The sequence below is a fragment of the Dendropsophus ebraccatus genome, chromosome 7 (assembly GCF_027789765.1).
Source record: "Dendropsophus ebraccatus isolate aDenEbr1 chromosome 7, aDenEbr1.pat, whole genome shotgun sequence".
NCBI lineage: Eukaryota > Metazoa > Chordata > Amphibia > Anura > Hylidae > Dendropsophus > Dendropsophus ebraccatus.
In genome coordinates this window covers 85103570-85175658 of record NC_091460.1, presented here as the reverse complement: position 1 = coordinate 85175658, position 72089 = coordinate 85103570, and positions in this window count along the sequence as shown.

Below are 72089 nucleotides of genomic sequence, written 5' to 3'. Positions count from 1 at the left end.
GGACCTGCTATAAGATCAGCACCCTCTTCTCCTGACATCCTCTGTGCTGCTCGGACCTCTCCTATAAGATCAGCACCCTCTTCTCCTGACATCCTCTGTGCTGCTTGGACCTCTCCTATAAGATCAGCACCCTCCTCTCCTGACATCCTCTGTGCTGCTGTGACCTTGGGGGGGGCAACATCAGGGGACCAGGTGAGGTGGCGATATGTTTATTGGGGGCAGTGGAGGTGGGGTGGGCAATGCTTACTGGGGGTAGCAGCAAGGGACCAAACATTATGTTTATTGGGGCCAGCAGGCAGGGGAGGCAGGCAGGCAGTGTTTATTGGGGACAGTGGGGGGGGGGGGGGGGCGCAGTAGCAGATTATAATGTGGGCGAATTGACTGGGGGGGGGCCCAGGTTGGGTGGACAGCCCGGGGCCCAGGGTACATTTACTCCGCCACTGGCGGTATTGGTCAGGTCTGGTGTGGCGGTATTGGTCAGGCCATGGTATAGTGGTGTTATCCAGTCACAGTATGGCGGTATTGGTCAGGTCTGGTATGGCAGTGTTATCCAGTCACAGTATGACGGTATTGGTCAGGTCTGGTATGGCAGTGTTATCCAGTCACAGTATGGTGGTATTGGTCAGGTGTGGTATGACAGTGTTATCCAGTCACAGTATGGCGGTATTGGTCATGTCTGGTATGGCAGTGTTATCCAGTCACAGTATGGCGGTATTGGTCAGGTCTGGTATGGCAGTGTCATCCAGTCACAGTATGGCGGTATTGGTCAGGGGTGGTATGACAGTGTTATCCAGTCACAGTATGGTGGTATTGGTCAGGTCTGGTATTACAGTGTTATCCAGCACAGTATGGCGGTATTGGTCAGGTCTGGTGTAGCAGTGTTACCCAGTCACAGTTTTGTATACCTGTAGTGCCCTGTAAATACATGTACTGTATAGATGGAGTAGGGGGCCCTGTATATACATGTACTGTATAGATGGAGTAGGGGGCCCTGTATATACATGTACTGTATAGATGGAGTAGGGGGCCCTGTATATACATGTACTGTATAGATGGAGTAGGGGATCCTGTATATACATGTACTGTATAGATGGAGTAGGGGGCCCTGTATATACATGTACTGTATAGATGGAGTAGGGGGTCCTGTATATACATGTACTGTATAGATGGAGTAGGGGGTCCTGCATATAAATGTACTGTATAGATGGAGTAGGGGGCCCTGTATATACATGTACTGTATAGATGGAGTAGGGGGCCCTGTATATACATGTACTGTATAGATGGAGTAGGGGGTCCTGTATATACATGTACTGTATAGATGGAGTAGGGGGTCTACCAGTTATTACTGTGGATGTTGTGAGGCAGCTTCCCTAGCAACCATTGCTCCCTGTGAAAATGAAAGCAGTAATCCTATTGGTTGCTAAGGCTCCAACTGCCGTGTCTGCTGCAGCTAATTATATCACGAGTTTGCAGTGAGGAGATTTTCCCATTCATTTCTATGGGACGCCGCTCTTTCCCCTCCCCCTCGCCTCCTGTACATCTGGCGGGGACGGGACCTTCGCTTAAACCTTCCCGGGCACCCAATGTATCTGTGTGCCAAATTTGGGGTCAAACGGTTTAGGCGTTTGGAAGTCTATTTGGGACAGACAGACAGACAGACAGACTTTGATTTTTATTATATATATATATATATATATATATATATACAAATATTAAAAAATATAAATAGCAACTTAAAAGACAAAAAAACAACTGATCAGAAACACAAGTTTATACATGTTCAATGCACTCATTTAACCCATCGGGAATCAGACTTTGAACTTTATATATCCAATAAGATTCTCTTTTATTTAAACGAGACTGGCAATCTAACGTCGAGTCTGATATCTGCTTGATGTGAAAGATTTTAATTTTGCTGTTGAGTTTCTCATCTAAATGTCTGGAGACACTTTGTTTTAGATATCCCCTCTGTGTAAGGGTTAAACTGTTCTATCCACATACTGCATTCCGCACTTGCAGTGCAATAAATACACCACAAAGTACAGTCAAGATATTGTTTAATGGGAGAAATTCTGCCCGTAGCATTGAATATAAAAGTCTGTTCCTTGCATAGTGTTTTGTCGTACAAAAAAATACCAGTGTTTCTCACAGGATTGTCAGTAACCCTCATCTCTTTGTTTTTCAGGTTTTTGACTTTTGCTGGGAGCAATAAGACTGCATATTGTTTTGCCTTTGTGATAGGTGATTCTTGGCTTCAGTTTCAGTATCAGTTTTTAGGACATACCAACTTTGCTGTCATTGTACAGTATGTCGTAAAAAAAATTATAAAAACCTCAGAGGATTTTTTTTTTTCCTTTTTGGTTTTAAATTTTTTTTTTGGGGGATTCTCAGGTTTCTAGTGAAAGCCTCTGTCACCTATTTCCTCGGGTAACCTTTATCTAAAAAAATTGTAGCTTGATCCCCATATTCTTAAACTCTAGTACAGTACGGTAGAACTGACTTTTGGGAATATTCCTGATACATTTTATAGTGCCCACTTTTAAAATCTAAAAAAGCTGTTGAAATCTACTTTCTTAAAATTAGTTTTTGTACACATTTTACTGTTAGCCTTTAAAATCAATGGTTGGGGTAAACTGTAACCCCCAATCATTGGAATCTAAATGAAGAATAAAATCATTTACAGAAGTCAAATCTCCCTTCCAAATAATAAAAAGAGCATCATTATAATGCCTGTAATATACAATTTGTTTCCCAGACCATGGCGACCCCGCTATATATTTGGATTTTATCTGTCCCATAAGCAAATTAGCATATCTGGGTGCGGCTCGAGTACCCATAGTGGTCCCCCTGGTAAGGTACATGTAGTCTGGAAAGGAAAAAAAACATTGAGTTAAAACAAATCCCATACTGTGTACTTAAAACTCCACTTGAGATTTGCCATACTGTATGCTATCATTCAAGAAATAATGCATTTCCTCAAGTCCCCGTTCATGTGTAATATTAGAGTACAACGAGGTAACATCTAATATTAAAAATATAAAGCTCTCTTCTCACTGAAAAACCAATAGATCTAAAATGAAAGTACTTGCATCTTTTAAATAAGAAGGCATTTAGGTGACTATTGCCTATAAACAGAGATCAATCTAAAGGGATAGATTAGTTGTGAGGCTCCCAATCCCTGTAAATATGGGTCTACCTGGTGGACGTTCTAAATTTGTATAGACTTTAGGTAGATGGTAAAAAAAAATGAGTTTTGGGATGTTTAACTGTTAAAAAAAAACAACAACACTTTTTTATTTTTTTATTCAAAGGTCCCTTATTAAAACTATCATTAATCCATTGTTTCATTCTCTCACTTATTCCTCTATTGGTTCACAACTTAAAGGACAACTCCAGCAGGACCTGCAAAAAAAACCCCACAGACACACACATAATGCATACTCGCCATCCCACCGTCACTTCCGGGTTTGAGTTAAGTGAATAAGAGAGAAAAGGCTGGAGTGCCTTTTCTTTGGCTGGAGCTCATCACATGGCTTCCAGCAAGCTCAGCCAATCAGGCAGCAGCCTTTTCTTCCCCCATTCACTTTATCAGAAGACGTAGAGGAGGAAGAGGACCTTGCCCGCCCCCAGCTGTGATGACATCGTCACAAAATGGTGCTCGGGAGAAGAGGATGGAGTCAATGGTAATTGGGTATGTATGCTTTATTTAACTTCCGGGGAGGGAGGGATGTCGGGGGTCGGAAAGTGGGGGAAGGGGGCCACACAGCTTATTGACACACATTACAAAGTTATATAACTTTGTAATGTGTGTTAAATAAGCTAAAAAAGAAAATCACTGGAGTTGTCTTTGAACCACTATATTGTCTCATTTTTACGAAGTCCTTGCAGGGTTTGCTCTTTTTTTTTTAAGATATTTCCTTTTTTTTATATAGTGTTTTATCTGACAATTTTTAAGTCTTCTTGTACCAAATCAAAAAGGTTTAAAGATGGTGGCCATGATGATGCAGAGGGTAAAAGGTATATCGTCCTTTTACATCCTGATGGACTACATCATTATTCACATCCTGCTGAGTTGTAATCTTTTTCTCACTCTCATGGCCATTCTGTATGCTAGCCTGGTTCCCATTTAATTTCTTGATCTATAAGTGTCTAGCCAAAGTCAATTTCCTGACAAAGGCATTGAGATCGAGAAGAAGATCAAAATCATCTGCGTGTAGTGATGGGCATGCAGTATGTGGCTAGAACGGTTATACCGTTACATAAGAGGATTAACAATCATGAGTACAATACACAGAGGGGATATCTGAAACAGTGTCTCTAGACATTTAGCTGGGAAACACAACAAGGCATTCAGTAAAATGAAAATTTTTCCCACTAAGTAGATATCAGGCTCGGTAGTAGATTGTTTTTAAATTATTATTTTTGGGATATACACTACCGTTCAAAAGTTTGGGGTCACATTGAAATGTCCTTATTTTTGAAGGAAAAGCATTGTTCTTTTCAATGAAGATAAATTTAAACTAGTCCTAACTTTAAACAAATACACTCTATACATTGCTAATGTGGTAAATGACTATTTTAGCTGCAAATGTCTGGTTTTTGGTGCAATATCTACATAGGTGTATAGAGGCCCATTTCCAGCAACTATCACTCCAGTGTTCTAATGGTATAATGTGTTTGCTCATTGGTTCAGAAGGCTAATTGATGATTAGAAAACCCTTGTGCAATCATGTTCACACATCTGAAAACAGTCTAGCTCGTTACAGAAGCTACAAAACTGACCTTCCTTTGAGCAGATTGTGTTTCTGGAGCATCACATTTGTGGGGTCAATTAAACGCTTAAAATGGCCAGAAAAAGAGAACTTTCATCTGAAACTCAACAGTCTATTCTTGTTCTTAGAAATAAAGGCTATTCCATGCGAGAAATTGCTAAGAAATTGAAGATGTGTACTACTCCCTTCAGAGGACAGCACAAACAGGCTCTAACCAGAGTAGAAAAAGAAGTGGGAGGCCGCATTGCACAACGAAGCAAGAAGATAAGCACATTAGAGTCTCTAGTTTGAGAAACAGATGCCTCACAGGTCCCCAACTGGCATCTTCATTAAATAGTACCCGCAAAACACCAGTGTCAACATCTACAGTGAAGAGGCGGCTGCGGGATTTTGGGCTTCAGGGCAGAGTGGCAAAGAAAAAGCCATATCTGAGACTGGCCAATAAAAGAAAAAGATTAAGATGGGCAAAAGAACACAGACATTGGACAGAGGAAGTATGGAAAAAAGTGTTGTGGACGGATGAATCCAAGTTTGAGGTGTTTGGATCACAAAGAAGAACGTTTGTGAGACGCAGAACAAATGAAAAGATGCTGGAAGAATGCCTGACGCCATCTGTTAAGCATGGTGGAGGTTGCTTTGGTGCTGGTAAGGTGGGAGATTTGTACAGGGTAAAAAAGATTCTGAATAAGGAAGGCTATCACTCAACTTTGCAAAGCCATGCCATACCCAGTGGGCAGCGCTTGATTGGAGCCAATTTCATCCTACAACAGGACAATGACCCTAAACACACCTCCAAATTGTGCAAGAACTATTTACAGTAGAAGCAGGCAGCTGGTATTGGAGTGGCGGGCGCAGTCACCAGATCTGAACCCCATTGAGCTGTTGTGGGAGCAGCTTGACCGTATGGTACGCCAGAAGTGCCCATCCAACCAATCCAACTTGTGGGAGCTGCTTCTAGAAGCGTGGGGTACAATTTCTCCAGCTTACCTCAACAGATTAATAGGTAAAAAGTGGAAGTCCACAGCTCCAAGTAAAATGTAAAGTCTTTATTTAGAAATCCTCTTAAAATCCAAACATAACAATAAAAAACACGGCGTGTTTTTTATTGTTATGTTTGGATTTTAAGAGGATTTCTAAATAAAGACTTTACATTTTACTTGGAGCTGTGGACTTCCACTTTTTACCTATTGCCACCGGAAAATGGCCCGGATCTCTGTTTCCTTCCACCTGCTCCAGACGTAATTGAGGACCAGCACCACTGACTATTGCACACATGGTGAGCTGATTTGCCTTTCTACAGTCAACAGATTAATAGCTAGAATGCCAAAGGTGTGCAATGCTGTAATTGCTGCAAAAGGAGGATTCTTTGACGAAAGCAAAGTTTGATGTAAAAACAATGTTATTTCAAATATAAATGATTATTTCTAACCTTGTCAATGTTTTGACTCTATTTTCTATTCGTTTCACAATGTATGGTGGTGAATTAGTGTGACTTCATGGAAAACACAAAATTGTTTGGGTGACCCCAAACTTTTGAACGGTAGTGTATATCAACTTCCGTTGAGTGGCAGCATTAAGGGGTAACATGACACATGACATTCATGACACCTAACACCTGCTTTGTATCCCTGAACCCTGACACCTGCTCTGTTTCATTAACGCATTGCTGCAGCACTTGATTAGAGCAGGGAATCATTAGCTGCAAAGCTTACACAGCGTTTTAAGCCAACTTACATCCACCAATTGGATCAACCTTTCAGCACTGGCGCAAAATAGGGACTCTTGTTGCTAATAAAAGTAGTTTATGCTTGCTGTGGCTTTTTTAAAATTTTTCATTCGGAGGGCGTGTGGCTTATATTAGCTACTTTTTTTATCCAAGTTAATCATGTACAATTTTTTATTTTTCAAAAACTGTACTGTGCAGCAGTGCTTCAGTCAGACCTTGGAGCCTTTTTTTTAGCCCACAAAAAAGTGCAAAAAGTGCTCCTGTTGATAATTTTTGCACATGGGCTGGAGTTTTTTTTTTCTGTGTGTGTTTTTATTGAAATGTTTACGTTTTCCAAAGAAAGAAATACAACAGGAAATCAATATTTGCATAAGAATACAACAAAATTACAAAGAAAATGCGTTGCATAGTTTGTTTTATGCCACAACAAGTCAGGTGGGATCAATGAAGATGCAGTCCTTTGGACCTAGCTGTTATGAAAACCAGTAGGGGGGATTAGACAGGACAAGAAACAAGGGAGGGGTTGGGAAAGGGTCTGCATAGAGTCAAGTTTGAACCCGGTGGGAAGCCCTAGCGGTGGCTGATTCCTGCTCTGCCCAGTACACATCCCACAGACTGCAGACTTTTTTAAGGTGTTCTAGTCTGTCATTGATCATAGCTGTGAGTTGTTCCATGTTTCTAACATCCAAAATTCAAAGGTACCGTGCGGTGATGAGTAGAAGGAGAACGATTTATCCCTCGGGTGATTAATTCTCCACAAGTCATATAATGAATGTTTGCAAATTAATTTGCGGAACTCTGCAGCTAAAGCAATGGAAGAAGGGGGAGTGCGCGTTTGTGTCGGGGAGAAGCGGTCTATCCGGTCTGAGAAGATCATATTAAAATCTCCTCCAAGAATAAGTGTGGAAGGGGGCAAGCGCGAGAGCTTAAGTAGGAGTCTATTTAAGAACTGAATTTGATGGGTGTTGGGGACATAGACATTACATAGGGTAATAGGGGACCCTCTATGGGTCCCTTGAAGAATCAGGTAGCGGCCACCAGAGTCTAGTCCTGTGGCAGTGACCCGGACAGGGCAGAGCTTAGAAAGTAATATTGCCACTCCAGCACGCTTCTTACTGCAGAAAGCTGAGTAAGAGGTGGGGTAATTATTTTTGGCAAAACTGAAGTTACCTGCAGAGTCGTAGTGTGTCTCTTGCAGAAAGATTATGTCGGCTTTAGCCGCCTTAAACTCAGTCAAAGCTAATCTGCGTCTAGTATTGGTATTGAGTCCAGGAGTTTTTTTTTTTTTTAACAGTGCATGAAAGGAGCACTAGCGGGGGGAAAAATTAGCTAATAAAACACAACCCAACACAACCCCCCCCCCCAGTGTTTTTAAGAAATGCATTTGATAAAGCATTATCCAAGCATTAATATAATATACTTGTACTGCTATACATCACAATGCCTTTAAGATCACAATGAACATTTTCAGTCAGATGAGTCAACTACATTTATGAATAGAATTAATGAATACATTCATTTAAAAGAATTACATTTGAAGTTAAGCGGATATTAATGAATCATTAGTGACAAAACAACTTGTTTTATATTATCAGGTTAAACGTTCAAATCCTTTTAACACATTTCAATAATATTATTAAATTATTTTTGTATAATGTTAGATTAACTAAAATGTATTCATAATTCTTAAAATGACATGAAAATGACTTCTTAGTTTAAGACATGTATTTGTGATTAACTCCATAGCTTAATAGACTAAAAAGATATACAGTAAAAGGATTTACAACTAAAAATATTGTTATACAGTAAAATGTATGTGATCTAAAATCTTTGAGAATACTAGAGATGAGCGAGGTTAATCTGGTGAATCAAGATTCGCTACAAATCATGCTTCCAGTTTGCTTCGTTCTACCAAGCAAATTCACAGCAATTTGTTCCAAATTCGCTAAACATGGTGGCTAAGATGGGGGATGCATATGTTAGCCTTCAGTACTGTCACTTGGCGGAATCAAGGGATTATCCATCATTCCTTGTACCCGTCCAATCACCTAGAAGCCCCACTGTGATGTCAGTACCTTCCCCTCTATATAAGGGGATTTGCTTTGTGTAGGTGGGCAATTGGCTGTGTGTGTAGAGGAGAGCAGGATCACAGCAGGCATTTAGAGCAGAGCAGGGAGAGTAATAGCGAGATATAGGCACAAAGAGGAGGGGATAGGTGGGTAGATGGATGGATTGTGGGTGGTTTTCTGTGGGAGCAGGGAGGTCATTGTCCAATATACCAAGTAACTGGGTAACTGTTTTGCATCATACTAAGTCACTGGGTGCTGGTTGTGCACTGTACCAATTCCCTGGGAGCAGTGAAGTGTCCATCTGGGAGAAAGTGTCATTTTATGTCACTCATTTACCACTGCTGCAAAACTAAAACCCGATATTTTCCTGGAAAAAACTGAATACCCAACAATATGGAATTACCTGGGGATTTTTATCATTAAAACCAGATACCAAATAAAGGAAAAAAAACAATTATCAAGCAGCTGGGAACAGAAAAAAACTTTACTACACTTTCGTTTTATCCCCCAACTCCCCCTATTCCCCCTTCTTAATAGTAAGATGCTGCTTCACTACTGTCTCTTTTGTAAAATATTTACTTTTGATACATAATCTATTTGTGTTTTTGTATTTTTTTAATTGATGGGCAATCGATTATTTTATCTGGCACAACCCCTTCAAGGATAAGGCTCACACTGGAAGTTAAAATTAAGTTTACTAAATATAGTATGGGCAAGATGGGTTACACAAAGAACTTTGGATAAAAGGCTCATATTTAGAAAGTTAACATATTCCACAGCTGACAGTGATGACTCTCTAATGCTTTTAGGAAATTTTGAATAATTTAAGCATTCACACTCATATTGTCTTTCTGTGGATTTTTGATAGCTTAGCAGGACTTGCACATGCACAATCTGTTTTGGATGCACAAGCCTGGAGGACAAAAATGGCTGCACATGGCACCCATGGTTGAATCTTACGCCTAAAAGCTACATTAAAAACCAACATCAGAAGTTAGCATATACTTTTATCAAACCATATTGCCTCATGTACCACATGCAGGTTTTCTGATACACATGAGTCTCTACTCTAGCAATGGTGCAGTGCTGACTGTCGACCATCACCACCTCAAAGCAGTTCCCACAGGGTGAGCATCCTCCAGCAGTCCAGCAACCCCAGTGTCGCAAAACCAAGCTCCCAGGGCTCCCAGGACCATAAGTTTAAGGAATTGCAACACTTGATAATGAGAACACAAGGATACAAGGAACATGCTGACTGCCGGGATAATAAGGCAAATCCATGTAAAGTGGGGAGTTAAAATGCCACTGTCATTGTAATTTTCAAAATCTAAATCAACAGGGAATGTTATATAAAGCATGTTTGCAATTTACATTCATTATTTATTTTTATTTATTTATTTTTGTTATCATGCTGTAAAAGAAAGCTATACTTTCTTGAAATCAAGGCCCAGTCTCCTGAAGGCAGCTTTTTAGTCTTGTGCTGATTGGGAAAAAAAATAGACTTATCGCAGGAAGTCCCGGTCATCTGCACGCTCACAGAGAAGCTAGTCATTTGATTGTTAGAGAAATTGAGCCATGATACTCTGTACTGGCTAATGCTTCCTGAGTTTTATTTTTTTCCCCAACCAACACAAGACTAAAAAGCTGCCTTCAGGATAGGGATGGTCCAAACCTTCCGAGGTTCGGGTTCGTATGAACCCGAACGCTCAGCATCAGATTCCCGATGTCTGTCTGCTCCGTGGAGAGGGTGGATACAGCGGGAGGACCGCCTGGAAAACTGGGATACAGTCTATGGCTATGGCTGTATCCCAGTTTTCCAGGCGGTCCTCCCGCTGGATCCGCCCGCTGCACGGAGCGGGCAAACAGCGGGAACCATTACCGAGAGACTAGACCTGGATTTCAACTAAAAGACCTTTTACACAGGCCAATTATTGTCCAGGAGCATTGCAAGAAATGCTAATGCGGCCGACAATCGCCCCATGTAATAGTTACAGCGATCAGCTTAGGACAAGAAAAATGCCTGATCCTCGGCTGATCATGTCTATAGAGCTTGCGTCAAAATTTATTGAAATCGGCGGCGCACATTTCCCTGTGTAAACAGGTGATATAAGGTCAAAAAAAGATAAAGGTGAAATGACAGCATGAATATGCATATATCTGTGCTGTCAGTTTCCAAATCATATAGCAGTGCATACTTACAAAGTATTTTTTTTCCAAACAATAAATTCCAAATAATTTATTAAATTACAGAGTATGTTGCTGCTGTTATTAGACATCTTGTTCTCTGGCTCTTCCATCCATCTTCAGGTTGCCACCTCCTCCAGAATTATTGACAATCGGAGGAGGCAGGGACTAAAACAAAGCAGCTGGACAAAAGAGCTGGAGCAACAGAACGCATGTAGTGCAGTGTATTGCATTATGCTGATAGGCAGTCCACACAGTCATGCCTCAGAAGGCCGCCAGGCCATGGAGACTGATCAGAAGCCAGACCACATTGATAGAATTCTAGTCAGGTGAGCATACTTCCTCACCCGATCGGAACCCAGAACATGCCACTCTCTTGATTTGACAGCAGCGGTTTCTCCACTCCAGGTAGTTACAGCAAAAGATCATCTTTCATACTATGGGCAGCATGATGGTTTAGTGGTTACTACTGTAACTATAGAGCACTGATGTTCTGGGTGCAAATTCCACCAAGGACAAGATCTGCATATGTTCTCTCCATGTTTGTGTGGGTTTCCTCCAGGTACTCCAGTTTCCTCCCACACCCAAAACATACAGAAAGGTCAATTTAGATTGTGAGCCCTAATGGGGACAGGGACCAAAATTGGCAAAGTATGTAAAGTGCTGCAAAATCAGTTTGTGCTATACAAATAAAAGCATTACTATACTGCCATTTGCAGGAGCACGGCAAACACTTATTCTGATCCCATCTTAATACACTGATGGAATCAGAATAAGGACCAATAGTGACAGCCATAGAGAGCCATATTGGCGTTCACTAAGGGTTTACCACATTACAGATCTCACACCGTAAGTGTGAAAACCCTTCAAAGTACAAAATTGCTGATTATGCAGTTCAAAAAGTTGCATGTTTGCAAATCTAGTACTAATAAAACTACAGATCATGGCACAAAAAATTACCCCCCACGAAGCTCTATAGCCCCAAAAAAGAGTGTCATTAGGATCAGAATAAAACAATTTTAAACACATTTATTTTTAATGTTTTAATAAAATAAAATTGGTTACATGAATTGCCTATTGTTGTTATCCTACTGATTTGAAAAATTTAGATAACATGTTAGTTTTATCACATGGTAAACAGCATAAACACAAAATCCTCCTAAAATGTGATATATAGCTTTTTTTTTTTTTTTAATATCATCAAAATATTTTTTTTTTCTGTTTCGTAGCAAATTTTATGGAAAATGAAGCATGTCATTACAATAATAAATTAATACAATAAAAAATAAAAGCTCATTTGGGTCTGTGTGTGAACAAATGAAAGAATTATGTTTTTTTAAAGGGTTGTGCTTAGTTATCTCTGGGCCGGGATCCCAAGCGGCGCCGCAAAGAACTTACAGTCAGTTTTCTATGGCAGCAATTCATTAAATAGCCACCGTAGGTAAGCATGTCAGTGCACACTATGAAGCTACCGGCTGCGGCCGCTTGCTTCACAGTGTGCTAAGGTAAGTTCCGATGCGGGCAGGTAGCGATGTGCCCGCATCAGAACTCTACGGCCATAAAGATCATCTGATGATCTTTGCAGAGAATGGCCGTTCCATGATACTCCATGTGAACATGGCCTAATAATTACAACTGTTTGGGACTTAAGGGGCTACATATCAGGGTGGTTTGGTGATCTCAACACTAGGAGGCAACCCTTGCCAACAGGCTACCTTCCAAGAAGGAATATTTGGTTATTCCTGTAATTGTTGCGTTTTGTCAATTTGTCATTTTGATTCCTTTCTGTTCTTCTTAGCAGCTCTTTTGTACTGCACAGTCTGCTGCTATTTACAGAAATGGAGGAGGCATTCCCTTTAGCTAGGATGTTGCTTGCCTTCACATTTCACTGAACAGAGCAGCACTGGGATTTAGACTCATCATCTACATTTTTGTATCTAATGCCCTCCTTTGTGTTTACTGTAGCACATACTCCACAGAGGGTAGGATATTACCCATGTTCCTTCATGTATTCAACACCTATAATATTGAGTTTACCTACATGGCTCCATATCAATATGACCCTGCTTCTATAACAATTTACAGGATCTACACAACCAGTTACTGTATTTGTGTTCAAATGATTCTGAAGGATAACAGAGAAAGATGTGGTAATGGCGGAAGGCATAGGGTGTTCCTTTCCACACCCCAACCCGCTACAAAACTGCCACACATGGGGAATTATATGCCATTAAGATGTTGTATGCTACATTTGTTCTACCCTCTGTTCATAATGGATGATTTGTGATTGATCCATGGTGTTTTTTCTAGTCAGAAATCCAGAAATCCTTGCTTGGATGCAAACAGGATATGTATTTGACATTTTAACAGTTTTTTTTCTAAAAAAAAAACATACATGGTAGTTGTTTAGAAGGCTTGCCTGCCTTCTAACTGCTGATGTTAGTATTTTTTTGCCTAAGGTATTGTTCTAAATAAAGATTTAATGGTGTACAGCCATATGTGTATATGTTTTTACTTTTTGAGATTTTGAACAGTTTTCTATACACAGGCTTTGGCACTCAAAATGTCTATTAAACGTCCCATAATATATGTGCACTGACTGTATTACTGTATGAGCTGTGTGAAGTACACATGGCCGACACTCAGGCCCGTATCTGCCATGAGGCGAGGTGAAGTGTTCGCCTCAGGCGGCAGATAACACAGCCCTTGAGAGGGGCGGCATCAGTGTCCTGTGTCCTTATCATTACAACTAGTTACGGCTCAGTGCCCAGCCGTGTTTCCTGTCAGTTGCTTCATGAGAAGCGCTGAGGAGGCACTGGAAGCCTCTTATTCACAGGTATTCACATCACATAAGACATAGATATAGTGTCTCCTGTTGTTAACCCTTTCAATAATGCAGAGTTATTATACTCTGCATCACTTACACACTGTAGAAAAGAAAAAGCTAACAGCAGCGGGGACGCTATATTATGTCTTCTCTGCACTGCCAACCTCCAAGCTGACCTCAGCATAGTGCAAGAGCAGGAGAAGAGGCATAAAAGTCATGTTCTGCTCTGCTGTTAACTCTTTCTGTATTGCAGAATGTAAGAGATGCACAGTAATACTCTACATTCTGCAGTACTGAAAGAGTTAACAGAGCAGCACGTTTTATGGCTCTTCTTCGGCTCCTGATGTCAGAGGTCAGCAGTTTCAGATTGTTGTTTGTTTTGAAGCTTTCAGGGGGCCCATAGTGGCTCAAACAGTTAAAAAATCTGGTCACCGCAGGGCGCACACTGTTATCTATAGTGCTGTCCCATACACACTGCGATGCTACACTGTGCCTGTCCTGGATCTTCTCTCCCTGACTATTGCTCTGAGGTCCCTGCAGTTCAGACTGCTGTCAGGTCACAGGATAGGATATTCAGCTGAGGCATTAATCATGTAGGATGGGGGGACCTGGGAGTGCTGGAGTTCTTGTATGGGGAGTGTGAGGGGCACTATGCACATGGTAATATTACAGGGAATGTGAGGAGGGCAGGGGGCATGATAATCTTGTAGGGGGAATGTGAGGGGCACTATGCACATGGTAATATTACAGGGAATGTGAGGAGGGCAGTAGGCATGATAATCTTGTAGGGGGAATGTGAGGGGCACTATGCACATGGTAATATTACAGGGAATGTGGGGAGGGCAGGGGGCATGATAATCTTGTAGGAGGAATGTGGGGGAACAGAGATATAATGCTGAAATGCAATTTTTCAGCTCATTCAAGCACAGCTGCTAGTACTGCTTTATCTGTGTCTTGGTGTATTTTTTCAGCTTATTTAACATAAAAATTTAAAATCGAGATTTAAATCGAGAATTGTGTCACAATTAACCCATAGCTGCACCAGGACGTTATTGAACGTCCTCGTGCCGCTATGGGAGTTCAGAGGGGGGTCGCGCGGCGACCCCCCTCTGAACTGCCGCGATCCCGGGTGCCGCATGTAGCCCGGGATCGCGGCTATTAGCGGGCACGGTCTGATCGCCGTGCCCGCTAATTAAGTACTTAGAAGCAGCTGTCAAAGTTGACAGCTGCTTCTAAATACTTGCTCAAATGCATACCTGGTGGTCTAGTGGGGGGATCGCCCCCCTGCGATTGCTCCGTAATGGCGCTGATCCCGGCTCGGCATTCTATTGCTTTTGGCTGCAGCAGCCAAAAGTAATAGAACACCGATCTCATGGATTCATGCAGTATAACTATACTGCATGGATCTCTATGAGAGATCAGAGTGCATATACTAGAAGTCCCCCAGGGGGGCTTCTAGTATATGTGTAAAGTAAAAGAAAAATGTATTTTTAATAACACAAAATCCCCTCCCCTAATAAAAGTCTGAATCACCCCCCTTTCCCCATTTTATAAATAAAAATAAATAAATTAATAAACAAACATGTTTGCTATCGCCGCATGCGTAATCGCCCGAACTATTAATTAATCACATTCCTGATCTCACACGGTAAACGGCGTCAGCACAAAAAAATACCAAAGTGCAAAATTGCGCATTTTTGGTCGCATCAAATCCAGAATAATTGTAATAAAAAGCGATCAAAAAGTCATATATGCGCAATCAAGGTACCGATAGAAAGATCACATCATGGCGCAAAAAATGACACCTCACACAGACCCATAGACCAAAGGATAAAAGCGCTATAAGCCTGGGAATGGAGCGATTTTAAGGAACATATATTTTCTTTAAAAGGTTTTAATTTTTTACAAGCCATCAAATCAAATAAAAGTTATACATGTTACATATCGTTGTAATCGTAACAACTTAAGGAACATATATAATGAGTCAGTTTTACCCCAGGGCGAACATAGTAAAAACAACCCCCCCCCAAATAAAAAAAAAAACATTTTTTTTTTCAATTTCACCACACATATAATTTTTTTCTGGTTTCCCGGCACATTTTAGGCAAAAATTACATCTGCCATAGCAAAGTACAATTAGTTGCGCAAAAAATAAGGGCTCATTTGGGTCTCTAGGTGGAAAAATGCAGGCGCTATGGCCTTATATACACGAGGAGGGAAAAACGAAAACGCAAAAATGAAAACTGGCTGTGTCCCCTAAGGGTTAAAAAAATATATATATATATTTTTTTGGCTATATCGCCCGGTGGGGGGTGGGGGGGTGGGGGGAAGCGCTTTGTCAGTTCTCGCCTCAGGCAGCAGAAAAGCTAGAATCGGCCCTGCCGACACTGCTTTGAGAAAGACAGTACAGGAACCCAGACAGAGCTCCGACTGTATCTCCAAAACTGCCGGCTTTGCACACAAGCTAGCCGTTGCATCAAAGATCTGTTTACAATGGCCGGTAGGCAACAAAGCCATGGAGAGCTCCCCCTTATGAACAGGAACATAACATAACAATAATATTTTTTAAAAATGTCAGTTACAGAAATGTTCAAATAGGATGGTTCTTTAAAATCAGTATAAGTTGTTTATAGAAACAGTGTCTATTTCAGTACATTTCATAGTGATATTAGCCTAAAGTTTATTGGTTTATCAAATTCATTCATTTTACCATTAGGGCTTGTAATATTTCTTGAGGAAGATTATCAGTGTTGAAATCTGGTGAAAATATGCACTAGCTGTGGAACAATAATAGGATTTATACTGTATATTTTTTATTGTACTTGTAAGTAAAGCCATTTGGCCTTGAAGATTTCTTTTTTGTTTGATGATAATGTGGATTTCCTATACTTAATTTTGAAATTTAGTTTTGCTACATCATCAATGGAAATAGATGGGAGATAAAGGATTTGTCAAAAACATTTTAATGTTTGTGATTACAATCATTTTTAAATTATGAAAGTTTTTGGTGATAATTAAGGCAACAAGTTCGGTCTTAAGTTAAAGAGGTTATCCAGCAAAAATCTGTGTCTTTCAAATCACCTAGTTTTAGAAAGCTATATAGATTTGTAATTTACTTCTATTTAAAAATCTTCCAATACTTCTTAGCTGACGTATGTCTTGCAGGAAATGTTGTTTTATTTTCAGTCTGACACAAGAACTGTCCAGAGCAGGAAAGGTTTTCTATGGGGATTTGCTACTGATCTGGACAGTTCCTGTCTCGGACAGAAGTGTTAGCAGAGAGCACAGTGTCAGACTGAAAAGAAAGCAACATTTCCTGCAGGACAAAGCAGCTAAGAAGAATTGAAAGACTTGAGATTTTTAAATGGAAAATAAATTACAAACCTATATAACTTTCTGAAACAAGATAAAAGAAAAAACTTTTTGCTGGATAACCCCTTTAAGCATTTTGTTTCTTTTATTATTGAATATTACTATTATGTTTTAATTGTAGATTTGATTTGTGTTTTTATTTCAATCCATTGCTCAGAATATTTACAGTTTTATTACTTAGCATTTTATTTCTTCTTAGGGTATGTTTGCATTTCTGTTGTAATCTGTAATAACAATCTCTGGGATTCTTGGAGAGTTTGAGATAAAAATTAAGATACACTACCGTTCAAAAGTTTGGGGTCACCCAAATAATTTAGTGTTTTCCATGAAAAGTCACACTTCTTTACCACCATATGTTGTGAAATGAATAGAAAATAGAGCCAAGACATTGACAAGGTTAGAAATAATGATTTGTATTTGAAATAACATTGTTTTTACATCAAGCTTTGCTTTCGTCAAAGAATCCACCTTTTGCAGCAATTACAGCATTGCACACCTTTGGCATTCCAGCTATTATAATGTTGAGGTAAGCTGGAGAAATTGCACCCCACGCTTCTAGAAGCAGCTCCCACAAGTTGGATTGGTTGGATGGGCACTTCTGGCGTACCATACGGTCAAGCTGCTCCCACAACAGCTCAATAGGGTTCAGATCTGGTGACTGCGCTGGCCACTCCATTACAGATAGAATACCAGCTGCCTGCTTCTGCTGTAAATAGTTCTTGCACAATTTGGAGGGGTGTTTAGGGCCATTGTCCTGTTGTAGGATGAAATTGGCTCCAATCAAGCGCTGTCCACTGGGTTATGGCATGGCGTTTTTAAAATTGAGTGCTAGCCTTCCTTATTCAGAATCCCTTTTACCCTGTACAAATCTCCCACCTTACCAGCACCAAAGCAACCCCAGTCCATCACATTACCTCCACCATGCTTAACAGATGACGTCAGGCATTCTTCCAGCATCTTTTCATTTGTTCTGCGTCTCACAAACATTCTTCTTTGTGATCCAAACACCTCAAACTTGGATTCATCAGTCCACAACACTTTTTTCCAGTCTTCCTCTGTCCATTGTCTGTGTTCTTTTGCCCAAAGCAACCCCAGACCATCACATTACCTCCACCATGCTTAACAGATGGCGTCAGGCATTCTTCCAGCATCTTTTCATTTGTTCTGCATCTCACAAACGTTCTTCTTTGTGATCCAAACACCTCAAACTTGAATTCATCCGTCCACAACACTTTTTTCCAGTCTTCCTCTGTCCAATGTCTGTGTTCTTTTGCCCATCTTAATCTTTTTCTTTTATTGGCCAGTCTCAGATATGGCTTTTTCTTTGCCACTCTGCCCTGTAGCCCAAAATCCTGCAGCTGCCTCTTCACTGTAGATGTTGACACTGGTGTTTTGCGGGTACTATTTAATGAAGATGCCAGTTGGGGACCTGTGAGGCGTCTGTTTCTCAAACTAGAGACTCTAATGTGCTTATCTTCTTGCTTAGTTGTGCAACGCGGCCTCCCACTTCTTTTTCCACTCTGGTTAGATCCTGTTTGTGCTGTCCTCTGAAGGGAGTAGTACACACTGTTGTAGGAAATCTTCAATTTCTTAGCAATTTCTCGCAAGGAATAGCCTTCATTTCTAAGAATAGACTGTCGAGTTTCAGATGAAAGTTCTCTTTTTTCTGGCCATTTTGAGCGTTTAATTGACCCCACAAATGTGATGCTCCAGAAACTCAATCTGCTCAAAGAAAAGTCAGTTTTGTAGCTTCTGTAACAAGCTAGACTGTTTTCAGATATGTGAACATGATTGCACAAGGGTTTTCTAATCATCAATTAGCCTTCTGAGCCAATGAGCAAACACATTGTACCATTAGAACACTGGAGTGATAGTTGCTGGAAATGGGCCTCTATACACCTATGTAGATATTGCACCAAAAACCAGACATTGGCAGCTAGAATAGTCATTTACCACATTAGCAATGTATGGAGTGTATTTCTTTAAGGTTAGGACTAGTTTAAAGTTATCTTCATTGAAAAGTACAGTGCTTTTCCTTCAAAAATAAGGACATTTCAATGTGACCCTAAACTTTTGAACGGTAGTGTATATTAGTGTCCTCCATGAGCCTGATGTTAGTTAAAGGGGTATTCTCATCTCAACTTACATAGTTATACTTGTAGGATACACAAAGTTAAATTGTTTTGCAAATACAGTGGTACCTTGGTTTAAGAGTAACTTGGATTAAGAGTTTTTTGCAAGAAGAGCTCACAGTTTTTCAAAATTGTAACTTGGTTTAAGAGCATTGCTTTGGTTTAATAGCTCCCTGTACTGAGTGGGAGGGGAGTGAGGAAGCGACATGGTCTGCATAGCATGGTCAACAGCACTGTACACTGACTCATGAAGTCTCCCTCACCTTCCAAATCATAGCAGATCCACTTCAGGCTGGGGCTTACATCAGGGGAAAGGACTGTGGAGGTAATGTCTTCATAGCTGTAACCCCTCCCTGCCTGGACAGAAAGTGCTGCTATACTGTGCCCACTTATGCCTTGCTCATTTCCTTATGCTCTCTGCAGTCTCTGTCAGCCCTTGCGTTTCCCATTCTCTCCATTCTTGCTATTATGTGTCTGCACTTACACTCAGCTATACACACTGCTGGTATAATGTGCCTGCAATTGCTATACTGTACAGTAACCTATAATATGAAATATTCAGCTGTTTCTGATCCAAGGCACCACTTTAGATTAATTTAGCAAACTTATACCAATGTTAATTATTAGAGATTGAAACTGGATTGTGGTCAATTCAAGTTACAACAACCATTGAGGAATTGGTGATACGTTAGAATGTCAACTACCCCCCCCCCATAGTGGACAATCTGGCACCCAAGGAGTTAAGTGGCCATGCATCCATTGCATACACACTTAACCCCTTGGGAGCCAGACTGATTTCACACTGCACCCATACCAACGAGGAAGGGGTTAAATGATGGGGGAGGGGGGCTTATTACTCACCTCCGATGTCTTCAGCACCTTGTTCTTTGGCCAGGTGCCCCTGGACAGCCCCACAGTCTGTGATTGGCTGAGCAGGCTGTCACTCTTTTCTGGAAAGTGACAGCCACTCGGCCAATCACTAATTGAGGTGCTTTTCCATCTCAGTCAGTCACTGATTGGATGAGCAGCTTTGAGTAGTGAGATGGGACAGCATCGCAGCCAGTGATTGGCCGAGCGGGCTGTCATTCTCCACATAAGAGTGACAGACTCTTTTGAAGTAGTGCAATACTTGATCGAATAGCAACTTGATTGAGTATTGCTCGCTTATCTATATAGATCACCAAGTCATTTCCAGGTAAAAAGAAAAAAGCTTCTTTTGTACCAGACCACTATGTTGCCTGACAACCCCTTTGATGTTTATTTTTGTGAGTTTAATTCATAAAATTCTGATGTAATCTTATTGGCTGTAAGCATGAATCATGTAATCCCTAGAAGCCAATCGGAAATTCTACTCAAGTGTCAATATGAAGCAGCAGCTGAGGAGAACAAAGAAACAGTACCATTGCTAAGGAAAATGTTTCTCTAGAACCTACTCTTAAAGATATATTATTAGAATTACACCAATGTGGGTCGGCTATCAGCTCTCTTAATCTGCAAATAGGAGCCATGAGGGAAGATATTAACTTCCTCAGACATGATATACAAACAATATTTGAATGCATAACAGCAGTAGATGTCAAAGTCAGTACAATAGAGGATTAATTTACCCCTCTAAAACAAGATGTTCAGAGAAAGAAACAGACTGTAAATGTTTTATTAGCCAAAGCGGATGACTTAGAAAATAGACTTCAAAGAAATAATATTCGTATAGTTGGTTTGCCAGAACAAATAAAAGGCACTAACCCATCTGGTTTATTTGAAAAAATGGCTTCTATACCTTTGGCCGGGATTACCTCACACTTTTGTTGCAGTACAACAATCACATTGCAATCCAATAAAGCTTCTTCCACCTAGATCATTCCTAGTAAACCTACTACCTCATAAAGATTGAAGTGCTGGTAGACATTTACTAAGAGCGTTGTCCCTTAGGTAAAATTCAATCTGCAGTGCTGGATTTACTGATGGACAAGTCTCTAAGTAAATCCAGCACATCTGAGGCTTCCCATGCAGCAGCCTCAGAAATCTGTACCACGTTTGAGCTGGTGTAGACATTAAAGCAACTCTGTACCCACAATCTGACCCGCCCCAAGCCACTTGTACTTTCGGATAGCTGCTTTTAATCCAAGATCTGTCCTGGGGTCAATTCGGCAGGTGATGCAGTTATAGTCCTAAAAAAATTTTTTTAAACTGGCAGCCCCGTGCCCAACGACCGGGGCTTAGGATGCCCATACATTAGGCTGGTACCCCCCCATCCCCCCGTCCTTCCTTCCCACCCTCTTCATCATTAGAAATGCCACTGGAACATTATCTCCTGTCTGAACATTGTACAGGTGCCTTAAAGTCACACAGCTAATGAATTGTAGACAATCTGCCTGGAGAATTCCTAAAGATGAGGAGGGCGGGATGGAGGGACAGAAAGGTTGTGCCAGCCTAATGCATACACAATCTGAGCCCGGCCATTGGGTACGGAACTGCCAGTTTAAAAGTTGTTTTTTTAGGACAATAACTGCATCACCTGTCGAATGGACCTCAGGACAGATCTTGGATTAAAAGCAGCTATCCGAAGGTACAAGTGGTTTGGGGGGTTAAGATTGTGGGTAAAGAGTCACTTTAAGGGTAGCTTCACACTATGTTCACACTATGTATATTTGAGGCTGTATTTGGTCCTCATGTCAGGTCCTCATAGCAACCAAAACCAGGAGTGGATTGAAAACACAGAAAGGCTCTGTTCACACAATGTTGAAATTGAGTGGATGGCCGCCATATAACAGTAAATAACGGCCATTATTTCAATATAACAGCTGTTGTTCTAAAATAACAGCAAATATTTGCCATTAAATGGCGGCCATCCACTCAATTTCACCATTGTGTGAACAGATCCTTTCTGTGTTTTTTAATCCACTCCTGGTTTTGGTTGCAATACTGACTGAAATATACTGACTGAAATATACATATACTGACTGAAATATACATAGTGTGAACGCAGCCGTAACGTAGGCTGGGTGCACGCACAGTATATTTCAGGCAGTATTTGGTCCTCATGTCAGGTCCTCATAGCAACCAAAACCAGGAGTGGATTGAAAACACAGAAAGGCTCTGTTCACATAATGTTGTAATTCAGTGGATGGCCGTCATTTAATGGCAAATATTTGCTGTTATTATAAAATAACGGCTGTTGTATTGAAATAATGTCAGTTATTTACCATTATATGGTGGCCATCCACTCAATTTCACCATTGTGTGATCATAGCCTTTCTGTATTTTCAATCCACTCCTGGTTTTGGTTGCTATGAGGACCTGACATGAGGACCAAATACTGCCTGAAATTTACTGTGTGTGATCCCAGCCTTAAGGAGAAATCCGGCAAAAATTTGTATTAAAGTTTTGTATTGCCCCCTCAAAGTTATACAGATCTCCAGTATACACTTATTACGGGAAATGCTTACAAAGTGCTTTGTTCACTGCACTTCCGACTGCATCAAGGCTTCACTTCCTAGATAAAATGGTGATGTCACGACTAGTGTTGATCGACCTGTTTCAGAAAGGTTAGAAAAGTCAAACATCTCGATTTTCTTGAACTTGAACCGAACTGAACATTTTACTGTTCGTTCAATTTAGCGTTCGAGTTAATGTTCGAGCCCTTTTCTGCCAGCCAATAAGTGCAGGGCACATAGAAGAGTCAGAAACATCATTAGTGAGGTGTAGGGGTATCATTGGCTTCTAAAATCACATGACCATCTTATATATATATCACTGTGATGCGTTTTGGATGCGATTTTCAGCTCACTCACTGTGCTTGATAGACTGCTCTCTCAGTGTCTCATTGTTTCCCTGCATGCCACCATTTTGATTAGACAGAAAGGTAATTAGTAGGAATGAGCGAATCGAACCAATACGAACCAGATTCGTTACGAACTTTGCCAAAAGTTCGATTCGGTACCGAACTTTGAGAAAGTACGTTACAAATCTGTTAAAAATAACAACGGCGACGCAAAATTGTACTTTTTTCACAAAATACACCAGGATACAAGGGATTATTACTCCTATAATGCCTTGTAACCTGGTTTTCTGTGAAATTCAAGATGTTTGACGTCACTCCCCAGCACCAGGAAGTACCTCAGCATGCTAGCAGGTTCTCATTGTGTTGCAGGACTTCAGAGAGAGAGGAGCTCCACAGTAGATAGAGGGAGAAACTAGATAGATAGATAGATAGATAGATAGATAGATAGATAGATAGATAGATAGATAGATAGATAGATAGCCAAACAACTAGATAGATACAGGGAGAGATAGAGAAGGAATACAAAGTGTTGGTGAGAGAAGCAGGAGAAGCAGAAGAGAAAAAAAAAACTAGCAAGATCCAGGGAAAGCTGAATATAGAAGATAAGTTGATGCATTGGGAGAGAGGCTGAGAAATCAAGAGATAGGGAGAGATAGGCATCTAATAAAAAAATTGTGAGATCTAGGGAGAGTTAGGGAGAAAAAAAAAAGACATTTTGAGAGAAAAGGGAGAAAAGAGGACAGGTAGCATTGATCCAGTGCTGTCCCGTGACTGAAAGTACACGCTACACGTTGCTACTCTACTGGGTGCCATCAACTTTGTTTAGACGCACCAAAAAAAGTTTGTCTATCATAAGCTGTTATAGGTGAAGTAACGTATAGCAGCAAAAGTTATTGAAGCCCAATAGAGTGTGAGGCGAAGTCAGCGGGCCACAAAAACTGTCCGTTTATGCTTTGCTGGGTGCCGTCAACTTTGTTTAGCTGCACCAAAAAGTATTTGTTTCTCATAAGCTGTTATAGCTGAAGTAACGTATAGCAGCAAAAGTTAGTGAAGCCCTCCATAGAGTGTGAGGCGAAGTCAGTGGGCCACAAAACCTGTCCGTTTCTGCTTTGCTGGGTGCCTTCAAGCCACAAAGCATTACTCATTGAAACCTTGTGCCTTCCGGCCAGTAACTCACTTATTAATTTTTTTTTTTTAATTCTCATTTCATTTTCCCCCAACCAATTAATTATGTCCAAGCGTCCTACTTCCAGCACTTCACAGGCAAGGACTGCCGCAGCAGGCAGTGAGGGTAGGAGCACCAGGCCTGGTGGCAGCCGTGGTAACAGGCATGACAGCAGTGTGCAGCTACCCCAGACGCCCACTGGTCATGTAAGAACCACACAACCAGTGGTTCTAGATTGGCTTACCCAATCCTCTAGTTCCACCGCCCAAAGCTCCCAAATGAGGAGTCAAACATCGGCTAGATCATCCGACACCACCCTTTCATGGGACGAGTCCTCTGCCCCGTCCCCTGTTATTACTATGCCACTCACCTTTGGGGCACCTTCTGCCATGGAGCTTTTGGCAAACATTGATCTGCCCTTGGAAGTTCTACCACTTTTTAGTGATGATGATGAGGAGGAAGTCCCCAAAAGTGAGTGGGTGGAACGTGAAGAGACTCCAGAGGAGGTGTTGGCTGTAAGCGGTCAACAGAACAAGGGAGGGGCATCCAGTGCCACACCCGATATCCTGTCCCAGCCACAGGAGGAAATTAGCAGTGTTGAGGATGATGATGTCGCTAATCGTGGCGCCCTCAATCAGCATTATCCTTGGCATCATCAGAGGAGGAAATAGAAATGCAACCGATGCAGCAACATCCCACTGTTGCAAGGAACCGAGCCACAAGAGGGAGGGGTAAGAGACAACCTACCAGGCAGAGTTCATTACCTCTAAGCCTTGGTCCTGAGAGGGCACCCTAAGGCAGCAGTGGCAGTGAACAGGCCCCAAGACCCCCCGTGGCTGTCAGCAAACCACGGTCCTCTTTCATCTGGCAGTTCTTCTGCCTGGGGAAAGATAAGCACATTGCTCTGTGCCTGCTGTGCAATGGGAGGGTCAGTCGTGGTAGGGGGTGACAATCTTGGGACAACATCAATGCAAAAGCATATGGAAAGGCAACACCGACAGGCCTGGAAGAACCGTGACCCCAATACCACCTCCTGTCAGGATGCACCATACACTGCCGATCCCATCATGCAGCATCCTCTCAGTGGAACTCAGGCCTTGTCAGCCTCAAGTGGCAGCAGCATCAACACAGTGTCAGTGCCATCTACTCCCCTAATGAGGCAGCAATCCCTGACCGAGTCCATGGCTAAACGTCAGGTGTACTCCAGCAGCCATCCCATGGCTCAGAAACTGACAAGGAGTATACAGCCTTATGCCCTGACTAATGTAATGCAAGAATTATCTACAGCAGGCAACAGGTGTTTGACTTAATAATATGGTGCACAGCGAACAGTAGCACCACGCTTAGATCAGTACACCTTGTTCCTATACCTGGGACTACATGTATTTTCAGCTTGGTTCTGCTAGTGGGCCGAGATTATAGCACACCTTATTGTGGTTGTACTTCATGTATATGTTTTAAAATGTTTTTAAAGATTTGTTTTTTTCTAATAAGGCTGTCTAGTGTCTACCCTTAATTACGGTGTGCTTAGCCTATAGAGCTATTCTATTTAATTTTTTCTTGTTTAGTTGTTGCTTATTTGCACAGGCAGTACCTGACAATATTGGATACATTATTTAGGTGGTACCCTCACTATATTTACCATTAAAAAAGAAGGACATTAACCCTTTGAGGACCAGGCCCAAAATGTCCCAGTGGACCGCACAAATTTTGATCTTAGTGTTTTTGTTTTTCCCTCCTCCCCTTCTAAGAGCTCTAGCACTTTCAGTTTTCTATCTACAAGGCCATGTAAGGGCTTGTTTTTTACAGGAATAGTTGTACTGTGTAATGGCATCTTTCATTTTACCATAACATGTATGACAGAATTCTAAATTATTATTTATGCAGATATAAATAGGTGAAATCGTAAAAAAGAATGCAATATGGTAACGTTTGAGGGGTTCCTGTGTCTACGTAATGCACTATACGGTAAAAGCGACATGATAACATTATTCTATAGGTCAGCTCGAACACAACCATATGCAGGTTAAGTCTATGTTCGCACTACGTAAGTTTTTGGCCGTAGTGCGTTCCGTGAATAAGCGGCCAGAGACTTACGTAGTTTGCGTATAATGGAAAGTATGCGAAGTACGGCTGCACAGTTCACACTACGTCCGAACTTACGCCCGGATCGTACGCGGTGGCGTAAAAAATGAACCAGACCATTGTTTGCGGACGAAAATGCCGTAACTTACGCCCGTAGCGTTACATGCGGTCCCGTACGTAGTGGTGATTTCTTCATTTTTGCAGCTTTTTGTGCCGATCCAAAAGGTTCTGTGGGGTGTCCGGGGCTAGGCGAAGATTTCCAAGTAAAAGACCGCTGTCAGATCGCTACTTAGGGCGCTCGGGAAGCGTAAGAAGACTTTGGGCATAATTTCGCGGTCCGTACGTAGCCGGCCACAAGTAGCGTAAATCTAGCGAAAATATGCGGCCGGACATATACGCAGTGTGAACATAGCCTTACACAGATTTTCTAATGTTATATATATTTTTTAAATGAAATCCTTTTTTTTGGCAATAAGTTATTAATAAAATGGGCCTATTGTGACGCTTATAACGGTTTTATTTTTTCACCTACAGGGCTGTATGAGGTGTATTTTTTTCCGTCATGATCTCTAGTTTTTATTAATACCATATTTGTGAAGATCAGACGTTTTGATCACTTTTTATTAATTTTTTTCTATATATAATGTAACATCAAATTGGTAATCCGCGCACTTTTCCCCCTCTTTTTGTGTACGCCGTTTGCCATTCGCAATGATGCTTGTTATATTTTAATAGATCGAACAATTACGCATACGGTATATTATATGTTTATTTATTTATTTTTATATATTTTATTTATATAATCGGGGGGTGATTTAAACTTTTATTGGGGGAGGGGCTTTGGGGTAGTGAATTGGTGTTTTTAACTTTTTTTTTTTTTTTTTTACAAATTTTAAGTCCCTTTGGGGGACATTTACATACATTAGTTTGATTGCAGACACTGATCACTGCTATGCCATAGGCATAGTATTGATCAGTGTGATAGGTGATCTGCTCATTGAGCCTGCCTGTGCAGGCTCAGTGAGCAGATCGCCGACTGGACCGCACAGAGGAAGGTAAGAGACCTTTGACGGTCCAATACAGCGATCGGGACCTCCGCAGTAACACTGCGGGGTCCCGATCGGTAAGTGACAGGGGACTCCCCCTGTCACTTACACTTAAACGCTGCGGCTGAGCCGGCGTTTAAGGAGTTAATGACACGCTTCAGCGCAATTGCTGCAGCCTGTCATGAACGATGAGGTGCCGGCTGCTGATTCCAGCCGGCCCCCACCTGCTATGAAGCGTGCTCCGCTCCGGAGCATGCTTCAAAGCAGGAGAAACACCCAGGACGTACAGTTACGTCCAGGGTCGTCTGGTGACAGACTTCCATGACGTAACTGTACGTCCAGGGTCGTCTAGGGGTTAAACCTGATGCTGTACTCAATATAGACATGGACTTATTCTTACACTTTGATTCTTCCTGACAATAAAAAAAATTCTGTAATATTGATTCCCATCTTTTCTTTCATAGATTGCCCAGCTACATACCCAGTCCAGAAAAGGTTCCTACTAGTGATAAGGGAGCATGCTCGTCCGAGCTTGGTACTCGATCGAGTATTAGGGTACTCGATGGTACTCATTACCATAATGGTGCCATTAGCCTAATGCCATTAGGCAGCCTCAGAGGCATCCATACATGCTGCCCATGCTGTTTCCTGTCCATTTCTGTGTTGTTTCCATCATTTTCTGAGGTTGACAGGTTTTCACATGACCTTCCCCTTCCGAACTTGGGTCCCCTGCAAAAATGCTTGAGTCTCCCATTGATTTCAATGGGGTTCGTTACTCGAAACAAGCACTCGAGTATCGGGAAATATTTGTCTCGAGTAACAAGCACCCGAGCATTTTAGTACTCGATCATCACTAGTTTCTACTTTACCAGCAGTTTTTGACAGCCACAATTTCAAGTTAAGGTGGAAAGTGAAACAATGTATAACTCTAAGCCATACATTTCAAGCAATGGTTAAAAATTGAAGATCTTAGCCTGTAATTTCTGACTGACATCATTAACAGCGCATTGAAAACATAAAGATTCTGTAGAGTAAAAAGTTTTAAAGGTGCAGCTTCTAAGTATTTGTTCAGGCCAGGCCTTCTTCCAGTGCTTGAGTACTGCTCTAGTTTTTTCTTTTCTTTTTTCTCTTGAATATTTAGGTGTAAAAATATTTCAGAAACATTAATTTTCTTTCTAATCTCTCATGTCCCTTATTGCAAGAGGTTTAAGACAGGTTGACACCCCTTTCCTCTTTATCAAAATCCTCTCGAATGAATTGGTATCCTCTTCTTCTTGTTAATATAATTAATGCCCTAATCCAGTGGCCTCTCTGCATGCTTAGCAGAATATAATGGGACATTAATTCTTTACATATCTGCTGTCACTTACTAATATAAAGAGGCAATCTGTCATATAAGTCTATGATCTCCACAGCTCTTCTCTACATCTGAAGTAACTTTAAGTTAACACATTACATTTCATAAGTATTCACAATGAATATTTTAAGCAGCATCCATAAACTACAGTCTACTTGGGTCTGGGTTATAGCTAATTTAGCTATTTTTGAGATATTGTAGATACTGCAGAACTCAATACATTATCATATTTGTTTTCAAAAGCTTTACATGTTTATTGTAAAAATTTAGACTTCAATAACAGATGTTTCCCATGATGGAAAGGGATAGCGTGTAGCTATTTTTATTTTTTGCACCATGATCTGTATTTTCGATTGGAATCTTACTTTGTATGTAACTTTTTGACCACTTCTTTTTCCTTTTTTGTTTCTGGATGCAATGTGAAAAAAACAAAATCACCAATTTTTCATTTTAGCAGTTTTATGCCCTTACACGGAATATGATCATTTAATAGTTCGGGCGATTCTGCATATGGCAATAGCAGATATGTTTATTTTTACACTTATTTATAATTCTCCCAGGGACTATGTATTGCATTGATCAATGCTATTTATGCTTGATTACTAAGGGATGCTGAAGCCCATAGTATTCAAGCACCAAGCCAGGACCAGTGTTATTGTGTCTCTGAGGCCCAGCAAATGGCCGTGGTCCCTGGCTGCTGAAAGCACATACTGAGCCCCCCTGTACCCTCTTAAGGGCATAATGCCGGATATACCCCCTATCCTTAAGGGGTTACATTTAACCCCTTGCCGCATAAGGACGTACCGGCACGTCCAAATCTGCAGTCCGTTCCTGCAGATGGACGTGCCGATATGTCCTCGGGATGACAGGGGTGCAGGAGCTGCGATCCTGTCATCCCTGGCGGAGCCCCGCTGTCAGTGATAGCCGGGCACCCGCCGCAACTGCCGAGATCCGTGCCGTGCCCGGAACCCGGCAGTTAACCCCTTAGTGACCGCCGATACGGCGGTCACTAATGGGCCAGCGCTGCACTGCCTTTCATCTCCCCCCACCGTGAATCCACGGTGTGGGGAGATGAAATAAGTCAATCAGACCCCAGATCAGCCCCCCCTAGTAGGGCAGTAACTAACCCACTCCCTCCCCCGGTGGCCATCGGATCCAAGATGGCCACCGCCATCGCTGTGAACAGACTTATGTCTGTTCACAGCGATGGAAAATAAATAAATAATCAAAGCCCCATGCTCTCTGCCACCGGAGGTAGCGGAGAGCATGGGGCAGTGATTGGGGACCCCCCTGTGGGGTCCCGGTACAAGCGATCAGCGGTATATACTATATAGCGCTGATCGCTTGTGCCATGTGCAGGGATGCACTTTTTATCCCCTGTCACCATAAATGACTGGTGACAGGGGATAAAAAGTGTTAGTCTCCGTCCACCAAGTCGCCCCCACCCCCCAGTCACCCCCCGTCCCCCAGTCACCCCCCCCCAGTCACCCCCCCCCAGTCACCCCCCGTCCCCCAGTCACCCCCCTTCACATTATACTTACCTGATCCTGGGAGGTCCTTCCTCCTCGACGTCTTGACTGCTTCTGAAGTGCGCATGCGCTCCAGAAGCAGCCAACTCTAAAATTTAAAGTGACAGAGACCAATCTGGTCTCTGTCACTGAATTATGATTACTGTGATAGAAAATATCACAGTAATCATAGTAATACAGTAAAAAAGAATGTGTAAAATGTGTGAAAAACACTTAAGAAAATAAAACATACACTTTTTATTATAGTAATAATTACAGTTTACTCCCCGATTACCCTAACCCCCCCTGATTACCAGTAGCCACCGCAGGTTGCCCGTAACACCGCACGTTGCCTGTAACCACTGCACATTGACTGTAACCCTCGCACGCTGCCCGTAACCCCAACACGTTGCCTCTAACCACCACACGCTGCCTCTGACAACCGCACGCTGCCTCTGACAACCACACGCTGTCTCTGACAACCACAGGTTGCCTCTTACCACCGCACGTTGCCACTTACCACCGCACGTTTCCCCTTACCACCGCACATTGCCTCTGACCACCGCACATTGCCTCTGACCACCTCACGTTGCCTCTGACCACCGCACGTCACCACTGACCACCACACGTCGCCTCTAACCACCGCAAGTTGCCTCTGACCACCGCACGTTGCCTCTGACCACCGCACATTGCCACTCACCACCGCACGTTGCCTCTAACCACCGCAAGTTGCCTCTAACCACCGCAAGTTGCCACTTACCACCGCAAGTTGCCTCTGACCACCGCACGTTGCCTCCAACCACTGCACATTGCCTCTATCCAACACAAATTGCCAATGACCCCCTCCAGATTGCCCGTAACCACGCCAGATTACAGGTACCCACCTCAGATTACCTATAAGCACTTCAGTTTATCCGTAACCGACCCAGATTGTCCGTAAGAACCCCAGATTGTCCGTAACCACCCCAGATTGTCCGTAACGTCCCCACGTTGCCCGTAACCACCCCATGTTTCCTGTAACCACAGCAGGTTGCCTGTAACCACCCTAGATTGTCTGTAACCACAGCAGGTTGCGCGTAACCACCCCACGTTGCCTGTAACCACCCCAGGTTGCCGTAACCACAGCAGGTTGCTCATGACCACCCCATGTTGACTGCATCCACCCCAGATTATCCATAACCACCCTTGGTTGTCCGTATACACTCCAGATTACCCGTAACCACACCAGGTTGTCGGTATCCACCCCAGATTACCCTGAACCACCCCAGACTGTCTGTAACCACCCCGCATTACCTGTAATCTCATTTTTTATTGTATTTTAGTAACTGCGCTATTTTAATAACTATCACTAGCTGAGGGTTTGCTCCAGCAAATTGGCATTCCTTCCCTTCTGAGCCCTGCTATGTGCAGTGGTTTCTGCCCACATATGGGGTACCGTTGTACTCAGGAGAACCTGCGTTACAGATTTTGGGGTACATTTTTTTCTCCTGTTCCTTGTGAAATTTAGAAATTTCAAACTAAACCAACATATTATTGGAAAATTTTGAGTTTTTAATTTTTACTGGCCAATTTTGAATACTTTCCTCTAATACCTGTGGGGTCAAAATGCTCACAACACCCCAAAATGTATTCTTTGACGGGTGCACTTTCCAAAATGGGGTGACTTTTGGGGTGGTTCTATTCTGCTGACACTACAGAGGCACTGCAAACGCACCTGGTGCTCAGAAAATTCTTCAGATAAATCATGCACTGAAAAAGCTAATTGGCGCTCCTTCCCTTCTGAGCCCTCCTGTGTGCCCATGCAGTGGTTTATGCCCACATATGGGGTACCGTTCTACTCAGGAGAACCTGCTTTACAGGTTAATTTTTTTCTTCTGTTCCTGGTGAAATTGAGAAATTTCAAACTAAAGAAATATATTATTGGAAAAATTCGAGTTTTTCATTTTTATTGTCTACTTTTGAATACTTTCCTCTAATACCTGTGGAGTCAAAATGCTCACCACACCACAAAATGAATTCTTTGAGGGGTGTACTTTCCAAAATGGGGTGACTTATGGGGGTTTCTCTCTCTGCTGACACTACAGGGGCTCTGCAAACGCACCTGGCACTCAGAAACTTCTTCAGCAAAATCTGCATTAAAAAAGCTAATTGGCGCTCCTTCCCTTCTGACCCCCGCTGTGTGCCCAAACAGTGGTTTACGCCCACATATGGGGTACCATTGTACTCAAAAGAACCTGCGTTACAAATTGTGGGGTGCATTTTCTCTCATGTTCCCTTTAAAAATGAGAAACTTTAAATGTATATATTATTGGAAAATTATAATTTCCAATTTTTTTACACACTATGTATCTGTGCGGCTGTATTTTTTATGCGGCTGGAAATGTGTGGCTGAAACTACGGCCGTGGGAAAAAATAGACATGCGGCTGAAAACATACGGTCATTTACTTGGAAATCTGGTTCAACTAAAAATAACAAATAAAATCTTTAGAAAGTGATGCAAACACCTCTGGAATGCATCTGGGAAAGCAGGGAAACAGTTTACAGGAATCACTATTACCGGGGTTTGCGATTCTCTGCAGTAATGCCGATGCCTCTCATGGTTAATATATTTAATTAATAAAACACATTTTTGTTGTAATAAAGTCCCTTTTGTTGTTCAACAATTAAATTCTAACGAATCCATCATTTTGCAATTAAATATACTGTTAAAATAAATATATATATAAATAAATGTATATTTATATATATATATATATATATATATATATATATTTATTTTTTGACAGTATATTTAATTGCACAATGATGGATTCGTTTAAATTAAATAATTGAACAACGAAACTGATTTTATTACAACGAAAATGTGTTTTATTAATTAAATATTGATTAGTACAGGAAGCTCCATGAAGCCGTTAATTCATATTGCCGCCAATAGAGCATTCTGTAATAATCATCACTTTACTTTAATGAAAACATCAAATGTTTCTTCTAATTATGTTATCACAATAGCATTATTAGAAGAAACATTTAGAATTATATGTTCTCTCAGCTGATTGGCTGATCGGCTGAGCGCACATATAAAGAGCCGGTCCGCAGTACAGTGACTTCATTGTGCTGCGGACCAGCGAAGAGGACACATCTGGGTGAGTATACAGATCTCCCCAGCCCCTCCCCAGCACTGCACCCCTCCCAGCAAGGAAGGGGGGGGTCACTTAACCCCTTCCTTGCTGGTATGGGTGCAGTCTGACATCAGTCTGGCCCCCAAGGGGTTAAGGGGGATGCAATACATCCTCCCTTAATCCCTTGGGGGCCAGACTGTAAGCAGCGATCTGTAAAGATGCTGCATACTGTAAGGTGCACAACACCGCTCACAATGATGGGTGTTAAGCTCCTGTTTGTGTGTTTTTTGTGTGTTTCTCCCTTTTTATTTTTCATATATCGGTATCCTGTGGATTACGTCGGATTCTGTGGACTACGTCGATGACCAGCGGTTGTTTGGTGTTTTTTTTAAATAAAATGGTCAATGAGGGGTGTGGGGGTGTTTTTATTTGAATAAAAAAAAAATTTCACTTGTGTGTTGTCTTTATTTCTTTACTTTATAGACTTAGTAGTGGAAGCCGTCTAATAGACGGAATCCATTACTAAGTCGGGGCCTAGTGTTAGCCGGTATAAAATGGCTAACACTAACCCCCCATTATTACCCCAGTACCCAATGCCACCAGGGGTACTGGGAAGAGCCGGGTGCCAGTGGTCCCGGAGCGTCAAAATTGGCGCTCCCGGACCGGGCGGCAGCAGGCTGGTAAGATTTAGGCTAGGGAGGGCCTAAACCAATGGCTCTTCCCACCCTGGTGTTACCAGGCTGCTGTCGCTTGGTTTTTAACCCGGCTGGTCATAAAAATAGGGGGGACTTTATGCTTTTTTTTTTTTAAATAAATAAATAATTAAAAAAAAAAACGTATAGGGTCCCCCCTATTTTTATAACCAGCCGGGTTAAAAACCAAACGACAGCAGCCTGGTAACACCAGGGTGGGGAGAGCCATTGTTTTAGGCCCTCCCCAGCCTAAATCTTACCAGCCTGCTGCCGCCCAGTCCAGGAGCGCCAATTTTGACGCTCCGGGACCACTGACACCCGGCTCTTCCCAGTACCCCTGGTGGCATTGGGTACTGGGGTAATAATGGGGGGTTAGTGTTAGCCATTTTATACCGGCTAACACTAGGCCCCGACTTAGTAATGGATTCCGTCTATTAGACGGCTTCCACTACTAAGTCTATAAAGTAAAGAAATAAAGACAACACACAAGTAAAAAAATTTTTTTATTCAAATAAAAACACCCCCACACCCCTCATTGACTATTTTATTAAATAAAAAAAAAAACACCAAACAACCGCTGGTCATCGACGTAGTCCACCGAATCCGACGTAATCCACAGGATGCCGATATCTGAAAAACAAAAAGGGAGAAACACACAAAAAACACACAAACAGGAGCACAACACCCATCATTGTGAGCGGTGTTGTGCTCCTTACAGTATGCAGCATCTTTACAGATCGCTGCCTACAGTCTGGCCCCCAAGGGTTAAGGGAGGATGTATTACATCCCCCTTAACCCCTTGGGGGCCAGACTGATGTCAGACTGCACCCATACCAGCAAGGAAGGGGTTAAGTGACCCCCCCTTCCTTGCTGGCAGGGGTGCAGTGCTGGGGAGGGGGTAAGGAGATCTGTATACTCATCCCAATGTTGTCTCTTCGCTGGTCCGCAGCACAATGAAGTCACTGTACTGCGGACCGGCTCTTTATATGTACGCTCAGCCGATCACCCAATCAGCTGAGCACACATATAATTCTAAATGTTTCTTCTAATAATGCTATTGTGATAACATAATTAGAAGAAACATTTGATGTTTTCATTAAAGTAAAGTGATGATTAGTACAGAATGCTCTATTGGCACAATATGAATTAACGGCTTCATGGAGCTTCCTGTACTAATTAGTATTTAATTAATAAAACACATTTTCGTTTAATTTAATTTAATTCTAACGAATCTATCATTGTGCAATTAAATATACTGTAAAAAAATAAATATATATTTATATATATATTTTTTTTAACAGTATATTGCACAATGATGGATTCGTTAGAATTAAATTATTAAACAACGAAAGAGACTTTAGTACAAAGAAAATGTGTTTTATTAATTTAATATATTAACTATTAGAGGCATCGGCATTTGGAATTATTGCCGGCTATTTTTGAAGTACTCCATACGGACCGTTTGTCAATCCACGGCCATGAATTTGCACAGTTCCAGCCGTAAACAATGGTCTTGTTCATTTTTTACGGGTCCGTTTACGATCGGGCCGTAGGCTCATACATAGTGTGCACTGTGCAGCCGTATATCGTATACTTTCCAGCGTACGCATGAACCGGAAAAATCCGGCCGATGATTTACCGCCCGCAATACAGCCACACAGATACATAGTGTGAACCTAGCCTAATGGTGAATACTTTCCTCCAGCCCCTGTAGGGTTAAAATGCTCATTATTCCCCTAGATTAATTCTTTAAGGTGTCTAGTTTCCAAAATGAGGTCACTTATGGGGGTCTCCAGTATGCAAGCCTCCTAAATCAACTTAAAAAAAGAACTGTCCCTAAAAAAAAATCAGTTTTGGAAACTTTCACGAAAATGTGATAATTTGCTGATAAATTTCTAAGCCCCGTAACACCCTGAAAAAGTAAAATATGTTTATGAAATTATGCCAGAATAAAGAGGACATATTGATAATGTGACTTAGTAACTAATTTATGTGATACGACTTTCTTTTTTTAGAAGCAGAGAATTTGAAAGGTCATAAAATTTTATTTTTTAAAATTTTTCATGTTATTTTGATGTTTTTCACAAAAAACACAAAAAGTTGTGACCAAATTTTGCCACTAATATAAAGTGCCATATGTGACGAAAAAAAAATCTCAGAATCGCTAGCATACGTTAAAGCATCACTGAGCTAAAAGCGCATAAAGTGAGACAGGTCAGATTTTGAAAAATGAGCCTGGTCATTAAGGCCCAAAGAGGCTTAGTCTTGAAGGGGTTAAAGAGGTTGTCCAACTAATTTTTCTTATTGGAATAAAGAATCATTTGTAATCTGTCCATTTCCCTTAGTTGTTATTTCTAAATAGTTTTTCCTCTGTGTCCCTAGGCATCCTCTGTTGCTGCTTTTTGTATTTGTGTTTATTTACATAAAGAACTTCCAGGTCACAGTGGTCAGCAGTGACATCAAAGCTCTGCAAGCCCTTTGCTTCACCCCCTCATCCCTAAATCTAGTTCCACCTATTGTACCCATAGGCAGGAAATGTCTGCCTGGAGTTATGAATCTTTTAGTTGTTGTACGACTACAAACCCCACCACTCATGTACATATTAGGAGTTGTAGTCACAGAATAAAAACACACTACAGACTGTCAACCTACAGGTGGGTGGGTTGTCAGTGGGGTGGGTTTAAATGAGACAGAAATAGGTAGCAAAAAATAAAAGGCTTAAACAAGCCACATTAATTTCTCTGACATTTCTGCTGATAGAAGTCTAAGTGGTTTTCCCTAGGGCATAAAAAGTAATACAGTGGACAGCAGTTTAACTTACGGCCACAGTTAAAGTGGTTATCTAGCAATAGCAATATAATAGAAAAAAAATATATATATATATATAATTTCTATTATATTACTATTGCTAGTTTATTGAAAAATCCCATATAACTAGTGATGAGCGAGTACTAAAATGCTCGGGTGCTCGTTACTCGAGCCGAGTATTTCCCGATACTCGAGTGCTCGTTTCGAGTAATGAACCCCATTGAAGTCAGTGGGAGACTCAAGCATTTTTTGAGGGGACTCAAGTACAGTAGGGAGAAGGTCGTGTGAAAACCTGTCAACTTCAGAAATTGATGGAAATACAACGGAAATAAACAGGAAACAGCAGGGGCAGCATATATGCATGCCTCTGAGGCTGCCTAATGGCACCATTATGCCTAATTCTGTGCAACAGCCTGGTTAAAACAGAGGTAGGCATAGGGACCACCCAAAAACTCAGCATGACACAGCATGGCATTGAGAACACAGGGAACCATTAAAACAGAGGTAGCTTATCATGAACCACCCAAAAAGTCAGCCTGACACAGTATAGCGGTGAGGACAGAGTGAACAAGGTAGAAGCGGTAGCCAGTCAGCCTTCCAAAAATTATACCAGACCTAGCATGGCAGTGAGCTCACAGAGAACCATTAAAAGTGAGTGAGGAAGAAAGTGAGCCTCCCCAAAATTAGGCCAAACACTGCATGGCATTGAGCACACAGAGAACTGCCGGGATCAGCAGTAGCCAACACGGAGGCCAGGCAGGAGCAACATTAACCAACATGGAGGCCAGGCAGGAGCAACAGTTACCAACATGGAGGCCAGGCAGGAGCAACAGTAGTTAATATGGAGGCCAGGCAGGAGCAACAGTAGCCAACATGGAGGCAAGGGCAGGCACACCAGTAGTCAGCAGTAGTCAACATGGATGCCAGTTAAGGCCCAGCAGTAACCAACATGGAGGCAAGGGCAGGCACACCAGTAGTCAGCACTAGTCAACATGGATGCCAGTTAAGGCTCAGCAGTAGCCAACATGGAAGCAAGGGCAGGCACCACAGGGCAGACAAAAAAAAACAAAACAGCAGGCTGGTTGGCGGGGGCGCGATCGGAGGGCCCCGGTCAACCAGTCCCGCTCCTCCGCAGACGTAGTGTGACGTCAGAGCATGGCAGTGAGGACACAGAGAACCATTAGGAGTGAGGAAGCAATTGAGCCTCCCAATAATTAGGTCAGACCCTGCATGGCGGAAGAAGACTTGGCAGTTGGCTGAGAAGTGTAGGAAGAGGAGGAGGAGGAGATTCCAAGAATATTCATGTTCGGCTGCTTTCCCCGGGTGGACAGTTGGATTCAGGTGAAATCCAGGCTTTGTTCATTTTTATAAACGTCAGCCTGTCAGCGCTGTCAGTGGACAGGCGGGTGCGCTTATCAGTGATGATGGCACCAGCTGCACTGAAGACCCACTCTGACAACACGCTAGCGGCAGGGCAGGCCAGCACCTCCAAGGCGTAAAGCGCCAGTTGGGGCCATGTATCCAGCTTTGAAACCAGTAGTTGTAGGTATCAGAGTGATCGTGAAGTATGGTGGTATGGTCAGCAAGGTACTCCCTCACCATCTTCCTGAAGGCTTTCCCCCTACTCTGTCTAGACTGGGGACAGTTGAAGGCCTTGGAGAGTGTTCCCCTGCCCCTTGACAAGCTGCCTTCTCCACCATTCCTCTCCCCTGCTCTTTGGCCCACAGAACTACGTCCTCTGTCTCTAGTGGTGTCAGATGGGAAGTAAATTTTCAGCTTTTGCACCAGGGCCTGTTGATTATGATTCACTCTCATACTGCATTCCTCGGCAGGAATGACAGTGGAAAAGTTCGGTTTCTACCAAGGGTCCAGGAGAGTGAACAATAAGTAATCTGTGCTGTCCAAAACCAGTAGTCAACATGGATGCCAGTTAAGGCCCAGCAGTAGTCCACATGGATGCCAGTTAAGGACAAGCAACAAGGATGCAAGGGCAGGCACACCAGTAGTCAACATGGATGCCAGTTAAGGAACAGCAACAAGGATGCAAGGGCAGGCACACCAGTAGTCAACATGGATGCCAGTTGACTTGCGGAAATGCGCACAGATGCGGTGCACCTTGTTGAGCAAGTCAGCCACACTGGGGTAATCTTTAAGGAACTGCAGCAACATTAGGTTGAAGACGTGGGCCAGGCATGGTACATGTGTGAGGCTGCCGAGTTGCAGAGCCGCCACCAGGTTCCGCCCCTTGTCACACGCAACCAAGCTCACTGCTAATTACACACGAACCCGCTGCTGACAGCTAACTGGCTAGGCCAGCTGTCAGTGACCATCAAGGGTACACCTGATGCCTCTCGACCGGGGGGTGGTGAGGCCCCGACCACAGCTAGACTAAAAAAAACTAAAATAAAACAGCTGGCTGGTTGGCGGGGGCGTGATCGGTGGGCCCCTGGCAACCAGTCCCGCTCCTCCGCAGACGTGTGATGTCAGAGCATGGCAGTGAGGACACAGAGAACAATACAGTCTGCTTAAGAGGCCACGGAATTTGATCAAATACAATTTCAATCCTTTAAAGAGTCTCTAAGAGACGGCAAGTGCTGTAGCCTGTGTATTAAAAAGACCTGGTCAATCCTGCCTTCAAAAAGGCTACTACAACATCCAAGAAAGGAAAGAAGCTACTGGTAAAAGGCCTGGTCAATGCCTTCAAAATGGCTAAAATATCCAAGGAAGGTAGAAGGTGCTGTTCAGCAGTTTGAGCACCCCCTTTTGGCGCTTACCCACGGCAGTGCTGCTGCGCCTCAAAGTAAAATAGCCGTATTATGGCTAGATTTAGCCTCACACCCTCATGCAGTTGTGTGTGATAGGCATCTCTTTGGAGGTAGGGACGAAGAATAACAATACAGTCTTCTTAAGAGGCCCCTAGCTAAAAAATGAAAGGACAGCAGAGAATCCCTGCAAGTTCACATCCACAGGTCATATGGTTTGAAATGGATAACACAAGGATGCTAAATTAGGATCCACCATTATCACTGTCTGTTCCTTTGAACAGTGAAAATTGCACTTTAATTGAAGTTGATTTGTAGTCTACATGGGTGCCAGTTAAGGCCCAGCAACAACGAGGCAAGGGCAGGCACACCAGTAGTCTACATGGGTGCCAGTTAAGGCCCAGCAACAAAGAGGCAAGGGCAGGCACACCAGTAGGCTACATGGGTGCCAGTTAAGTAGCCAACAGCCCAGCAGTAGCCAACAAGTAGCCAACAACCCCCAGCACCCTTTCGATTTTCAATTTGACTGCAGCAGTTGAGATACCATTCCCTGCATAATGTAACTACTGACTTCTACCCCCGCCACCACCCTTTCAATTTTCAATTTGACTGCATTCCCTGAATAATGTGACTCACCACCTCTCACCCCACCGCTGTTTTGATTTTGAATTTGACTTTGATCCTTGAGGATCTGGCAATTGTCTCATGCAAAGGGATCATCACTTGAGGGGTAGTGTACTACAAATCCCAGCAATACAGTGTAGTACCCACTAGTTTAGGGGGGGGGGGCTGTGCGGTACAATCGGTAGTGGCTGGACCTAGACACGCGTTGGGATACCCTCTTACAATGAGCAGTGAAGTTTTATGCAGGTGTACTACAAATCCCAGCAATACAGTGTAATACCCACAAGTTTAGGGGGGGCTGTACGGTACAATCTGGTATTGACCGGAACTATATACACACGCTGTGACACCCCCTTACAATGAGCAGTGAAGTTCTATGCAGGATGCACTACATATCCCAGCAATACAGTGCAGTACATACTAGTTTAGGGGGGGCTTGACGGTGCTATCTGGTATGGGCAACAACTGTACACACTTTGTCACCCCAATACAATGAGCAGTGAAGTAAGTTCGATGCAGAATGCACTACATATCCCAGCTATACAGTGCAGTACATACTAGTTTAGGTGGGGCTTGACGGTGGTATCTGGTATGGGCAACAACTGTATACATTTTATCACCCCAATACAATGAACAGTGAAGTAAGTTCTATACGGGATGCACTACAACTCCCAGCTATACAGTGCAGTACACACTAGTTTAGGTGGTGCTATCTGGTATGGGCAACAACTGTACACACGCTTTGTAACCCCAATACAATATGAGCAGTGAAGTAAGTTCTATGCGAGATGCACTACAACTCCCAGCTATACAGTGCAGTACACCAGGACCACCAGCCCCAAAATCAAAAAGGAGTACACTGAGCACTTCTTAGGGGTGTGTATGCAACACCTAATGTCCCCTTTCTGCCAGCAGCCGGTCACCACAGTGTGCTGGTTAAATCGCGGTAGCAGCACTGCAACTCCCAGACAGCAGTCTCTAGTAATAGTATTAATAAAAGCGGTTAAGCCCTGAAAAGGGCTGTTTGTTTATATTGCTAGTATTCCCTGCCTACTGGAACGCTAAATCCTACACTGACACTCTCCCTGACCAGCAGCAGCTCTGTCCCTAATCTCTCACAGCATGCGTCTGAAGCGAGTACTGCCAGCTGGGCGTTTTATATGGCAGGGTCATCTGATCTGGCCAACCAATCGCTGCTATCAACATGTATGGGTTCCACGTCATCGCAGGATGTACCAAAGTGTCTCCTGCATGTTTATTGGCTGCAAAAAAGCGCGCAAACTTACAGGAAACAGATGATGAGATTTCCTCGAGTATCGCGAGATGCTCGTCCGAGTAACGAGTACCATCGAGTACACTAATACTCAATCGAGTACCAAGCTCGGACGAGCACGTTCGCTCATCTCTACATATAACCACTTTAACTGTGGCCGTAAGTTAAACTGCTGTCCACTGTATTACTTTTTCTGTACTAGAGAAAACCACTTAGACTTCTATCAGCAGAAATGTCAGGGAAATTAATGTGGCTTGTTTAAGCCTTTTATTTTTTGCTAGTTTAAAAAATGAATATAGAATGTTAAGGAGAACCTCCTGATGCTGCAATGAAAGGGGAAGATTGGGGTTAACTGATGTATAGGATGGGTCATGGCTTTGCCTTGAGAGATATGACTAGTTTGGAAAGTTTCATGCTTTCTAAATATAACTGATTTTCTTTTTATGTACTCAGTTGATACAATAGTTTTTCTCAATTCAAAAGAAATATACCTTTATAAATTTCTCTTTAGTGTTTTAACTGGTTGAACTTTTGCTTTGATATTACTCAGAGCATACTCTTTTAATGAATTTAGTTTAATTTTCATTATACTTATTTAGTAATGCTGGGTTCATACTGCGTTTTTGCACTCAAATTTTTTCTTCTATTTTTTAATGAAAAAAATGGGTGAAAAATGGATGCATTTATGCGCATTCATTCATAAAAAACAGATTGAGGGCAGCTTCACACATACCGGATTTGCAGCGGATTTCATGCTGCATGTTTGCAGCGAAATCCGCTGAAAATGCTTGTACCGTGAAATTCAATGGGGTTACACACCCACAGATTGGCTGAGCAAGACCGACTGGAGCCTCAGATGCAGCACGCCGATCAGGTAATGTATGCTGCGGGCTGCAGGCGGCTGGGGGTTAAAGGGGCCACGTTACATACTCGCAGCGGAATGAAAATTCCGCTGTGGGTATGTAACCCCATTGAACTTCACAAAACAGGGATTTGCCGCGTATTTCGCTGCGAATCCGGTACCTGTGAAGCTACCCTAAAAAAAAAAAAAACGCATCAAAATGCATTTTATTTATGCTAAAAAAAAAGGGATGTGTTATGATCCACTTTTGATCTTTCTTTATAATGAAAGTCAATGGAAAAACAGATCAAAATGGATACACACAAATGCATAGGTATTTTTGTCCTTTTTTTCATAAAACAGATGGGAAAAACAGATTGCAAAAGCATGGGGTGAACCCTAAGCAGGGTTTTCGACACAGTGTTTTCACTGTTTTAATAGGTTTGGGAAAAAACAAACAAACAGCGTTTTCACATGTAATACTTGCTAAAGTCTATTAAGATTTTGTTCTGTTGTGCGTATGTTTTAGGCTGTGTTCATTGTTTAATGCTACCTACAGCTGGAATTAATGATCATGATCATTAAGGGTCCATTTACACAGAAAGAGTATCTGACAGATTATCTGCCAAAGATTTAAAGCCAAAGCCAGGAATGAATTTGAAAAGAGGAGAAATCTCAGGCTTTCCTTTATGACCTGATCTCTGTTTATAGTCTGTTCCTGGTTTTGGCTTCAAATCTTTGTTAGATAATCTGTCAGATAATCTTTCTGTGTAAAAGGACCCTTACTCTGGCTGTAAGGGCCCTTTTACACAGAAAGATTATCTGACAGATTATCTAACAAAGATTTGAAGCCAAAGCCAAGACTGGATTTGATTAGAGGAGAAATCTCAGGCTTTCCTTTATGACCTGGTCTCTGTTTATAGTCTGTTCCTGGTTTTGGCTTTAAATCTTTGGCAGATAATCTGTCAGATAATCTTTCTGTGTAAAAGGGCCCTTAGTTGCATTAAACAATGGCCATTTGTGGTTACCGGACCCTGTTTGTGCAGCATGTAAACATAACTATCACAGAGGCGTACCACAAACTAAAATTTAACCTTTATTAATATTCGCTAAAAAAGTTTAAAAATGCCACAATACATTTAATAACATCAAGGTCAGACAATTTCTCGCTTAGTGTAACCGAGTCCCAATATGGCCAAAAACAGGCTAAACACTATATTGACCCACAATGTAAACAATGTATACTAAAATAGAACTATGTATTGCAACTGGAACTACCCAAAGCGTTTCCACGTATTATTGCAGATAAGAGCAGTTCTTCAGGGGTTAACTGTTCTAATAGGCCAAGTAGTAATAGAAAATGGATAGAGATTTTATATAAATAAAATAAAATAAAAAAACTGAAAAAAGGCACAGGTTAGTGGCAACACAAATCTAATTCATTCAGATAGAGTACATCTGTGTAAGTCTCTTAAAAGTGCAACACCACTCACAATCACTTGTATCAGTGGACAGCCGTCCAATACCATACACAGTGTAAATGTTAGCTAACTATAGCCCAAATGTTCCTATCAAAATGGGTACAATAGAAATTAAGATAATCTGGTGAGCAGATTCATGTAATCTGGTAAAAGCGTCCGTTATTTAATACATTGTGTGCATTGGACGTCTGTCTTCCCACTAACTTCAATGCATTGCCATTGCAGTCAGTAAAATTGTGGCAGAAACAGACATTATTTTAAATATCAAAATCGCCTCCTTTTCTCTATTTTTGATGTTGTGTGAACATAGCCACATAACTTAACCTTCATCTATAAAATATCTTTTTCTGTGTCACTTTTATTTCTTGTTCTAACCTAATAGTGGATGTCTACAGCTTCCCAAAATATGCAAAATATACAATTTATTTTTTAAATGTACTGCTAATACATTTGTTTATTTAGATGTGAAATTTATGTTAATAATGTGTACTGCTTTAAAGCGGTACTCCAGTGGGGGGAGGGGGGCACTTTTTTACTGGGACTTCCCCGATTCCAACGGCTGGTCCGTCTGTTCCATCGCGGCTCTCCGGTGCCCGGTTCCTGGCTGCTTCCGGGTGTCTGACGCGGGCCCGAAACGTGACGTCTCAGGTCCGCTCAGCCACTCAGTGAAGGAGGTGGGATCCGTTTCAAGTCCACTCAGATCCCGCCTCCTTCAGACACCCGGAAGCGGCCGGGAACCAGGCACCGGAGCGCCGCGATGCGGGACCCGCCGCTGGAACCAGGGAGTGAGTGGACGTTTTTGTCCTCGGCCACCTCCTCCCCGGTCCCAGTAAAAAAGTGCCCCCCCCCACTGGTGTACCCCTTTAATTTATTTTAGGCTATGTTCCCACAATGTAAAAATAAAGGCAAATAAAGGAGAGAGGATAGGAGGACTGATTGTGGGTATATTGTGGGTTGATTGTGGGCTGATTGACCACTAAGGGTATATGCACACTGGGTAATTGTGACGGAAACTCCTTTGCACAATTCCTAGCTCGTGCCCGCTCGCGGACCGCTGCAGGCGTGTGCACCTCCGTCCGTGTCATAGACTCAATTCTATGCACAGACAGATTCTTTCATCTGTCCAAAGAATGATCAAGTTCATTCTTTGGACGGACGATGGGTGCAGACGGCCCGCCTCAGTGAACCTGCAGGTGCGAGCTGTGAAATACGCAACAGGTTTTCACAAGCTGCGGAATACGCGCGGGTATCACGTCACTTCCAGCTACAGCACAGCGCATATTGAGGCCTTTTTAGAAGAACGCCCACATTTAAGTCCCAGTTACCGGGGCTCCACCCCTGGACATGCATATTATCTAGAGATTACGTGAGTATCTCTAACCTGGTCGGTCAAAAAAACATAGGTTATGGGACCATAACCATATAAATTTTTGCAATTGTAAATGCATTTCAATAATAATCTACTAACTGGTGAAGAAAATCATGTTTATAAGACCCCGAAAACTAATAGGGATCCATATTTTTAAATATAAGGTGCACCAAAAATTCAATGTACACATGTATAAAAATATTCTTAAAGACTTTAATATTCTTTAAAAAATAGTGCTTGTTAAAATGCATTAGTGTATCATGATCGTGAGCGTACTGGAACTAAAGTGGAAATGCTACATAATAGAATATATAAAGTGCATGGTATAACAGTACAAAAAACGCTGAAGTGCATGTGAACATTGCCTACATATAAAACAACCGCCCCCAAAAAACATCATAACCACATGCATCATTGCACACATACCCACTCACAAAATCACTACCCCTACCCCCTCACCCACATTCACACGTACACACGTACAAACTGTGGGGAGTTATGATGCGGGTGCGCACGGATGCGCCCGCCTTAGAACCCTGCGGCACCAAAGATCATCCGGCTGGTACTGCAGTACTGGCCGGGAAGATCTTTTCAGAGATCTTTTCAGAGACGTTGTGTGAACATAGCCAAATACTGTAAAGCTCCAAGAATTGCATCTTCCAATCTTCATAGATGTATTAAATTAATTGATAATCCTGTCCTTGTCCCTGTCCCATATCATAAAAAAGTCTTTTTATATCTTTTTCTTTATCTTTTCTCACTTCTTCTTATTTCCTACAGATATATGCGGCCAGCGCTGAGTAGCCTGAAGCGGAAGTGATGTAATACCCGCGCGAACCAGTGCCCGTGTTCAAAAAGCCATAGTGCTTGTAGTTTTTCATCTACAGATCCAGATGAACCCTTATCTTTTGCACCACTAAAATTATATGCGCGTTGAAAATGAAAAGAAAACACAAATGATAGGCAACTTGCATAACTTTTTTTTTTTACAGCTTTTAAAAAATTAAAACCTATTAAAAAAACTTAAATGTTCCATAAAATTGTTCTATTCCCATCCTTACAATGCTTTTATTTTTTGGTCTATGGGATCTTGTTATGTGTAATTTTTTTGCGCCATGATCTGTACTTTCTATCGGTAACTTACTTGCATATATGAAACTTTTTGATCACTTTTTATCACAATTCTTCTGGATTTCATGTGACCAAAAAATGCACAATTTTGCACTTCAGAATTTTTGGTGCTTACGCAGTTTACCGTGCGAGATCAGGAATGTGATAATTTAATATTTCGGGTGATTACACACACAGCGATACCAAACATGTTTGTTTTTTTATTTATATTTATAAAATACGAAAAGTCGGGTAATTAAAACTTTTATTAGGGGAGGGAATTTTTTTTTATTAATAAAAAATGTAAATATAATAGAGAACTGATCCATTAGATCAGTGCTCTATTACTCTGGTCTGCTGCAGACCAGATACATAAATTGCTGAGCCGGGATTAGCGTCATTACAGATCCCCCCTCCACCATTACATATCTCGGTGCGACCCCTTTCTGAACATTCCCACCCGCAGCAGGATGTCTTTCTGTGGGAATGGGTTAAACGCCCCCAAAAGATGCATGCGTCTTTTGCGTCTTGCAGTTTATCGAATCAATAACCAGGTGTTAATATGTCTGTTTGTTTTGTTTTGAGGCCCAGATTCAGTAAGGTTATTGACCCAGATGACGCAGAACATACCCGTACTTCCTTGGTGTCTAATGTGCTACTGTATAATGTGCTATAATATGCCACTTCATAGCATATGAGGGACGGCTGCAATGTGACTATGTTGGTCCCGATCTCTTTTGTGGCCGCTTGAGGTCTCTTACCTTCCTATGTACGGTCCTGCCGATGCTCTGCTCATAGAGCCTGCCACATAACACCGAGAGTGCTGATAAAACTGATCAGTGCTATGCCTATGGCGTGCATAATTGTCCGATCAATTAAAATAGAACACTGATCCTGCACGGCTAACGATAAACGAAATGAGGTGGAAAAGTACCATGTTATGACAGATTGAAAGACGTCATTAACCCTTTAATGACAGCACCAATTTACATGTTTGCGTTTTTATTTTTTCCTCCTCGCCTTCTAAGAGCTATAGCTCTTTTATTTTTCCATCTACAGGGCCCTGTGAGGGCTTGTTTTTTTCAGAACAGGTGTACTTTGTTATGGCATCTTTCAATCTACCATAACATGTATGAAAGAACCCCTAAAATATATTTTGGGGTTTCTTGTTTACGTAATGCACTTTACAGTAAAACCAACATGATATATTTATTCTATAGGTCAGTCTGAATACAGCAATATGCAGTTTATATTACTTTTTTAATGATTTTATTAACAGCAAAGCCTTTTTTATTTGCAAATGGGTGTGATTACGATGGCCCTATTGTGACTCTTATAGCGCTTTTATTTTTTTACCTACGGGGCTGTATGTGGTGTAATTTTTTTGCACCATGATCTTTAGTTTTTATTAGTACCATGTTTGTTTTGATAGGACTTATTGATCAATTTTTATTTTATTTTTTTAAATAAAATGTAAAAAAAGGAGTAATATTGTTTTATTTTAATAGATCGGATGATATACTACGTTATATCATATGTTTATTTGTTTTTTTTTTATTTTTAAGTGTTTTATTTATACAATGGGAAAGGGGAGTGATTTAATTTTTTATTGGGGTAGGGGCTATGGTGTGTTTTAAAAAAACTTTTTACATTTTTTTCTTGACACTTTTTATGTCCCCCAAGAGGACTTTAACATTTTTTATTGGATTTTTAACACTGATCACTGCTATGCCAAACTCTATGTATCGATTGCCGATCTGACTGCCGGGAGGCAAGTAAGGGACCGGCAGTCAGATAGATCAATCGTAACCCCCCATCCCACTGGGGGGGGGTCCCGATCGGACAGTGAAAGGAGCTGCAGTGCCCGTCATTAACAGTAAGGCCCGTCATTCACAGTGAGGACCTGTCTGCATATGAGCTCACTCCATAGCGTAGTCGGACCTACTGGCGTACAGGTACATCATGGGTCCTTAAGTGACAGGATTCCATGATGTATCGGTATGTAATGGGTCTTTAAGGGGTTAAAAAATATACACATATTCCTGGGAAAAACAAGCCCTTACATGGCCCTGTAGATAGAAAAATGAAAGTGCTTTACTGTAGCTCTTAGAAGGGGAGAAGGGGAAAAAAATTAAAATTGACATGGTCACATGGGTCATTTTGGGCTGGGTCATGAAGGTGTTAATGTATCAGTGTAAAGCAATCTTGAATCTGGTCTTATTCTCTATTCTTTTCTCTTTTACTAGTGGGGTTTTATGTTCTATTTTAGTGTATCTCAATTGACTAGATTTTAATTTCCATTTTTTGGAAGTTGGATGGACCATTTAGCTCAACTGTCAGATTACAGTAATTTTGCTTGACATGTAAAAAAAACAAAAAAAGGTTCTGGGGGTTTAATTTATCCAATATTTAAAAAAAAAAAAAAAGTTACAAACCTCAACTGTCTGTGCTTAGGCCCCTCAGGGTCGCAGAGAGTCTGAGTGCTGCCCCTGCCCCACCACCTTCTGATCCACCAGTGTCCAATGATGTCCATGGAGAAAAGGTAATCATATGCTGTTGGTCCACTGATGACCACTGCTGTTCTGGGAGAAAATTGATGTTACGTCGCTGGTCCACCAATGTCCACTGCTGTCCTGGGAGAAAATTGATATTATGCTGCTGGGCCATCGATGTCCACTGCTTCCCTGGGAGAAAAGTTACTCCGCTGGTCCAACGTACAGTATTAGTAAGTGTACTCAATGCACTTACTGACAGCAGCTCCCTGTGTATAGAACTAAAATCAGACTCCCCTCCTGTGGTGAGTCTATCCATAAGATAGCTGAGCATAAAGGAGCATGTGACCAAGCCTCTCAGTGTCCACCACTGAGCCTGTATATGCCTACGGAGAAGACTGAGGGGCAGGGCATGGCCACATGCTCCTTCATGTCAATGATCTTAAAGACAGGCTCACCACAGATCAGAGGAGCACAGCCTGAAGGGGGCGACTCACAGGGCGACACACAATGAGCTGCGGTCAGTAAGGGCTGTGAGTATACTTACTTACTACACACTGAACAATTTTACTAGAAAGTGGCCAACCCCTAAGTACTAGAGCCCATTTTTGAAATTTGACCTGTCTCACTTTATGCGGTTATAGCAATATTATGCTATAACTCAATTCTGAGTTCATCATTACGTGTGGGACAATATGGTTGTCCGGTAATCATTGGGGCTGTGCGATTGTTCTGCATAGCCCCTATGGTGAATAAGGGAAACATTCTCCTTCTGTTCTGGCGTATAGATGCTGCAATCGCACTGATTGCAGCAGCTAGACAGTTAACTGCCGTGATTTGGGCTTGGCCAGGGTCTTGACAGTTGCGGCAGTTGCCTGTGTATCCCTGACAGCTGGGACAGGACCTACCGCAGATTAAGCATATAATGACTGTGTGGTGTCCCACTACGGGTGTTGCTATTAGTTACACTCTTCCCAAAAGCCTGTACTTTTTGTAAGCAAGTGGTGATGTAGTAGTGATAAAGTTTTGCCACAAGATGTCGATGTTGTAAGTATGTATGTACTTAGTTGCTGCACAGATGTAGGATTGAAAGGGTTATTGCTAGAGATAAGCGATTAGTGAAATATTTGATTCGATTGGATTCGATTAGAATAGCTCCCGATATTCGACTATTCGAACGAATCCCATTATAGTCTATGGGAGAAAAATCCTTGGGACCTTGAAATCAAGATTCGACCACTAGGAGGTTACCAAGTTCCCAATGAAACCTCAGGAAATGATGCCAACACCTCTGGAAGGCACATGGGACAGCAGGGGAAGCATGCCTGGGTACATGAACATAAAGCAGAAGTGTACCTTTTGGTATAGCGGTACTTGCGTACGTATTAGGTGGTGTGTAATATTAGCGTATGTTTGTTTTTTGTTTATTTAGTACACTTGTGAAATACAATTGTTTGCAGGGTTATATATTGCCCAGCCAGTGATGTGAATTGCAAACATATATATATATATATTGCATATATATATCCACTTTCAGTATTACGCCACTATCACAGGCTATCAACTACAGACTTCAAACACAATATACTGTAACCACTTTTTATAATGGAAAAAAGGGAGGGGTTGTCAGAGCCCATGCTGACAATCTTAGGCAGGGGGAGGAGGGAGGCTGTCCCTGCTTGAGACCCGGTACCCGCCTCCACAACATTCACCTAGTGTCTAGTGTGCCGTCAGTGAGATATAGGGTCCCTGGCTGCAAGCACTTGTCCACACGTCGGTGGCCAAGTGAACCTTTGCGCTAACTGCGTAACTCAGGGCCCACCCGATGTTAGGGGATAAGTGCTAGTGCAAGGCGGGGACAGCACACCTGGAAAAGTAGTGGTGGCTAGGGACGGAATACCAAGGTGCGGCAGCGGCCATCAGGTCACGGAAGGCTTGGGTCTCCACAAGCCTAAACGGCAACATCTCCATGGCCAGCAATTTGGAGATGTGGCAGTTTAAGGCTTGGGCAGAGGGGTGAGTAGAGGCGTACTTACGCCTGCGATCAAATGCCTGACTGATGGACAATTGCAGTGAAAAGGTGCATTATGGTGCAGGCGAAGGAGCAGATGCAGACACAGGCAAAGGGGAATGTGAAGAAGGCACCAAAGTGTCCAAAGCACAGGCAGATGGCGAGGTGTCCTTGTTGGTGGTCTGGACTGTAGCGCTAGCAGAGAAAACAGGGGAAGAGTCAGCAGTGGCATTTGCTCTTTCCCACTGAACACAGTCCTTTGCTTCCAGGTGACATGGCATTGCCGAGGTGGTCAAGTTGCTCTTCGTAGAGCCTCTACTCAGTTTGGAGTGACATAGCGTGCAGACCACGATCAGCTTTTCATCCGCGCAAACATTAAAAAACTTTCACACCAAAGAACTGTGTGACATTAAGGGGGGAGCTTGGCGTTACTGGCTGCTTCGGGAAAAAGCTTCTACCCTGCTTACTCTGGCCTGTCTTCACTGACTCGTCTGTCCTCTACCTCTTTGCGCCTTTTTTGGTAGGGTGCGGGCCTCCACACATCCACTACTTTCCACACTGGACATCACCCTTTGCCAGGTTGGATTGTTCGCTTCATCGTCCATCCCCTCCTCCTCTATCTCATCACTCTGCTGCTCATCCTGCACACTGGGCATGGCAACTGTTTGGCTTAATGGCAATTGGGTCTCCTCATCGTCAGTCCTCACGACTTCAGGTTGCTGGTCCACAACAACAAAATCAACTGGACATGATGAATGCTCCAGATTTTGTGCATGGCTATAAATAAAATCCTCAGGTAGCTCCTGGGATTCATCAAGTATTTGAACACTGTCCAAAGTTTTGCATGTTTTCACTAGAGAAAGCTTTGCGCAAAACATGCGTTGGAGGGGAGCATGCACACACTGCTAAACCACAGGTAGTATCATTAATATGTGAATTTGTTTCTCCTTATGTTTACAATATTGGGCCACTGGGCTTCTGTGTAATACTTTTCAGCAAGGGAATTGTGCAATGAATCATTACTTATAGACTGCTATACATCTTGTTTACTGATTCTAGTGCAATATCGCTCTTAATTTCCTGTGGATTATTATTTTTGTCCTAATGTGCATGGCTATTTGGATTCTTTTATTAATATGTGAAATCATGTTTTTATGAAATTTGATAATAAAGATTACTTATATTTATTACAATAATGTCCTTTTTGTAGGAGATAATAACACCCTTACAATTTGCAGTCACTTAATTGTTCCCATAATATATTGCAACACTTCTGTATTATTCTTGTGCATTATATACAGACAGAAAGCCTATTATGTCCTGTATTAAAGTGACTGTACCACCAGGCCCAGGCAGAAGCACTCGAGGCGGGCCGACCAACCCTTAGTGGGAGGAAACCCTAGTCCCTCTATGATAGGGTTCCATTGATTCTAACTGAGTCTCGTCATGGAGGGGCTGGGGTTTCTTCCCACTAAGGGTGGGTCAGCCCTCCTCCAGTGCTTATGCCTGGGCCTGGTGGAACAGTCACTTTAAGCTATGCCTGAGACCCCAGTTAATGACCACAACATTAAAAGGGTTTTTAATGGCCAGGATTGGCTCCTATCCCACCAGTAGGCTAGCAGTAAGGTGTCAGTTGTGTGTTACAGCAGATAGGCATAAGCCCTACAACTTGTTATATGGAAAGTCTATTGTATTTCTCTATGTCTGTAATCCCATTCAAATATGCTTTCTGTTAAATTGCATATGAGCCTGAAAAAAAAGGCTGGAATACTCCATCAGAAACCATATGAAGAATATATTTTCCTCTAGAAGATTTGCTTCTGGGGAAGAATATCTCCAATATGGTGCCAAATATAAATTATTCAACCTCATGGTACTGAGCCGCATGGCCTCCAATTGCTTTGTGATTTTTGAACATACCTGAAATTCTTTACATGAATATAGCAAAAAAAAAAAGCCAGTGCAGCATGTGCTAAACATTTTATCAATTTCTTCTTTAAAATCTACTTATTAACAATACTTGAAAGTATAAGTAAAAGTTGTCCTAGAAGTCACAGTTTTGTTCAGATTTCAAGTGAAAGTTTTGTTCAGAATGTTGGGAGATTTTATTGTAGTAGGTACAGGCTCAGCTTGATTCTGAATTATAGAACAGTATGTATGACTTTAGCTAATGAGATTGTGCATTTTAAATATAGTTTAATATTTGAATACGAACACTTTCATAAATCTATGGTTTATATTGCCCTGAACTATAAAGGCTTGCCTCTTTTGTTGCACAGAATGTCCTTCTGTTAGGTTAGGTAAAGAATTATTATTTTTTTTTTTAAATTAGTTAGACAGTTTTCAAGTATTTGATTATAATGCTGGTGTTCAGTGTATATTACCGTGATACTTTACTGTAATCTAGAGTATAATTAGGCTATGTTCACATAAAGTCTTTTTTACGTAGGTGAAAAATAGCTGTTTTTTTTTTTTTAATGACAGCCATAATTATTTATCATGATCATTATTGGCGGCCATCATTATAAAAAAAGCTGTTTTAAACAGAAAACATAGGACAATTTTTTTTTTTTATACTGTAAGGTTATGTTCCCACTTTGGGAACATATCGGGGAAAGTTGACCTTCTTATTATGATCAAAGATTCAAATAATGATCATAATCATTATTTGTGGTTGTAATTATAACGAGACAGCCGGCAGGCCGGTGTCATACTACGTGTGACCATAGCCTATGGCTGTATCCATGTTTTCCAGTAAGTCTGGAATCCAACTTCTTCAGACACCAGTAATTAATTGCAGAGCATTCGGGTTTGTGCAAACCCGAGCGTGCTTGAGATTTGCTCATCTCTAAAATAGAGCATATCCAAAACTTTGGTTATAATGTATTGTCAAATTACCAAACTTAAAGGGGTTATCCAGCGCTACAAAAACATGGCCACTTCCATTCCATTTCACTGTATTAAAGGCTTATCCTCCCATAGAAGTAACAGTTTTGAATTATTTGAGAATTCTTTATGTCTCCTTTCTGAAATTGGAAACATCCTGGGATGTTGTATGTCCAAAAGAGCTCTATACAAAACATAATAAACATCTTATTCTTACCTTTACATACTCCCCGCGTCCTGTGGTGTTTCTGGGTCCCTGTTGACTGTAATCACTGGCACACCTAAAAAGAACTCATCTCAGGAGTGACAGCCTGGTCAGCCAATCACTGACTGAGACAGATCAGCACTGCGACCAATGATTGGCTTAGCGGTAGTCTACAGGGAACCTGAAGACGCCACAAGAGGACATCAAGGGAGCGTGCTAAAGTAAGAATTTTTATTGTGTTGTATATAAGGGCAGGTATATATAAAAAGTTTTTAAGTGTCAGAGTATGTGAGAGGCGATTAATTAATATGCTTTTACTTAGATAAAAAAATTATATCCCTTTTTAGGAATTCTTAGCCAGAATTCTCTAGCCGGAATATTTTGCCATTAAACATTGTTTTTGTCATATCTGTGATTTAATTGTAATGACTGCAAGATATGTGCCAGGGATTGCAGAGAGAGTAGCTGACAAAGGGACATTTTAAAATGTGCTGTAAATGTGCTGTAAATGTCACTGCATCATTGAAGTAGTTTAAATGTAAAGCGAACATTTCAATGTGCAAACAAAAGGACATAGCCATTTTTCCTTTCCTGGCACTCATATTGAAAAGGCAATTTTCTGAAAATGTGAAATGATCCACCAAGAAAAAATGCTAGTACTTTTTATCTCACCTTTTGGCTCTAACTGTAAAAGCCACTTGACTTATCCAGTCACACACAGAAAAAGCCACGATTGAAATATTGCAAACATGTCTTTTATTCCCTGCAAAATGAATTTTCTGTCATTTGTAAGTATACTATCAGTAAGCAAAATCCTGGACATTTTGGCTTATACGCTAAATCAAATCACTACTCATTTATGGTCTAGATAGCCTTAGAATTGTGATCTATGTTTCTTGTCATATTTACTGTATATTTGAATGTCTTGGCTTTACCATTAAAATGTCAAATTCTAAAGAGCCATTAATCAGATATAAGGCATCTATCTCAAAGGTTCCTTTATATGTACTATTTTATCTCTGCTTGATGAGATAGGAAATATGCCTGCAGGTGATTCTGAATTGTAGTTCAACTCTTATAAAGTGACAAAAAGTGATGTATAGACTCGCTACCCAGTATAAACCATACACTTACACTGACTTACAGACAGAAAACATTTTCTAAGAAAAGTGTGAATTTTTTTCTTAAACGCTTTTCCTTTGGTTTTACAATATATTTTTTCTTATGCAACTGATAAAAATTGCTGAGCCAGTTGTACTTTGATATATTTGGCAGAAAGCGCTTAGGCATCTGCTTAGACCTGGCAGTTTTATGGATACATAAACATAGTGTTGGCTTTGCAGCGGTAGCTTTAAAATTAGTGCCTATTAAATCATGCCGAATACAGTAGATACAGCTTTATAATATAAAGCATTTGTGGTAGCATTGTTCTATAATGGCAATAAGGAAACATTAGCTATATCCTCTGCAAATATGGGGAAAGAAACTAGAAGCTGATGTAAGATTTAAATCAAAGATTAAGAGTATAATAATGCAGTGTATAATATCAGGTATTTCATTTAGACACTCTGCCACAGGTGGATAAATCAAGCTCCTTTCAATGCAATCTGTCTGTACAATCAAGGGTGTAAGAATGGGTTATTCAAAAAAGCTTACTGAACGCCATTCTGGTATTGTATTAGGATGCCACCATTATGACAAGTAATTTGTTCCCCTTTAGTTTTTCAATAATCAACAGTGAGTGGCTTAATTGAAAAGTGAGAGTGTTTTGTAATCACAGCACTTCTGGCATTGAAGAAGAACTCCAGCGTTCTGGGGAAAAAAACAAACAAACACTGATACGCATACATTTCATACTCACTATCCCTCCAGGGACAATCACCGTTTAAGTTTCTCGCTGGCTGTGTCCCCATCAGCTCTGATCGGCATCTTCGGATCCCCCTCATTTCTGAGTTCCAATAAAGTGAACGGGAAAGAAAAGGCTACTAGTGCGCATGTGCATCGGCAGCCTTTTTATTGGCTGGTGCTAATCAGGGCTGAGCAAGCTCATTACTATTAACTTTGTAATGTGTTATATAACTATATTAACTGTTATATAACTTTATAATGTGTGTTAATTAAGCAGAAAGAGTAAAATTATGGAGTTCCCCTTTAAGTAGAGACTTCATAAAGTTACAGAATGGGTAAGGTCTAATGTCCAAGTCTAAGGTACTCAGTGTTCTGCTAACTCAATAATAGTGATGAGCAAACAGTAAAATGTTCGAGTTTGAGTCAAACCTCCAACAGTAGTGGTGTTCAGTTCGAAGTTTGACTTAAACTCGAACCCTATTAAAGTCAATGGGAGATGTTTGGGTTAATTTTGACACCTATATGTAGGTGAATCTGTAATTATCATCCAGAAGGGTAAACCGGAAACATGGAACCACTTATAGCTTGAAATTTGGCTTTAAAGAGTCACTGTCGTATTTTTTTTTTTGCAGAAATCAATAGTCCAGGCGATTTTAAGAAACTTTGTAATTGGGTTTATTAGCCAAATCTGCCATTATCTGCATGTAAAAAGCCTTTTCCCAGGCCCCCCCTCCTTCCTCTTTTTCATCCACTCTGAAAAATCTGAAAATTGTGACTTGTTGCAGGAGACGTCCCCTGTCTGTTCTAGGGAGAGGGGAGGGGGGAGGAGGAAGGAGGGAGTTAGCCGGCAGCAGAAAGCAGATAACAGAGGATTACAGGCACGGAGCTGGGTGACAGCTGTAATCCGAGCTCAGACAGGTCACTGGTGATGGTCAGAACAGATAACGGGTGAGGGATTTGTAGATTAACTCTTTGTTGTCCTGTTTTGGTCTTTTCTTTGGCTCTCTCCATAGGAGAACAATGAAGACAGGGGGGAGAGCTTCAAACTGCTTTTTAATGATAAAAATGCATTTTTCGGATAATAAACCCAATTACAAAGTTTCTTAAAATCGCATGGACTATTGATTTCTGCAAAAAAAAATTTCACGACAGTGACACTTTAAGAATGAAAGAGATGGGCGAACAGTGAAATATTCGATAATTGGAATAGAATAATGCTAAGCACTAGATTAGTAATGGAGCCCATCTATTAGACAGCTTCCACTGCTAAGCCAAAAATATGAAAGAAAAAAAAATTAGAAAAAAGAATACAAAAACTTTAAAAATCTTTTTTGAAATAAAACACCCTCATTTACTCTTTTATTAAATAAAAAAAACAATAATCTTCTTTCCGAAATCTAGTCCGGTTTTCTTTAACCCGTAAAGTAAAAAAAATAAAATAAAAAAATAACGATACTTTCACTTACTGTCACCATTAAGAGGTTTTAGTAGAGGCTCTTGCACTCCCCAGCCTGTACTGAGACCCCCTAACAATAACAGCAGACAATTCCATCCCCCCCCCCCCAAGAAAATTTACCACTCAGCCGATGGAGCTTTTTCCTGCTTGCTTGCTGGAGGCTGGTGTTGGGACAACTGCGCGCCACTGTAGGCGGACAAAGCAAGTTACGTCTCGCAGGAGATCGGCTATCACTTACGAGAACAGCCTATGCTGAGAGTCCTGGGGGGAGGATGGGGGGAGCTCGAGTTGTCGCTAGCACTATGCACTTGCTAGCGACGCTGAGCCTGATTGCGAGAAAGGGGTGTGTCTTAGGGGGGGTGGGGGTGGGGCTAATGATCTGCGGCAGCCAGGCATTCCTCAGTGCTGGGTGTTAGAACGCAGGACCTTCGTTCCGTACAGGGGCGGGCAAGTGCCAAAGGGGCCCCAGAGGTGCTATGGGCCCTGGAACTTGCCCAAGTATGCCAAGTGCTGACGCTAACACTGACCGCTCCCGGTGTACCTCATAGAGCAGGGCTGCCCTGCTCTGTTTTGTTTCTGTCCATAAGATGGCCGAAATGGAGAAGCATGTGACCATACAACGCCCTCTGTGTCCTCCTTAGGTATATACAGGCTCAGTGGTGGACACTGGGGGGGGGGGTACCCTGGTCACATGCTCCTCCATGTTGGCCATGTTATGGACAGGAACACCTAAGAGCAGGGCAGTACATTCGTAGGAGGGGAGTCTGATTTTTAGCTGTATGAGGTACACAGGGAGCTGCTGTCAGTAAAGACAGTGAGTATACTTACTAATACTGTACACTGAATGATTTTATTATAAAGTGGCCAACCCCTTTGGGAAAAGGAAAAAAAAAAAAACTCTGCCTTTGGTGTTGCTTGCCAGCATTGCCTGCATTTCTGCAAGCTCAAGTTGCAGGCCTGTCAGCAGGTGACTAGCTGCATAAAGGTGGATGGGGACATCATACTGGGGTGTGTAATATACTGGGTTCCTCATACTTAGGCGTGTAATATGCTGGGTTCCTCATACTGGGGTGTGTAATATGCTGGGGTCCTCATACCGAGGTGTGTAATAAAACAGTTTCTGACATGTGGGTACTGATTTATTTTGTAGAGCGACGACAACAACACAGGCAGCGTTCAAGACAGGCGTATCCTCTGCCCACACCTTCTAGTAAGTATAAAGATATGCATATTTAACCCCTAATGACCGGTTGTAAAATGGCCTTAACCCCTTAAGGAAAGAGCCAATTTCGATTTTTGTGTTTTCGTTTTTTCCTCCTTGTGCTTAAAAGGCCATAGCACTTGCATTTTTCCACCTAGAGACCCACATGAGCCCTTATTTTTTGCGTCACTAATTGTACTTTGCAATGACAGGCTGAATTTTTGCATAAAGTACACTGCGAAACCAGAAAAAATTCAAAGTGTGGTGAAATTGAAAAAAAAAAACGCATTTTGTTTATTTGGGGGAAATGTGTTTTTACGCCATTCGCCCTGGGGTAAAACTGACTTGTTATATATGTTCCTCAAGTCGTTACGATTAAAACGATATGTAATATGTATAACTTATATTGTATCGGATGGCCTGTAAAAAATTTAAACCATTGTCAACAAATATACGTCACTTAAAACCGCTCCATTCCCAGGCTTATTGCGCTTTTATCCTTTGGTCTATGGGGCTGTGTGAGGTGTCATTTTTTGCGCCATGATATGTTCTTTCTATCAGTACCTTGATTGCACATATACAACTTTTTGAACGCTTTTTATTACAATTTTTCTGGATTTGATGCGACCAAAAATGCGCAATTTTGCACTTTGGGATTTTTTTGCGCTGACGCCGTTTACCATGCGAGATCAGGAATGTGATTAATTAATAGTTCGGGCGATTACGCACGCGGCGATAGCAAACATGTTTATTTATTTATTTACTTTTATTTATAACCTGGGAAAAGGGGGGTGATTCAGACTTTTATTAGGGGAGGGGGCTTTTTATTAATAATGACACTTTTTTTTTTACTTTTACACTTATACTAGAAGCCCCCCTGGGGGACTTCTAGTATAAGTGCTTTGATCTCTCATTGAGATCTCTGCAGCATAGATATGCTGCAGAGATCCATGAGATCGGCACTCGTTTGCTTTCGGCTGCTGCAGCCGGAAACAAACGAGTGCCGAGTCGGGGACGACGCCATCTTGGAGCGGTCCCCGGCCGGCTTCAGTTACGGAGATAGCTCCTCCGGGATAACATCCCGGAGGAGCGATCTCCACACTAGACACTAGGGATGACGCTGCGTCCGGTAATCGGATGCAGCTGTCATGTTTGACAGCTGCATCTGATTATTGTATTAGCGGGCACGGCGATCGGACCGTGCCCGCTAATACCAGCGGTCCCGGGCTACAAGTGGCACCCGGGACCGCCGCGGTTCAGAGCTGGGTCGCCGCGCGGCCCCGCTCTCAACTCCCTTACCGGCATCAGGGCGTAAATTTACGCCCAATGTCGTTAAGGCGTTAAAGGAGTGGTGCGCTAAAAAATGTTTTCCCCCATTTCCTCCCCACATGAAAAGTGCTTCATACTATGAAAAGCCCCATGTGCAAAAAAAAAAAAATTTAAACAAACCGTAGACTACACTGTATAATCCATATACGATATATATATATATATATATATATATATATTTATATATATATATATATATATATATATGTGTGTGTGTGTGTGTGTGTGTGTGTGTGTGCATATATATATATATATATACACACACACACACACACACACACACACACACACACACAATTTTTTCAACAGTAAATTGTATTTTCGCATTCAGCTGTGACACAATGTCTCCTTCTATAGCTCAGAATCAGTGATACAGTAGAGCAGAAATGGAATAGGAATAGGATTCCATCCCAAATGATTCCCCATCAGCAGTGCTAAAGTTGATTACAGATAAATGAAATGCCTTTTTTAAAACATTTTTTTTGGATAGCTGCTGCACCACAGAGGACACCATCTTCAGCAAAGAGCCCAGACCCTCCCACACCACCTCAAGTGATAAAAGTAGACCCTAATGGTAGGTACCTTACAGGGGCGTAACTAGAAATGGCTGGGCCCCATAGCAAACTTTTGATTGCCCCCCCTCCCTCAATCGATCGACCACTACGCCATCAAAACACTCAGCTCTACACAGTACTGTAAACCAAATACATTACAGTGCAGTTATATCAGGTGACTCACAGGGGGCGTCTTCTCTGATCAGAGTTGTTTCCTTTTCATTTTCTTCTCCATCTGCCCTGGGCCATTATGAGAACTTCTCCGAGCCACGAATCCACATAATCTGCCAGACAAACATATTAGGCTCCTTATACTGGCACCATCCTCATCTCTATACACACTGCACATCTGTATTGGCCCCTTTACACCCTCATTTAATTGGTAGCCCTAACACTATGTGACCCCCTTATAGTATATGCCCCTCTGTGTATTCCCCCTTACTGATGCCCCCATGTTAGCCCCTTATAAATGACCCCCCTGTGCTTTCCATCCCCCTCATAGATGGTCCCCCATGTTGCCCACCCCCTTATAGATGCCCCTCATGTTGTCCCCGTATAGATGCCCCCCTTGTGTTGTGCCCCTATAGATGCCCTCTCATTTGGTCCCCCTATAAATGCCCCTTATGTTGTCTCCCTAGAGATGCCCCCCTTTATAATCCCACTATAGATGGCCCCTTGTATTATCCCCCATAGATGCCCCCCCCTGTATTATGCCCCATAGATGCCCCCCTGTATTATCCCACATAGATGCCACCCCCCTTTATTATCCACCATAGATGCCACCCCCCCTGTATTATCCCCCATAGATGGCCCCCTGTATTATCCCCCATAGATGCCACCCCCCCTGTATTATCCCCCATAGATGGCCCCCTGTATTATCCCCCATAGATGCCACCCCCCTGTATTATCCCCCATAGATGCCACCCCCCTGTATTATCCCCCATAGATGCCCCCATTTATTATTCCCCATAGATGCCCCCCCCCCCTTCCTGTATATCCCCATAGATGATACATAGATGTATCATCCCCCTTTGCAAAGCAGATTAAAAAAAAAATAAACACACAACTCACCTAACTCCCCTGTCGGCTGTCTTCTCCGCTTCTCCTCAGGGGGCTTCCTGGGGGGTGTCCAGGGGATTCCAAAGCAGCACTGGTACCGGACTCAGCGTCCACCCGGGCTAGTACTTTGGTCCTTGCTCTGTTCTTGCCCATCTTTAATAAGGTACCAGGGGCGGTAGCAGCCGTAGCGTGGGCCCCCGGAGCTGACATAGTCTGCAGCACCTGCGAGGCCTGCTCGGGGTCCGTGGGTGTCCTGGTAAATTGGGGGCAGCACTGGTACCGGACTCAGCGTCCGCCTGGGTTGGTACTTCCGGCGCAGAGCGTCTGTGCCGGAAGTACAGGCCGGGGGGCGGACTCTGAGCTCTTTGGTACCTGTGCTGCCGGGGATAGGACGGGATGACAAGGGGGGGGTCCCTCGCGCGTCCCGTCCTATCTCCGGCAGCACAGGTACCAGAGAGCTCAGAGTCCACCCCCCCGCATGTACTTCCGGCACAGACGCTCCATGCGCCGGAAGTTCCAGCCCGGGAGGACGCTGAGTCCGGTACCAGTGCTGCCCCCAATTTACCAGGACACCCACGGAACCCAAGCAGGCCTCCCAGGTGCTGCAGACTATGTCAGCTCCGGGGGCCCGCGCTACGGCTGCTACCGCCCCTGGTACCTTATTAAAGATCGGCAAGAACAGAGCAAGGACCAAACCTGCTCTGGGACACTGTGCTGCAGATGGACCTTCCTTCTACAATATATATGCTAATTTGTTCTGTTTTATTTTTCAGCTCCAACCGTCATGGATTCTTCGGGGGAATTTTCACCTAGGCCGTTCCAAGATCAGCCATTATCTGTGTCCGGTATTAACAAACCCCTAATCCTACAAACTTATATATGTCCAAGCATTAGGGATCATTGACACATTAATTTACGTCCTACTTTTAACGGACATTTTAAGCTGAAGGTGTCTGCCCTCATCAGACACCGGGCGGGGGTTATTTTTAGGGTACAGCCGGTAAAGGGGGGGGGGGGGGGGATAGAGGCTGCTGGTCACTTACCTTCCCGGTTTCATCGCTGGGTCCTGTCCCGATCGTGCCACCCTGTTCTCCCATCCAGCCACTGCTTCCTGGTCTGAGCTGTGGCTTGAGACGTGACGTTTCAAGGCAGCTCAGCCATTCAGCGGTCGGAGCGGAGTCCTGCTTCGGCCGCTGAATAGCTGAGCTGAGCCGGACGGGAGAACGGGGCGGCATGATCCAGGACTAGCTGATGGAACCGGGGAGGTAAGTGATTGGCGGACTCTATTTCCACCCCTTCCCCGGCCATACCCTAAAAATAACCTCCGACCGGAGAACCCCTTTAACCAGTAGGAAGAAGGAGAGTGATTATGCTGTCTAGAGCTTTAGTGTGGCCACATCTGGAATACTGTGCCCAGTTCTTGAGAAATCACCTAAACAAGGATATTGATAAAATATAGCGGGTCCAAAGACGAACAACAAAAATGGTGGAGGGTGTCAGTCATAACATCTACCAGGAAAGAGTTAAGAATGTCAATCTATATAGTCTAGAGGTAAGAAGGGAAAGGGGGGGAAATGATATGAAATCTTTATATATGTTACAGGAGTAAATGAGGTTCAAGAGGGAAGTGTTTTAGGAAACAACTGAACTCAAGAACAAGAGGTTTATTTGGATGAAATGAAAAAATGAAAATGATCTGAGATGAGAACATATTACTTTACGGAAAGAGTATTAGATGCTTGGAGGAAATTTTCAGCAGATGTAGTTGATAAATCTACAATAGCCTGCCTGGTGTATACATATCTATCCTAAGATAATAAAAAGGGAAATACTAATAGGGCAGACTAGATGGACCCAGTGGTCTTTTTCTGCTGACAATCTTCTATGTTTGCATATTTCTATATAAAGCCCATATGAAGAGCAAGTTAAATCACATCTGCGTGTTATTATCGGGTTAATCAAGGCAGTGAAAGAGTTGAAAATTATAGTTTATCATACTAATTATATAACTTTTTTGTACTTCAACAGAAATACCCACCGACTTTGAATTGTAGGCAGCATGCCGTCACATGTCCACCCGCCTTTATGCACCGAGTCACCTGCTGAGAGGCCTGCAACTTGAGCTTGCAGAAATACAGGCAATGCTGGCAAGGCAACGCCAAAGGCAAAGTTAATTTTTTTTCTTACTTTTCTTAAAAAATATTTTTTTTTATTGTTAATAAAAATCTTATTTATGTATGCAGTGTTTGTCTTTATTTTTTCCACTCCTTTTTAGCAACCACCTTTCTACCAGTTGGAGGGCTGTAGGTGTGGAGGAGTCTAATAATGCACAGTTCAGTTCAGCTTATAGGAAAAGAGCTGTAATAACTAAATAAATTCACGGACACAAACGAGATGTACATTTAGTAACTGTATAACAGAGGTCTACTATTTCGTATTTTTCCTGACTGACAGAGGACCTTTTTCAGCTTATAGGAATAAAGCTATAATAACTCAAGAAATGCATGTACACAAATGAGATGTACGTTTGATTACTGTATAACAGATGTCTCCTATTTCTTACTTTTCCTGATGGACAGAGGGCGTTTTTCAGCTTATTAGAATACAGCTGTAATCACAAAACAAATGCACGTACACTAATGAGATGTACATTTAAGTAATGTATAACAGATGTGAGCAGGCCAAAATACACTTGTGGGCACTATGTATGAATTGGCAAATCCAATATGCAGCCTGCAATCCCAAAGATATGTATTGCTGTGGCTGCAATGGTGTCTATGGACAGGAAAATGCTTGTGGCAAATATGCTAGTGTAACCTTGATGAACACCCCATTAACCTGTCTAATCTCACTGCCTATCTGTGAGATAGCTGTCTGTACAGAAAAGTGAGTGAGGAGACAATGGCTTCCAGAACGCAGCACAGTGACTATTTGAAATGGCTGCATGCAGTCAGATGATACACTATGATAGCAGTCTGTACAGCACAGTGAGTGAGTGAGTGAGTGAGTGAGGAAACAATGGCTCCCAGAACGGAGCACATTGATTAATGAAAATGGCAGCGTGCACCGATAGTGCACTGAGATTGCAGTCCATAAAGGATGCTGAATGAGGAGAAAATGGTGCCCAGAACGCGTCACAGGGACTTTTATGTGACATGGTCTTGTGATTTTAGCAGCCAATGAGACCCCCTACACCTCAGCAATGACACTTCTGCTCTGCACCGATTGGCTGGCAAAAAAGGCACTCGAACACCAACTCGAAAGAACAGTAAAATGTTTGGTTCGGTTTGAGTTTGAGAAAATTGAGATGTTCGACTCGAACTTAACTTTTCTCGAACAGTTCGATGAACACTACTCAATAACTGCAGAGCTTCAAACATCATCAGGCATTTAAAATAACACCAAAAGTATACAAGGAGCACTTTTTTAAAGTTTGACAAATCATGCTTCTTTAAATGGCAGTCTGATGGATGAGTCTAGGTTTGGCAACAACAATGAGGTTGTTTTTCATTGATTGGACTAGGCCCCATAGTTTTAGTGAAGAGAAACTATAAAGGGGTTGTGCCATGAAGCAAAGTTGGTAATAGTCTGTGAGCTCATGCAATAGTCTGTAAGCTCATGCATGCGAGCAGGGCCCTCACTCCTCATGTATGGATAATTATATGTAAATCTCTGTTATGTTTGAATTTTGTCTATGTATGTACCCCCAGAATTGTAAAGTGCTGCGGAATCTGTCGGCGCTATATAAAAATAATAATAATAATAATAATAATAATAATAATAATAATAATAATAATAATAATAATTATTATTATTATTATTATTATTATTATTATTATTATGTGTACCACATACATATACACTCACCGGCCACTTTATTAGGTACACCATGCTAGTAACGGGTTGGACCCCCTTTTGCCTTCAGAACTGCCTTAATTCTTCGTGGCATAGATTCAACAAGGTGCTGGAAGCATTCCTCAGAGATTTTGGTCCATATTGACATGATGGCATCACACAGTTGCCGCAGATTTGTTGGCTGTACATCCATGATGCGAATCTCCCGTTCCACCACATCCCAAAGATGCTCTATTGGATTGAGACCTGGTGACTGTGGAGGCCATTTGAGTACAGTGAACTCATTGTCATGTTCAAGAAACCAGTCTGAGATGATTCTAGCTTTATGACATGGCGCATTATCCTGCTGAAAGTAGCCATCAGATGTTGGGTACATTGTGGTCATAAAGGGATGGACATAGTCAGCAACAATACTCAGGTAGGCTGTGGCATTGCAAAAATGCTCAATTGGTACCAAGGGGCCCAAAGAGTGCCAAGAAAATATTCCCCACACCATGACACCACCACCACCAGCCTGAACCGTTGATACGAAGCAGGATGGATCCATGCTTTCATGTTGTTGACGCCAAATTCTGATGCCTTTCAATCAGCTCGAACCAGTCTGCCCATTCTCCTCTGATCTCTGGCATCAACAAGGCATTTCCACCCACAGAACTGCCGCTCACTGGATGTTTTTTCTTTTTCTCTGTAAACCCTAGAGATGGTTGTGCGTGAAAATCCAAGTAGATCAGCAGTTTCTGAAATACTCAGACCAGCCCTTCTGGCACCAACAACCATGCCAGGTTCAAGGGCACTCAAATCACCTTTCCTCCCCATACTGATGCTCAGTTTGAACTGCAGGAAATTGTCTTGACCATGTCTACATGCCTAAATGCACTGAGTTGCCGCCATGTGATTGGCTGATTAGAAATTAAGTGGTAACGTGCAGTTGGACAGGTGTACCTAATAAAGTGGCCGGTGAGTGTATATGAAGGAGTACAGGTGTGCTGTGTTTAGCAAAATAATTTACATCACTGTACAATCACCATCCTGCCTCCCCTATGAATTGTTTTTCTTTAAATTGGGATCTTGCAGTTGCCATGTAACAGGGCACATACTTACTTGCAAAGCAGATACAGTGACTGGCACCACTACCCTCACTCTTCTCAATATGATTTCAAAAATTTCATTGGGAGTAGGAATGTGTTCAACGCCACAAAGGTGGTGCACCAATCAACAGTTTTACAGTCAAAAGTAGCAAGTGGAGAGACGGAGGGGATTCACCAAGTCACGGAGCAAAAGTGGCGGAATTCCGGGGTGGAATTCTCTGCCACGGAATGCCACCAGCCTCCCTGTAATAATAACAGTGTATGGGAGCCTCGCGTGCCTCCTCTCCCCGCGCTGGCTCCCATACACTGTCATTATGACAGGGAGACTGGCAACATTCTGCGGCAGAATTCTCCGCTTTTGTGTACAAAGCCTTACTCTCTCCACCTGCTGCTAGTGAACACACCAGAAATCACCTTTACTTTGCAAGCTAAGTGGATACCAAGGTCTTGGCCAGTACTCCTGGAGTTTGCAATTAATCTGAGCATGCCCAGCTTAGTGAGTCATAACAAGGGAAGCAGGTTATCAAAACAATGCAGGCAGTAGTAAATCTGTACATTACAATACAGTTTCAGAAATGACTCAACATTTAAAATATGAAGTAATTAATCAGTTTAGATCAAGTTTTTTATGACAAAAGCTATTTAAAAGAGAAGTCCCTTGAAATAAAAAAAAAGGCAGGAAGGCAGAGGGTGCTGGACCATAATAAACAAAGTTTACTTACAAGTCCTCGTGCCTCTTTTGAGAGTCTCCTGTCTCCCGTTGTCATTTAGGCCAGCATAGAGCTGGTACAGAGCCTACTGCTGCTGAGGGAGAATAAGATCACAGCTAAAACAGGATCTGGGCCACTGCTCCCAGTTAGCAGGAACACGCAGTACGCCACTATTGAATCCACAGCAGTGCGAGCATGGATAGTGGATAACGCAGCCATTCAGTTTCCCCCACACACAGTCTTCCAAGGTGATAAGTAATTCTGCACTGGGATCCTCCCAGGAACTCTTCTCAAGTCTCTTAACGGATTACGGAATAATGGTTAAGGAGGCTCCTTAGGGCTGCAAGTAAAGGTGGCGAGAGGATTTGGAAGAGAAGGGGGTGGACAATAAGGCAAGTGGTCCAACCTGGGTAGCTGATAAGCTGACTGGACACTGGACACAGGTGTAATGGAGGGGTAGGGATCCACAGAACCACTACAGGTTGTAAGAGGCAGTAGGCTGGTAAGAGAGAGGCCATACAAAAAGGTCATACAACTGTTCCCTGGGACACCCACTCATGGAGAGGGAGGCCTTTTTCCATCTGTCATTATTTTGTGGAAAGAGGAGCAGGGGAGCTACTGCCGTGCTGACCTCCATGAGCATGTGCTGGCCATGCTTCTCAATGAGAGGCTGCGTATGACCACACTACATCCTGTCTTGCACGCACCCCTCTCACTGCCAATTAGTTAGAGGGTCACATCTGGCTCTTGGCCACCATTTTCAAGAGGGTCACAATAGGCTCAATTGTGCCTCTCAGTGTTAGCCAATGAAAGGGGTATTCTGACTCTTGTGTAAAAACTAATGTGCTGCAGGAGCAAAACCTGCTGGCTTAGTCAAACACTGGCCTAGAGGGGAGACTGCTGCAGCCAATTATTGATCCAGTGTACTCGTCACAGAGCCTTATATTCAGGGGCGCCGCAATCATGAGGCGACCTGAATCGTCTGCCTCAGGCGGCGCCACCAGCTGTCACCATGGGGGCGGCATTCAGTGGCAGATTATAATATGAGCGGTTCGGGCGGCCGCCCACATTATAATCCGCCACTGACTGTACCCAGGGCCGCTTTAACCAGAGGGCACATGGTGCACGTGCACCGGGCCCACTGGTTAAAGGGGCCCCCCCGAGCAGGCCGGCCGTTGCTATGTGCGACCAATGCGGTCGCACAGGGCTCCGGCCACCAGCCTGTCAGGGGGGAGCGCCATGGATGGGTAATCTACTTACCCCTCCATGGCGCCCCCTGCAGGGCCCCCCGTCCGCCGCTGCCCCCGTCCGCTGCTGCTGCGGCGCTTCAGCGCTGCAGCAGCAGCGACACTGACAGAGAGAGAGCCATTGGCTCCCTCCCTGTCAGTCACTCACTCTTGTGGCCGCACTTCCTGCGGTCACAAGAGGCCGCGCTCTCCCTCTAGCGCCCGACGTCACTGGAGCGTCGGCGCGAGGGTAAGGGGAGTGCAGCCTCTTGTGACCGCAGGAAGTGCGGCCATAAGAGGGAAGAGAAGAGGAACGCGTGGACCCAGGTGAGTAACAGTGTTTGTTTTTTTCAATGTTATATGGGAGGGGGAGCTATATACTACGGGGGGGGGGGGGGGGGGGGGCACAGGGGGCTATATACTATGGGGGAGCACAGGGGGCTATATACTATGGGGGAGCACAGGGGGCTATATACTATGGGGGAGAACAGGGGGCTATATACTATGGGGGAGAACGGGGGCTATATACTATTGGGGAGCACAGGGGAGCTATATACTATGGGGGAGCACAGGGGGCTATATACTATTGGGGAGCACAGGGGAGCTATATACTATGGGGGAGCACAGGGGGCTATATACTATGGGGGAGAACGGGGGCTATATACTATTGGGGAGCACAGGGGGGCTATATACTATGGGGGAGAACGGGGGCTATATACTATTGGGGAGCACAGGGGGCTATATACTATGGGGGAGCACAGGGGAGCTATATACTATGGGGGAGCACAGGGGAGCTATATACTATGGGGAGCACAGGGGGCTATATACTATGGGGGAGAACAGGGGGCTATATACTATGGGGGAGAACGGGGGCTATATACTATTGGGGAGCACAGGGGGGCTATATACTATGGGGGAGCACAGGGGAGCTATATACTATTGGGGAGCACAGGGGAGCTATATACTATTGGGAAGCACAGGGGGCTATATACTATGGGGGAGCACAGGGGAGCTATATACTATGGGGGAGAACAGGGGGCTATATACTATGGGGGAGAACGGGGGCTATATACTATGGGGGAGAACGGGGGCTATATACTATTGGGGAGCACAGGGGGGCTATATACTATGGGGGAGAACGGGGGCTATATACTATTGGGGAGCACAGGGGGCTATATACTATGGGGGAGCACAGGGGAGCTATATACTATGGGGGAGCACAGGGGAGCTATATACTATGGGGAGCACAGGGGGCTATATACTACTGGGGAGCACAGGGGGCTATATACTATGGGGGAGCACAGGGGGCTATATACTATGGGGGAGCACAGGGGGTTATATACTATTGGGGAGCACAGGTTAGCTATATACTATTGGGGAGCACAGGGGCTATATACTATTGGGGAGCACAGGGGAGCTATATACTATTGGGGAGCACAGGGGTCTATATACTATGGGGGAGAGCACAGGGGGCTATATATTATGGAGAGCACAGGGGGGCTATATACTATTGAGGGGGAGCACAGGGGGGCTATATACTATTGGGGGAGAGCACAGGGGGGCTATATACTATTGTGGGAGAGCACAGGGGGGCTATATACTATTGGGGGAGAGCACAGGGGGCTATATACTATTGTGGGAGAGCACAGGGGGGCTATATACTATTGTGGGAGAGCACAGGGGGGCTATATACTATTGTGGGAGAGCATAGGGGGGCTATATACTATTGGGGGAGAGCACAGGGGGGCTATATACTATTGTGGGTGAGCACAGGGGGCTATATACTACTGGGGAGAGTGCACAGGGGGGCTATATACTAATGGGGGAGCGCACAGGAGGGCTGTATATAACTGGAGGAGCACATGAGGGTCTATATACTACAGGGACACCTTAAAACTATGGAGGCACAGAGGGGTGTAACTATGTAGGAGTACAGAGGGGTGTAACTACTGTATAGGGGTACAAGGGACCTAACTACTGTATGTGTTGGAGCCTAAAATATTTGTCTGGCAGATTCTGGAGAGAAGATTCACAGCCAGGAGAAGACTTCAAGGTGGCCCACGCTGGATGGAGAGAAAAAGAAAAGGTGACAGACTCTGATCGGAGAAGACGCCTCCGGTGAGTCACTGGATGTAACTTCACTCTGTTATAGGCTTGTACTGATAGGGGTCATGGTGTGGCGGTATTATGTAATGGTATCAATGGTGATATCTTTCTGTTTTGTTTAGTGCAGTTTTTATGTAATATGTAATCACTGAATGGTGGAAATAGTGTTATAAGGTAACTACTGTATGTATTGGGGCTCTTGATACAGTGTGGGGGCAAATTCAGTACATTATACAATGTGCAGAAAGGTAAGGGGGGGGCCCACTCTTGAGGGCTGTGCACTGGGCCCACCAATGTATTAAAACGGCCCTGACTGTACCATGTACTGGAGCCCCCCCGCCCCCGGGCAGTATCTGTAATGAGATGCTGTGAGCGGGGGAGACTGTATTCATAAGCGCCGCGCTGTACTAAATCAGCCGCGCGGTGCTGATACTACAGCGCGGCGCTTATGAATACAGTCTCCCCGCTCACAGCATCTCATTACAGATACTTCCCGGGGGCGGGGGGGCTCCAGTACATGCATTCCATGTCCGTGATCCGTCAGGATCACGGAACGTGGGAATGCAGCCTTAGTCCCCCGGCTGATGTGCGGCTGCCCGGGGTGTCCCGTCCTGTCCCCGGCAGCGCGCGCATCAGAGAGCTCCCCGTGCGCCGGAAGTCACAGGCACAGGCGCACGGGGAGCTCTGTGATGCGCGCGCTGCCGGGGACAGGACGGGACACCCCGGGCAGCCGCACATCAGCCGGGACCAGACCAGAGAGGCTCGACGGGGGAACGGAGGGCAGGTGAGTTGTGTGCTGTTTTTTGTTTTTGTTTTATCTGCTGTGCAGGGGGGGGGGGAGAGGGGGACCATCTATAAGGTAGGGGGGGAAGGGGGCCATCTATAAGGGAGGGGGGAAAGAGGGGGACGATCTATAAGGGAGGGGGGAAAGAGGGGGACGATCTATAAGGGGGGGGGATCATCTATAAGGGAGGGGGAGAGGGAAGAGGGGGACCATCTATAGGGGGGGGGCATCTATAAGGGAGGGGGGAAAGAGGGGGACCATCTATAAGGGGGGGGCCATCTATAAGGGAGGGGGGAAAGAGGTGGACCATCTATAAGGGGGGGACCATCTATAAGGGAGGGGCGGGAGGGGGACCGTCTATAAGGGGGGGGAAGAGGGGGACCATGTATAAGGGGGAGAGGGGGACCATCTATAAGGTAGGGGGAAAGAGGGGGACCATCTATAAGGGGGGCATCTATAAGGGAGGGGGGAGAGGGGGACCATGTATAAGGGGGGGAGGGGGACCATCTATAAGGGAGAGGGGACCATCTATAAGGGAGGGGGAGAGAGGGAAGAGGGGGACCATCTATAAGGGGGGGGGAAGAGGGGGACCATCTATAAGGGGGGGGAGAGGGGGACCATCTATAAGGGGGGGGAGAGAGGGAAGAGGGGGACCAACTATAAGGGGGGGGGAAGAGGGGGACCATCTATAAGGGGGGAAGAGGGGGACCATCTATAAGGGAGGGGAAAGAGGGGGACCATCTATAAGGGAGGGGGGAGAGGGGGACCATCTATAAGGGAGGGGGGAGAGGGGGCAGTAGTGGATTATAATGTGGGCGGATTGACGGGGGGGGGGGGGCGTCATTCTATAGTTCGCCTCGGGCAGCAGAGAGGCTAGAATCACCCCTGCTTATATTCTAATTAGATTGAATAGATTAATGGTGCGTTTACACAGACAGATTTATATGACAGATTTTGGAAGCCAAAGCCAGGAGTGGATTTGAGAAGAGAAGAAATCTCAGTCTTTCATTTATGACCTGTTCTCTGTTTACAGTCTGTTCCTGGTTTTGGCTTAAAAAATCTGTCAGATAAATCTCTCTGTGTAAACGCACCATAAAAGAGACTTAGGGAGAATTTATCAAACTGGTGTAAATTGAAACTGTCTCAGTTGCCCTTTGATAAGCATAAGAGTAGCG